This window comes from Eschscholzia californica, unplaced genomic scaffold, assembly GCF_041429995.1.
Source record: "Eschscholzia californica isolate CP2 unplaced genomic scaffold, dmEscCali1.0.p SCAF_4, whole genome shotgun sequence".
NCBI lineage: Eukaryota > Viridiplantae > Streptophyta > Magnoliopsida > Ranunculales > Papaveraceae > Eschscholzia > Eschscholzia californica.
The window spans coordinates 12,253,791-12,323,103 of record NW_028238461.1 but is presented as its reverse complement, the minus strand read 5'-3'; the positions used below and the strand labels follow the sequence as shown (position 1 = coordinate 12,323,103).

At 36.2% G+C, this 69,313-nt stretch overlaps 9 protein-coding genes across 10 annotated transcripts in view; 5 read left to right on the top strand and 4 right to left on the bottom strand.

Moving 5' to 3' along the window:
* Positions 1-1,165, top strand: part of LOC147542782 (xyloglucan glycosyltransferase 4-like) — a 2,948-nt gene extending 1,783 nt beyond the window's left edge. Inside the window, exons 3-4 of the mRNA XM_086633853.1 lie at positions 1-388; positions 509-1,165. The exon at positions 1-388 is cut by the window's left edge and continues 17 nt beyond it. Of these exons, the coding sequence (XP_086489979.1) occupies positions 1-388; positions 509-1,165 (1,045 nt within the window). The remainder of the gene's footprint in view (positions 389-508) is intronic.
* A 16,476-nt stretch (positions 1,166-17,641) lies between these two features.
* LOC147542781 (D-ribose-binding periplasmic protein) lies at positions 17,642-19,313 on the top strand. The gene is made up of 3 exons (XM_086637734.1): positions 17,642-18,658; positions 18,778-18,935; positions 19,010-19,313. The coding sequence occupies exons 1-3, from the start codon at positions 18,358-18,360 to the stop codon at positions 19,112-19,114; spliced, it is 564 nt and encodes a 187-aa protein (XP_086493860.1). The 5' UTR covers positions 17,642-18,357; the 3' UTR covers positions 19,115-19,313.
* Positions 19,314-23,675: 4,362 nt separating this feature from the next.
* LOC147542780 (cyclin-D1-1-like) lies at positions 23,676-26,813 on the bottom strand. Its single transcript, XM_086638508.1, has 6 exons — positions 26,315-26,813; positions 25,689-25,775; positions 25,340-25,438; positions 25,059-25,260; positions 24,144-24,268; positions 23,676-24,032 (listed from the first exon to the last, which is right to left on the bottom strand). The coding sequence occupies exons 1-6, from the start codon at positions 26,567-26,569 to the stop codon at positions 23,781-23,783; spliced, it is 1,020 nt and encodes a 339-aa protein (XP_086494634.1). The 5' UTR covers positions 26,570-26,813; the 3' UTR covers positions 23,676-23,780.
* A 13,316-nt stretch (positions 26,814-40,129) lies between these two features.
* Positions 40,130-48,450, top strand: LOC147542779 (uncharacterized). Of its 2 annotated transcripts, XM_086633851.1 has the most exons (4): positions 40,130-40,385; positions 41,588-41,671; positions 42,085-43,355; positions 48,220-48,450. In XM_086633851.1, the coding sequence occupies exons 3-4, from the start codon at positions 42,089-42,091 to the stop codon at positions 48,249-48,251; spliced, it is 1,299 nt and encodes a 432-aa protein (XP_086489977.1). In that variant the 5' UTR covers positions 40,130-40,385; positions 41,588-41,671; positions 42,085-42,088; the 3' UTR covers positions 48,252-48,450. The 2 variants fall into 2 exon arrangements, 1 of the variants encoding a protein (XP_086489977.1); XR_015223284.1 differs by lacking the exons at positions 40,130-40,385; positions 41,588-41,671; positions 42,085-43,355 and adding an exon at positions 46,595-47,017.
* Positions 48,451-51,048: 2,598 nt separating this feature from the next.
* LOC147542778 (uncharacterized) lies at positions 51,049-54,014 on the top strand. Its single transcript, XM_086637834.1, has 7 exons — positions 51,049-51,668; positions 51,771-51,929; positions 52,471-52,536; positions 52,896-52,988; positions 53,105-53,248; positions 53,371-53,478; positions 53,717-54,014. The coding sequence occupies exons 1-7, from the start codon at positions 51,297-51,299 to the stop codon at positions 53,795-53,797; spliced, it is 1,023 nt and encodes a 340-aa protein (XP_086493960.1). The 5' UTR covers positions 51,049-51,296; the 3' UTR covers positions 53,798-54,014.
* A 1,119-nt stretch (positions 54,015-55,133) lies between these two features.
* Positions 55,134-56,600, top strand: LOC147542777 (Heavy metal transport/detoxification superfamily protein). The gene is made up of 4 exons (XM_086674144.1): positions 55,134-55,572; positions 55,940-55,993; positions 56,150-56,209; positions 56,337-56,600. The coding sequence occupies exons 1-4, from the start codon at positions 55,273-55,275 to the stop codon at positions 56,460-56,462; spliced, it is 540 nt and encodes a 179-aa protein (XP_086530270.1). The 5' UTR covers positions 55,134-55,272; the 3' UTR covers positions 56,463-56,600.
* A 442-nt stretch (positions 56,601-57,042) lies between these two features.
* Positions 57,043-58,914, bottom strand: PRIN2 (Serine/Threonine-kinase). Its single transcript, XM_086674143.1, has 3 exons — positions 58,547-58,914; positions 58,257-58,352; positions 57,043-57,421 (listed from the first exon to the last, which is right to left on the bottom strand). Exons 1-3 carry the CDS (start codon positions 58,814-58,816, stop codon positions 57,218-57,220), a joined length of 570 nt encoding a protein of 189 aa, XP_086530269.1. The 5' UTR covers positions 58,817-58,914; the 3' UTR covers positions 57,043-57,217.
* Positions 58,915-60,280: 1,366 nt separating this feature from the next.
* POL{LAMBDA} (DNA polymerase lambda (POLL)) lies at positions 60,281-65,094 on the bottom strand. Its single transcript, XM_086674141.1, has 14 exons — positions 64,786-65,094; positions 63,946-64,083; positions 63,176-63,529; positions 63,002-63,071; positions 62,766-62,896; positions 62,575-62,637; positions 61,980-62,159; positions 61,818-61,871; positions 61,614-61,702; positions 61,412-61,502; positions 61,159-61,239; positions 60,948-61,015; positions 60,593-60,677; positions 60,281-60,506 (listed from the first exon to the last, which is right to left on the bottom strand). The coding sequence occupies exons 1-14, from the start codon at positions 64,906-64,908 to the stop codon at positions 60,408-60,410; spliced, it is 1,626 nt and encodes a 541-aa protein (XP_086530267.1). The 5' UTR covers positions 64,909-65,094; the 3' UTR covers positions 60,281-60,407.
* A 652-nt stretch (positions 65,095-65,746) lies between these two features.
* Positions 65,747-68,639, bottom strand: LOC147542774 (LIM domain-containing protein WLIM1-like). The gene is made up of 5 exons (XM_086674142.1): positions 68,073-68,639; positions 67,194-67,290; positions 67,068-67,102; positions 66,871-66,960; positions 65,747-66,259 (listed from the first exon to the last, which is right to left on the bottom strand). The coding sequence occupies exons 1-5, from the start codon at positions 68,208-68,210 to the stop codon at positions 66,056-66,058; spliced, it is 564 nt and encodes a 187-aa protein (XP_086530268.1). The 5' UTR covers positions 68,211-68,639; the 3' UTR covers positions 65,747-66,055.
* Positions 68,640-69,313: the final 674 nt, after the last annotated feature.

Below are 69,313 nucleotides of genomic sequence, written 5' to 3'. Positions count from 1 at the left end.
CCTAGTTCAAGCTCGTTGGTCGTTCGTGAACAAAGATGAGAACTTGCTTACAAGACTCCAAAATGTTAACTTATGCTTTCACTTTGAAGTAGAACAACAAGTTAATGGCGTCTTTCTGAACTTTTTCGGATTTAATGGAACTGCCGGTGTTTGGAGAATTAAGACTCTTGAGGAATCAGGAGGATGGTTGGAAAGGACTACTGTCGAAGATATGGATATTGCAGTTCGAGCTCACTTAAATGGATGGAAATTCATCTTCCTCAATGATGTTAGAGTTATTTGTGAACTACCCGAGTCTTATGAAGCTTACAAGAAACAACAACACCGATGGCATTCGGGTCCTATGCAACTCTTTCGGTTGTGCCTTCCGAGTATCATTAGTTCCAAGGTATGCCCTAATTCTCCCATCTCTTTTCTTGTTTAAAGTATGTTTTCTTGGTTCCTAGTTCTACAGTCCCTTACAACATTCGAGTTTTTAGAGTAACGGATTCTTCAAATTATGACGCAGATATCGACGTGGAAGAAGTTCAACATGATATTTCTGTTTTTCTTGTTACGAAAATTGATATTACCGTTTTATTCATTCACATTGTTCTGCATTATTCTTCCATTAACGATGTTCGTACCGGAGGCAGAATTACCTGTTTGGGTAATCTGTTATGTACCCATTTTCATGTCCTTCTTAAACATTCTTCCAGCACCAAAATCTTTCCCATTCTTGATTCCTTACCTATTGTTCGAAAACACAATGTCAGTGACAAAATTCAATGCTATGATCTCTGGGTTATTTCAATTAGGAAGTGCTTATGAATGGGTAGTAACAAAAAAGAGTGGAAGATCATCAAGTGATTTAGTATCAATGGCATCGGAAATCGAGTCAATGACATCTGAAATGGACCTCAAATCATCGAACCGTCAAATTCAGAGAAGGAGTTCGGAATCTGGTTTAGAATTGTTGAAGAAAATGGAAGCTCCTACACCACTGATCAAGAAGAAGAGAACGAATAAACTATACAGGAAGGAACTAGGGCTTGCTTTTCTTCTACTTACAGCCGCAGCGAGAAGCTTGTTATCAGCTCATGGTGTTCATTTCTATTTCTTGCTGTTCCAAGGTCTGTCATTTCTTGTTATGGGACTTGACTTGATTGGAGAGCAAGTGAACTAAGCTTGGAACTAACCAGTATGGTTAGTCAGTTATTTCAGTTATTCTTGGAGATCTTATAGACCTCATAATTATTATATACTTTTATTTGGGGATGGTTTCATAGATGAATATTTAGTTATTCACATTTATATAATAATTCCATCCTGAGATCGATACTTTGGTCAGCAACTTTCTATCTAGTATGTAAGAGAATACGTGCACTTAGAATATGTTTTTTATCTGGTGAAAAGAATTGGAGCGAGTCTCGCCTTTTTCGGAATGACATTAAAATTTAAGAAGTTTGATGTTTATTCTTTTAATTTGGCATTTGATGTAAAGTGGGATCAATTCTATAACGTTTTTTGTCACCTGGATGACACTTTTGTAGTAGTCACCTTTGGTCATGTTTTTAGGGTCACTATGGAGTGTGGACGAATAGTTTGAACTTTAGGCAACGTTTTTAGAGTACCTTTTTGCAACAACTTTTTGGTAAATTTTGGTGACGCTTTAAGGTTGACCAAAGTGAGTCCTAGAGTGTTAACAAAGTCGCCAAAGTGACCAAAAAGTGTTGCAAAATAGCTCGAAACGTCGCCAAAAGTAATAAAAAGCATCTCCTCGAGTATCATAAAAGATGTTGTCAAAAGCCAGAAGCAAATGGTAAATCATCACCATAAGAATGCATGGCCACCTTCTCACCGTCGGTGGTGCCTCTAAGAATTCATTGTGATAGTCCACATTGCTCGTAAGAGAGTCCGGCGGAGCCTGGGCTTTAGATGTAAACTCAAGCTTGGTAAGTGTGGAGGCATTTTGGATGGGCACGTAAAGCTTTCGTCAGAAACAACACCAACACCATGTATGGCCTTCCATCTGGGTGTCTTATGCATGGACAATATCGATAGCTGCCAAGGCTTGGGGTGTCACTGTACCGTCAATGACTCAATTGAGTTGTTGTACGGATCGTGCATAACTAGTTAGTGGTGCTTCATAGTAAGTTTCTCATCTTGTATTTGTTTCAGCTATTCAGAAACTGTATCGATTTAGTAGCTGAATCTCGTTCCCAGTCAAATTTTGGGAGGATTTTTCTGTTCATGTAGAAGTTTCGACTTTTATGTTGTTATTATGCTAGTGTCTAGGCAGCATATGTATGTTAGTTATAGCAACTTATTCGGATGACAATTAGAGGTCGTTCGGCAACAAAAAGTAAAAGTACTTTAACTTGTAGTAGAAGTTATTTTACTTTTAAAAAGTCAAAAGTTAGTTTGGCAAAACACTTACTTATAAGTCAAAAAGTTAGTTTGGCAACAACTTTTATATTTTTGGCGTAATTTTCTCACAATTTACTTTATTCTTCTTATCATTGTTTATTTTACGTAAAATAAATTCAGATTATAATGAGACATAATTCTCACTCCTAATATATATAAAAGTCAATTTTTTTATGAATAATGAAAACGAAGCATAATTGTAAATAATAAAGTAGTGACACATGTTTTTTCTATAAAAAAAAAGAAATATTTAATAAATAAATAAATGCAGAACAAACAACTCTTTTTGCAGAGAACAATATGAAATTTAGTTACTCGATATATAATTCACTTTCAAATTATAAACATTTAAAATCATGTAAATATAGTTCTATCTATAAAGGTAATCGATAATGTGCAGCCATATTGTGACGTATCATATCTCTAGTAACACACATTTCTCTCCGCGCTTCTTGAGTTGCTCCGAAAGGCCTCGAATTTTGAGCTTCGTTTTCTCCACTTTCTTCAGAAACAATAAAGTTCTCATTTTCATAAATCCTGAACATATCGTCGTTCAACGCATGTTTTCTTATAAAATTATGTAGTGCACACGCTGCTATTACGATGTTTCTCTGCTTTCGAAGACTAAACCGTGGCATCATCTTTAAAATTGGGAATCGAGCTTTTAATACTCCAAAGCATCTTTCAATCACATTGCGCAATGATGAATGCGCATAGTTGAACTGCTCTCGACCAGAACGCGGCGCTTTATTACTTCCTCTGTAATCGTTAAGATGATATCTCTCTCCCTTGTAAGGCGCTAAAAAACCGTTTACGTTAGAATAACCCGAGTCAACCAAGTAGTGTTTCCCTGTTAATAAATTAAAACTTAAAAATTAAAAATTAAAATTATAAAATAAAAAGTAGTTTGTGATAAATTAAATTACCTTCTGGAGGATGGGGAAACTTCATTTGTTCATCAGTAATTGTCTCCGTGAACACCCTTGAATCATTTGCTGTGCCTTCCCACCCAGCAACAACAAACGTAAAACACATGTCGAAATCGCATGCACACATGACATTTTGAGTAGGTAAAGTTTTTCTTCCACGGTAAGGTATTTGTGCTTTACCAGTTGGTACAGAAGCACTCACGTGTGTCCCATCGATTGCACTAACGCAATTCTAGAAATTAATCAAGTTACATATTAAAATAATAAAAACTCATAAAGTTACATATAAAGTCTTTTAATATTATTACCTGGAACCAAGGCCAATATTTGTCTCATTTGCTCTTAATGTAAGGGTGCACAATCTGGAAGTCAGGAGGAACGATGACATGCTTGGAAAATTTACAAATAGCTTTAAGCACATTTTTAAAGTGACGAGATATCGTTTCTTGTGAGTGTTGAAACCTATCTGCAACATTTCGGTTACATTCATTATGTCCAATCGTGTATAAAAAAAAATACACAATTGTTCTTCAACACTGACATATCGAGTATCTCTTAAGAGTCCACGGTCTTTAAGTGCATCACACAAGTCATACAATACATATGCCTTCAAACGAAACATATCTGGACACCGATCGACATGCCCATTTAGTACATTATAAACATACTGTCTTCCAGTGAGCGAATCATTCCTATATGGTTGTCTCAGTAAGTACCTAAAATTATACTGTTCGAGAAAATGTATTGTTAATAAGTCATTAATATGGTCTTCTCTATCAGTACTTGTTTCACTATCTGAACTCATTTCAAAAACTTCAAACCTGTGAACCAATAAAAATACAATGTTAGGAAACAACAAAAATTACTTTCCAAAAGAATATGAAAATAAAACATCTTATTTGAAACATAACAAAAATATTAAAAGAAACAAACATTTAAGTTCCAAACCAAACATAAATGTCATAATACGTAAAGAAATACATATAATAATAAAAATGCATCTAAATGTGTCCGTTTTCAATAGAATTGATCCAAGCCATCCTCCGGTGGTCTAGCATGCGGATAAAAGCCTCTCGCCATTCCTTCTCTTTCAGTACTTTTAAAGCATTAATATATGTATCATTATGGATCATTTCTCCCATGGCATCTAATATTTCAATACACTTTGTCAACGTGAATTTGTTTCTTTCTTCAATTCTACTTTTAGATGTCTCAGCTAATATTTTTAATGTTTCATTTACTTCAGACACTCTATTGTCTCTTCTTCCTCGTCGAGCTACGCCATTACTAGCATGAGAATGGGGTTGGACTGAATCAATGTTTTCTTCTACTGTCTCATTTCTTATATGTTCATTTGGACTGCCTTGATCTCTTCTTTCCTCTTTCGACTACTACTACTACTACTTATCACTACTATTACTACTACAACTCTTCTTTCCTCTTTGTACTACTACAACTCCTATTTCCTCTTTCTACTACTACTAGTACTACCAACACCCTCTTACCCACCCTCTTCCCCACTACCACCTGTTTCCTACAACTATTAGTACTACCATGTTTGCTAATACTACTACTATTACTCTCTTTCCTAGACTACTACTACTACTACAACCCTCTTTCACATACACAGAATTGATCTAGAAACAAAAGACATAATAATTTATCTCTTAATCTAACATCATCAACATAATTAGCAATTATAGATTCAAGAACAACATGAAACAGAAAAATCTCTACAACAATTATGTTAAGTAAAATCTCAACAACAAAAATAGGGGAAAAGATTTCAGAAGCAATATTTCTAACAAATAAATAGAATATCTTTCACAACTTCATATAGAGAGGGAAAATAAGAGATAGATCTAATCAATGAAAACAATATAAGTTTCAGAACTTGATTTGGAGAGAGAAAATGAGAAATGGAGAGAGACTTACCTGCAATAACTTGTAATGTTTTGAAGATCTTGAGATGATTGAAGTAATGAAGAAGAAGAGGAGAGGAAATCACTAAAAAATAACCTAGGGTTTCAACACAATAAATTGGGGTGATTTTGGTTGTTCCCTCCAAAAACACAAATTTCCCTCTCCCTTGCGCCCGCGAAATTTCCGTCGTTCCGTCTCCAGAATGACTTCAACTTGAAGTCTGAAGTTAAAAAAATTAACTTCAGAAAAAAGCTAATTTTCGACTTACAAAAAGTCGATTTTATTTCACTACCAAATTAACTTTTCTACTTCTTTACTTTAATAAGTCAAAAAGTAACTTATTTTAGTGTTGCCAAACTGTTAGGAAAAATAACCTAATTAACTTGTTCAGGAATATGAAGATAAACGATGTGAAAGTAAAAGTAGAGACACCAAGATTATTTAACGTGGCAAAACCCCCTCCAAACTAGAAGGTAAAAAACCACGGGACCTAGTCCAGAAATCTTCCACTATAATTAAATAATGGGTTACACAACTCTTCACCAAACCTATGGTGGATAAACTGAACAAAGAACTAAAAATCTCTTACTCCTTAGGATTTGAACAAATCCTAGATTACTAAAGGTTGAAGAAGATAACCACAAACTAAATTGCTTCACAAGATTAATAATCTTCTTTTCTTCAAACCAATATTCTGCTCTTTCAATCTCTCTTGAAAGAACCACTTCAGAAATCTCTCTTTCTCTGACTTCTCTTTGTTCTGGAAGTTGTTGTGTATAATCTCTTCCCTTTCATTCCCTTTTATAATGATAAATAGGGAGGTTTACCAATAGAAATAGGAATTCCTTTTTAGGCTTGAAAAAATAGAAACTTCTATTTTTTTCCTCAAACAAGGAATAAGGGAAATCCTATTCCAACTAGGAGTCCTTTTATTATAAGGAGGGACCCCAACAAACTCCCCCTCCCGACTTATGAAGAGGGACCTACCATCCCCAAACCTGCAGCACTGCTACATAGCTCATGTTTGCCTTTGGGTAATGGTTTTGTCATCATATCTGAACCATTGTCGTCATTATGGATTTTCTCGATCTTCAACACCTTTTCTTCAAGAACATCTTGGATCCACTGGTATCTCACATTTATATGCTTGGACTTGGAATGGAAACTAGAATTCTTACTGAGGTAGATGGCACTCTGACTGTCGCAATGAATAACATAATTATCTTGTTTCATACCAAGTTCTTCTAACAGTCTCTTCATCCATAACATCTCTTTGCAACATTCTGTAATGGCAATATATTCTGCCTCTGTAGTAGATAAAGCTACACACTTTTGTAATTTAGATTGCCATGACACTGCTCCCCCTGAAAATGTAAATAAGTAGCCTGATGTGGACCTTTTAGAGTCTACATCTCCTGCCATGTCTGCATCTGTGTAACCGACTAATATTGGCTTATCATTACCAAAACATATACGAGCTTTAGACGTACCTCTAAGATACTTCAGAATCCACTTCACTGCTAACCAATGCTCTTTGCCTGGATTAGCAAGAAATCTGCTTACTACTCCAACTGCAAATGCAATGTCCGGTCTTGTACACACCATTGCATACATCAAGCTTCCTACAGCTGAAGCATGAGGAATTTTCTCCATTTCTTCTTTCTCACTTCTAGTTGATGGACACTGATCACGAGTCAACTTGAAGTGACTGGCTAATGGACAACTCACTGGTTTTGTCTTGTCCATATTGAACCTTTCTAGAACCTTCTCAATGTATCTTTCTTGTGATAGCCAAAGTTTTCCAGCTTTTCTATCACGAGAGATATGCATGCCAAGAATTTGTTTTGCTGGACCCAAGTCTTTCATATCGAAATACTTGTTTAGTTCCTTTTTTAACCTGCTAATTTTATTAGCATCCTGACCAACAATCAACATATCATCAACATAAAGTAGAAGTATAATCAAATCTCCATCAGGAAATTTATGAACGCAAACACAATGATCTGAAGCCGTCCTGTGATACCCTTGATCCTTCATGGATGATTCAAACTTTTTGTACCACTGTCTTGGTGCTTGTTTCAGCCCATATAAACTCTTCTCTAACTTACAAACCAAGTGTTCCTTACCTTTAACTTCAAACCCTGTTGGTTGTTCCATATACACATCTTCCTCCAAGTCACCATGAAGGAAAGCGGTCTTGACATCTAGTTGTTCAATTTTAGGTTCGTACTTGCAGCCAATCCCAATACTAACCGTATAGAGGACATCTTCACCACCGGAGAGAAAATCTCATTAAAATCAATACCCTTCTTCTGCCCAAATCCTTTCACCACTAGGCGTGCCTTATACCGTGGTTGTGAATTTCTTTCTTCGGTCTTGATTTTGAACACCCACTTATTTTTAAGAATTTTCTTATTCTTAGGTTTTTCAACCAACTTAAAAGTGTTGTTTTTATGCAACGATTCAATCTCATCTTCCATAGCTTTCAACCACTCCTTCTTGTGTTCATCATCTAGGGCTTCTTCATAACATTGTGGTTCTCCACTACCTGTAACCATCACATACTCGTGTGGAGGATACTTGGTAGATGGTGCTCTATCTCTAGTCGATCTTCTCAATTCAGCTGGTGGTTCATGTTGAACTTTCATTCCTTGCTCAACATCATCACCCATAGGAACATCTTCATGAGCTTCATCTTCATGATTTTGTTCTTCACCTGCATTATCATGCATAACCTTAGAAGAGATATGTGGATCTAGATCAATGAGATCATTACTATGATTCTCATGCTTCTCAACTTTCCCGAAGTCCTCAATAGTTTGATTTTCAAGAAAGACCACATCTCTACTTCTAATAATCTTCTTATCGACTGGATCCCATAACCTGTATCCGAATTTCTCATCTGCATACCCTAAAAAGATGCATTGCTTGGCTTTATCATCAAGCTTTGCTCTTTGATCTTTAGGTATATGCACAAAAGCCCTGCAACCAAACACCCTTAAGTGTTCATAACTGACTTCTTTCCCAGCCCACACTCTCTCAGCTACATCTCCATCTAATGGTGCTGAAGGTGATAAATTGATCAGATAACATGCAGTACGCACTGCTTCACCCCAGAAACTTTTAGGCAACTTAGCTTCTGAGAGCATACATCTGATCCTCTCCACAATAGTGCGGTTCATGCGTTCTGCTACACCATTTTGTTGTGGAGTTTTGGGAACTGTCTGTTCATGTCGAATACCATGGGTTTTGCAATACTCTTCAAACGACCCGATGTATTCTCCTCCATTGTCAGTGTGAATGCACTTCAATGATTTTCCTGTCTCCCGTTCTACCATGTTGTGGAAATTCTTGAAAACTGCAAGTACCTGATCTTTGGTCTTTATGGCATATGCCCAAACTTTCCTGGAAGCATCATCTATAAAAGTAACGAAATACAAAGCACCACCAAGTGTTTTGACCTTTAAAGGTCCACAAACGTCAGAATAAACGAGCTCCAAAACACTGGATTTTCTTTCAGATGCATTCCTTTGAAAGGAAACTCTATGTTGCTTTCCTAATAAACAATGAAAACAAGTGTTTAAATTTATACCTTTTACGTTCGGTAAGTCTTGTCGTTTAGCAAGGATTTGAAGTCCTTTCTCGCTCATGTGCCCGAGTCTTCTATGCCAAAGATCAGTGGAAGAATCTTTTTCAACTGCATTCAATTCTCCTTTACACAGTTTTACTTGAGTCCTGTATAAAGTACAACACTTCTTCCCTCTTGCTATCACCATTAACCCTTTTGTGAGCTTCCACTTTCCATCACCAAAGTGACTGTGGTACCCTTCATCATCTAATACTCCGGTAGAGATTAGGTCATATCGAAGATCTGGTATATGCCTCACATTCTTCAGAATCAATGTACTCCCTGTGCTCGTCTCAATTTTCACTTCTCCAATTCCTACGATTTTTGAGAAACCTAAGTTTCCCATCCTGACTTTGCCAAGGTCACCAGTTCTGTAAGATCTAAAGAAATCCTTACATGGAGTAGCATGATACGAAGCACCTGAGTCAACCAACCATGTTATTTCTAGTTCTGACTCAGTCATACTTAAGCAAGTCTCTCCACAACCTGAGAGTAAGATAATGTCATCACCTGAGGCAACTGCCGCAACATTATCTTGTTTTTCATCATCCTTTTTATTTTCCTTCTTTGGTTTCCTGCAATCACTCTTGTAATGACCCATTTTTCCACAACCAAAACATCTAATTTCTTTCTTTGGTTTTGATCTCCCCCTTGATTTATCACGGTTATGAGGTTTTCTACTTTTACCTCTCCCCCGTCTTTCTGTAACAAGTGCCTCTGAATGAGACTCGTCTGACGATGATTTCCTTCTTGTTTCTTCATTCAACAAACTACCTGTTACGTGATTCATACGCATTATGCCGTCAGGAGCAGAATTGCTAAGAGACACCACCAATGTCTCCCAATTATCTGGTAAAGAATTTAGAAGAAGTAAGGCCTGCAACTCATCATCCAAAACTAACTTCATTGCTGAAAGCTGATTTACTAGACTTTTCATCTCATTCAAGTGTTGAGCAATTGAGGTTCCTTCTTTATATAGTAATTTTCCTAGCTTTCTGAACAAGTAAGCCTTTTTGGCAGCTGTCTTCTGATCATATAATTCTTCTAATTTCCTCCATAGACTATAAGCGGAAGTCTCCGTCGATACATGATGAAAAACACTGGGTTCTACCCATTGTCGAATAAATCCAACAACTTTACGATCTAATACCTTCCAGTCTTCTTCATCTATCTTCATCGGTTTTGTACCGTGATTTTCAACGGGTGCAGCTAGGTCTTTGCAGTATAACAAATCTTCCATTTTTGCTTTCCACATCAAATAGTTCTCCATCTAAACTAATCCTGCGATTAGTATTCACTTCCATATTTCTGAACAATAAATCCAACCTTAGCTCTGGTACCACTTGTTAGGAAAAATAACCTAATTAACTTGTTCAGGAATATGAAGATAAACGATGTGAAAGTAAAAGTAGAGACACCAAGATTATTTAACGTGGCAAAAACCCCTCCAAACTAGAAGGTAAAAAACCACGGGACCTAGTCCAGAAATCTTCCACTATAATTAAATAATGGGTTACACAACTCTTCACCAAACCTATGGTGGATAAACTGAACAAAGAAACAAAGAACTAAAAATCTCTTACTCCTTAGGATTTGAACAAATCCTAGATTACTAAAGGTTGAAGAAGATAACCACAAACTAAATTGCTTCACAAGATTAATAATCTTCTTTTCTTCAAACCAATATTCTGCTCTTTCAATCTCTCTTGAAAGAACCACTTCAGAAATCTCTCTTTCTCTGACTTTTCTTTGTTCTGGAAGTTGTTGTGTATAATCTCTTCCCTTTCATTCCCTTTTATAATGATAAATAGGGAGGTTTACCAATAGAAATAGGAATTCCTTTTTAGGCTTGAAAAAATAGAAACTTCTATTTTTTCCCCAAACAAGGAATAAGGGAAATCCTATTCCAACTAGGAGTCATTTTATTATAAGGAGGGACCCCAACACAAACGACACCTTAGAATGCTACATTTTAGGGTTAATTCCGTTTTGGCCCCCATATTGTGACCAACTCACCGTTTTGGCCCCCAATTGTGTCCGGCAGTTCGTTTTGGCCCCAATTTCCTATTTGGCCCCACCATATTTTTGTAAGCTTCTCCATTATACCCTTATGGCAAATTCGTAATTTAAATGTGTTTTCTTTCTCTTTGTCCACCTCACCAAGCAATTTTCACGTCACATTTGTCCACATAAGATCGCCGGAATATGTCGCCGGAAAATGTCGCCGGCGACATCTTTTTCCGGCGACCTCCATTTTTTTTCAAATAAAACTTAACCGATTTGTCGTACTCATTAACTTATCTCTACCCAAAAATCCCCCATTGATGAAATCTCTTCTATTCCACCTTGAGATTTTTGTTCCTGAAATTTATACCTCATTCAACAAATTAAACAAGAAAGATGAATAGATGATCACCACACAAATCATAACTTGATTGGATTCATTTTCATGGTATGCACAATAAATAAATAAAAGAGGGAGAAACTTTTAGAGAGGGAAACAAGAGGATGGAGAAGTTAGTGATGATCATCACAAGAAAAACAAAAAAAGAGGAAAGTTTAGACGGAGAAACATTCCCTTTCTCTTTCTCTCTCTATATTCTCTTTCTCTTTGTTTCTCTATCAATACCAAGGCATTGAAGAACTCCTCATCCATTCAACAACAGTAATTGTAGAGAGAAAATATGAAAACCCAAATTAAAGTATGAAAAAAACAAAGTTAGGGATTTGTTTATCCATCAAGACCAAGGTATTAAAGAACTCTTCATCCATTCAACAACAGTAACTGTAGAGAGAGAAAATCAAATTTGAAATCAAAGAACAAACCTTAACAAGAAGAGATTTTGAGCAATCTCTCAATAACTTTTTTATCTAAAAATGTTGAAGCTACAGTTCGTGAACCGAGTAAACTGAGGAAAGGAGCTGACGTTTTTATTGAAGCCCTAAAACATGAAGAAGAACACAGTTGTTTTTGCTTATCTAGGTGGAGCTTATTTTAGAAATTCATCAAGCCCTAACTAGATCCAAAACTATAAGAAATGATCTTCCTAAACAAGAACAAGGTGGGATCTTTGCCGCCGGAGGTTATGCTCGTGCATCTGGTTGTGTCGGCGTCTGTACGTATCGCCACTTCTGGTCTCGGGCTCTCGGCCACACCAATCTCGTTAGTGGTGTTCCCGAACTCCTTGCTTGATTTTTTCCCAATCGGAACCGATGCTTTCCATGAAACCTCCTTGTTTCTATTGAACCTTCAACGGATCTGGTTTGGAAACCCAAACCAGATCTAGGGTTTGGTATTTTCTCAAATCCTGAAGTAAAGAGAGAGAAGAAAAGAAAAGAAGAAAGTTAGAAGGTGAAATTTATGTGTAGTTATGGTGGTAAGATTTAACCTAGACCTCATGATAATCAACTTGCTTATGCTTATGTTGGAAGAGAAAGAGAATATAGAGAGAGAAAGAGAAGATATAGAGAGAAAGGGGGTGGAGGAGATGATTGGAGAAGAATAAGTTATAAAAAAAATTTATGGAGGTCGCCGGAAAAAGATGTCGCCGGCGACATTTTCCGGCGACATATTCCGACGATCTTATGTGGACAAATGTGACGTGGAAATTGCTTGGTGAGGTGGACAAAGAGAAAGAAAACACATTTAAATTACGAATTTGCCATAAGGGTATAATGGAGAAGCTTACAAAAATATGGTGGGGCCAAACAGGAAATTGGGGCCAAAACGAACTGCCGGACACAATTGGGGGCCAAAACGGTAAGTTGGTCACAATATGGAGGCCAAAACGGAATTAACCCTACATTTTATTGCTTATTCTCCACTTATGTCGATCGGGATGTATTTTAAACCGAGGACCAACCATTCAGGTAACAGTTTTCTTTTGTCAATTTCAATAAGAGAAATGCTAGATTTACAACTTAAAATCTGGAAAACTCATCCAGATTGACATGGCACTTAGGTGGAATCTTGGAATTTCAAATGCATTTATGAGTATTTTTTTACTGTTCCCAAACTACCCTTCTTTTCACTTATTTCTCTCTCTAAAGCTTTACCCAATCTCTTTTATTCTCTCTTGTTCTTGTTCTTATTCTCTCTGAACCTTCAAAAGCCGGGTATTACTTATTTCTCATCACCAAAACCTTCACCATTTGTGAAAAAAATATTGATTAGTGGGATATTTGAATTTTTATTTGGGTAGAAAGCACCAAAACCTTTTTACCCAATCTGTTTTGTTATCATCTCTTGTTCTTGTTCCCAAACTTCCTCCTGAAAATCAGAAATTCAGAAAACCCCCCAATTTTGATGATCTAATGCACTCCACTGGTGTTAAATACTTGCAAACAACTGCTCATCTCTCTCTCTCTCTCTCTCTCTCTCTCTCTCTCTCTCTCTCTCTTTCTCTCTCTTTCTCTCTCTCTATTTCTCTATGTAACTTCCTCTCCCTCTAAGGAGTTTCTCTCTCTAACGAGAAATCTCCATAAATGATTGGTGTTGGAGGTTTCTTTCATACAAGTGATATGAGAGAAGTTTCTTAACATTGATTAAGTTTGGTTGTTTGATAAAGTTGAATTAGTGAAGATTATTGATTTTGATTTCGATCTAGAAGATCTAGGGCATAAAGAAGAAAAATTCTTGATTCTTCTCTTGTCAAAATAGATATGTGGGTTAAGAAAAAAAACTTGATTTCTTGATTAAAAAATGCCTTGATTAAAATAAGTTACTTATTAAATTTGAAGAAAGACAGAACAAAGAAGAACAAGAGATGATAACAGTGAAGGTTTTGAGAGAAACAAGAGAAGAGGGGGTAGATTTGTAAAAGTAAAAAACTACTCATAAATGCATTTGAATTCCAAGATGCCATGTCAATCTGGATGAGTTTTCCAGATTTTAAGTTGTAAACCTAGCATTACTCTTTCAATAATCAACCCTCTTATTTATAATTGAATGAACTATGAAATGTCTTAATTGTGCAAGTGAACATCTATATAGTACAAATCGAACTTAAAATCTTGCGACGGTCTACTTGATGCAATTTTTCGGAAATAGATGCTACAACAAACTTTGTACAAATTTTTAAACAAGAGTGTATTAAAGCTCTAGCTGCATTCACCTTTTACCAAGATTTGAATCTTCCTGTATAGAAAAAAAAATAGAATGGTTTCGATGTGACTTTCTGTGAGAAATCTCCAAAAGATTTTTAGAGATCGAAATAAGGCATTTCATGATCATTACGACATTACCTATATAGTTAGGAGCTAGTTAATTGTTGGGAGTGAGTAATCTTGAAAATAAAGATAGTTTTATACATGATTTTACAATCATAATTGCCTCTTTCATTTTTCCTCCCCTGAAATAATAATGTCAATGGGCCCTTATCTCATTCTGTTAACCCTCATTTCTTTCAAGTTACTTAAAGTTGGAAAGAAATATTTTTTCTAACAAATTATTAGATAAACATTACCTGCATTTAGCTGTATTAAAGGACAATTCCATCATGTTTTCGTCTAATCCAACGGTTTAATTTTTTGAATTAAGAATTACGTAGTGCTTTACCATAGGATCATCAAAGGTAAAGAGTAGGACCATCCATTTTTTTTTATAGAAGTGTTAAAAAAGAATGTTACTTTTTTGTATTAAAGTTGGCCAGCTTATTAGAGGTGGATTAGCATTCAAATTGAAAAAGAACATTTTGAAATTAATTCCACTAGTGGTGAACTAATTTTGTACTAATTACACTATGGGTTTCTTGATTCAAATGTCAATCTCATCTTAAAAACCTCCTAAAAGGTGAACTTTTCAATTTCCACACCATCTATACGTTAGTTCTTGACGATGTTTTGTAGTTTCCATCTAGAGGCGATCAAGGATAAGAATCTATATCCTTCATCAAAAAAAAAGGATAAGAATCTATATTGTCTTTTCCACCTATTCTTAACACGACCTTAAAATTGAATTTCTCACCAAAACTTGTTCAACATAAATATGAGAAGAGACATAAAATTATTGCGGTATTTTTACGAAAAAATTTCACGATGCTCAATAATGCTAATAAATCAATCCAACAACATAACAGTATCACGTGGAACACTCGTGCATAAACATTTATTTCTTTCAGTGACAAGCTACGATCAATCAAGTATAGTACTCTCATCTCATCATTATTGCTACTATGATACTCCTGGGTCAAAACCACTCAGAACTAAACCCTCATTGTTATTTGGCCAAACATCAATTTGTAGGTACTAAAAGGAGTATTCTAATTAACTATTATATACTTTACAATCTTTATGATATTCTTCATATTGGTGCCCTACCCTTATCTAAATTTGTGGTTTGTATTTTAGGGCAAGATTTTCAAAAATAAAATGAAGCTTTTTAGGTCTTGTTATCTTTTCTACCCAAAAAAATCTAAAATATTAATGACTAGTAGTTGAGGTAGAGGACCAAGAAAAACTTGCCCCCTATAGTTAACCATAATGAGCAAATTGACCTTAATCAAATCCACTAATTTTACAAAAGAGAAGTATTTAAATTCCAAAATATTATAAAGGACCATTTACGCCGCTTAACAAAATTAACAACACTTCAGTCAATCCATCAATCATTTCTTATTGAACTTTTGTAAGATTGTATATACGAAAAATATGACAGAGCTTTGGAATTAAAGTTATACTAGGCAATTTTTAAGATCAAATAATTAACTTTGTGTTAATCTAAAACTGGTTGAACGGTGCGATGAAACAAAATGATGGTTCTGTAATAACATCCTTTATGTGACGCTTCCTCGCCTTTTGATTAATGTCGTAATAGGCCTAGTAACTAGTTTTAGATAATGTGACTAAGAGTCCACCATCTGATGATTTTAAAGGTATCAAAATAATAAAAGATAACACGAAAACTTATTTTTTAAGCAAATAATGGCTTAAGTTTAAATTTAATGCAGTTTTGCCGTCTGGTCGGTTTCCAAATGAAATTTATATGACGTCGACCTGAAATTAATCACATTAACATATTTTTATTTGTTTTGTTTATCTAAACTATGCAACAAGAAAGAACAGTTCTCATAATTAATTTCTTATTTTAGTTTTCAATTCATAAAACAATGCAACAACATTCTCTTTTAATGTATTCAACATATCTCAGATGAAGAATACAAAACTTAAAAGATTCTATTTTCTAATAAAATATGGTATTTTAATAAAGTTTTATTTGATTATTACATCTTGAAGCATCTTTTTTAATGGTAATTATTTTTTAATTTCCATATAGGATTAGTTTGCTTTCTAGACTTTTAAGCAATAAAGTGAGGATTAATATTTGTGATTGTGGGTTGTTAAAGTATGAGAGTCCTTATACCGAGAATAAAACTTATGTGCCAGAATTTTCTAAGAGAAACATAAAGATGTCTAGGAGATATGAACAATAAAGTTGTGGAGTAATATAAAATTTATTATCTTCCGATATTATTCTTTACTTGTTTTTCTAAACATAAATTAAAGGTTAAAATTCAGTTGCTATTGCAGAAGTAAGTTATCTTACACATAAATCTTTATTCACGAAGACTTTAAATTCGATCAGAAAAACACAAATCTCTGCGACAAGATAATCCTCATATACGTAATGAAACTTTCCACCTTTCTTGTACTATATGAAGAAATTTGTGTCACGAATAGGACACATTTTCTTGGATTCTATTACAATATTTATTAATTTTTTGTGTCTCACTAAATAGAGCTCTAGTAAGATGACTTTAGAGTTGGTTGGTGCTGGTGGAAGATGGTATTGTAATTTCACTTTTTCAATTATCAAAGAGCAACATAAATCTTTCAACCGAAAAATAAGAGCAAGATAAGAACTTACTTTTCAATAGGTCTCTTGTAGAGCTACCTAAAAACTATCCTTTTTTGTTTCAACATGTGCTACTAGACCCTAAATATGCAACTTCTTTACTACTTTAGTGGAAAGCAACCTCTGTTTTTTCCCCCTCACTTTGTTTTCCTACTTCCATTCTTCTTCACTTTGATTTATGAAAGCTTTTACTCTTCCCTATTGTGAAAGGTATTTTTGTTATAAAATGGGCAATCAATACTAAGAAAATGAGAGAAGAATATGGAGATATTTGATTTGAGCTTTCCTATTTCTATTTTCACATGAAAAGAAGACAAAATAGAAGAGATACTTCCAAGTAGAATATAGTATCTCAACAAAAAAAAAAAAAAAAGTAGAATATAGTAATAAAAAGGAAAGATAAATTGAAAGGACTTGACATTGGATGTAGGGACAACTGACCTACCCATGTGGCTTAGGGTACCCTACTCTTAGTCGGTTAGTTGGTCTCATATGTACCAAGTTCTCTCGGAAATATTTCAACAAAAAAAAAGTTCTCTCGGAAAGTAATATTTTACCTTTCGATTAACCACGATCATTTACAATGACTAGTAAATAAAAAGAAATTTCTACAATTAAAAAAAACAAAATAGGGTGGAAGTACTAAATTTTAAGAGACAAATTTTTGAAGGAAAAATCATGTCGTAAATAATATCAATAGCAGTGCTCGTGAAAGAAAGCAAATGTGAAATCACTATTGTCTTTCTAAGACATTAAAGGCATAGTTTCTATTATAAACCCAACCCACCTTACTCTTACCCAATTCTCTCAAACAAAAACCTAATTAGCTAAATAAACTTTATTTTAAAGTGAACATATTTATACAAATCTATTATAATTCCCTAGCGAGAATGATAGTTTGCATGTAAAAGTGGGTTGACATCAAGAGTGAAATGTCGAATTTCACCCTTTGCTTATATCGACAGATTTTTGGGACAGACTATCGCTCTAGTTACAGAAATTTTTCGGACACACTATCACTCTTGTTACAGAACTGGCGCCTTTCCAGAAATTTATGGCAGATGAAGATAAGATGTTGGGGCCTAAGGGGAGTGGATGTAAGTGTGCGTCAGTGCCTGATCATGGACCCACCAAAAACCTCCCTCTCCATATATATCTCTCTCTCCCTTTCTTTCTCTCTCTACTTTCATACCTTTTCTTTCAAGGAATCTCTAAAAGAAAGATTACAAGTAAGAGTATTAAGAGGAAAGCAAAAAAACCAGAAGAGAAAAAGACACCAACCCAACTGATTTCAGTTTTTATTTATTAAAAATATAGTACAATTTCAAACATTTCCACCAATATCTCACCATGTGTCAATCTTAGCACAAACCCAATGATTTTATATTGATCTTCTTACCTAGTTGTTGTTGTTGTTATTAATATCTCAATTAAACAACTCCCCAAAGTCTCAATTTGATCTTATAGTAATTGTATTTAGTACTTAGACTTCCCCTGTTTCATTTTAGACATTTACCTGCAATTCTCTTAGGTGGTTGACATAGACTTCTTTCCTCTTCTATCTTCTATACCTTCTTCTTGAGACTAGAGAGAGAGAGAGAGAGAGAGAGAGAGAGATGGGGAATTGTCAAGCTATTGATGTAGCATCTTTGGTGATACAACATCCAAGTGGAAGAGAAGAAAGATTGTATTGGCCTGTAACTGCAAAAGAAGTAATGAGATCAAACCCTGGTCATTATGTAGCTCTTATAATCAATTTAGTCATGACAGAGGAAGAAGATAAACACCACCACCACCACCAACAACAAGAACAAGAACAGAAAGATAATAATGGTGTTCGAATTACGCGTGTTAAATTACTCAAATCTACTGATACTTTGAATCTTGGTCAAGCTTATCGTCTCATCGATTCTCAAGGTTCTTACTTCTTACTTTCATAATCCTTCTCTTGTTCTTAAGTGGTTTAGATGGATAATTTTGATTCAATTTGTTAATCTAATTTATGGTTTCTTGTTTATGTTCTTGGGTTTTTATAGAGGTAATGAAAGGGTTGTGGGCTAAAAAGTTTGCAAAGATGAAGAAGAGAGAAAAATCAGAATCAAATGAACAATCATCTCAAAGATTAATGATCCAAAATCAGGAATTTGGAAGTCAGACAGAGGAAACAAACTCTAACCCAGGGCAGATTAATCAGGTCTGAATCTCATTTTTCGTACTTTACAGATAAAATAAGATACAAATACTAATTAAATTAATCATATTTTTCAGGCAACAAAATCGGAAAGACATCGACAAAGAACGACATCGTCTTCTTTAACTAGGTCGAGACATTGGCGACCTTCGTTACAGAGCATATCAGAAGCAACAAGTTGATTACTTTCATTGAACTTTTTTTTTTCTTTCTTTTTTTTCAAACACCTTGTAAGAAATGAAATTGCTGATCCTTGTTCTTGTCAAAGATGGCTTAGTGGGAAGGAACTATGGAATTAGCTAGGAGTTATTGTTTGCTCAAGATTTCAGTTTCTATGGTTCATGTTTGCTAATCAAATTCACATTTTTTTTCTTTACAAAAGTAGCCAACTTTATCGAAAAGGAGAGAGGAATTACAACAAACAATAACTCATATTAAAACAAGACGTGAACAATTCACCCGAACTCGATAACAATGTCCTGAAATATGTATCCGAAGAACATTTCACATATTCAAACATTTGAGTTTTATGTATCTCAAATGGAAAAGAAACAAACTCGAACGGGGCTGTGTGCTCATGAAAAGGAGATGAGCATAAAATCAAATAAGGTTAAATACTTCTCTGTGATAGTCTCACGTAGCTCGCGAGAGAGTCTCGAGCTTGAGCTATAGGTGCACGATCATACTTAGTAAGTAGCGATGAGGTCTTTTGGTGGGCTCGTGGAGCCTCCGCCCAAAACAAAATTTTGTACCTGTTGGGCTTGGGCTGGGGCTTGGGCATGGGTGTCGAAAGTAGGGACAATATCGATAACTGCGAAGGTTAGAGCGTTACTCTCACAAAGAGGAAACAAGGGTATGCCTCAAAATCTTTTTCCTCACAAAAACAGTAACCATGAACTTGAAATCGATCTTCATATTGTCATTTCGTACGTCTATACTCTAATGACTAAATCACTTAATGCTACAAAATCAGCCCCAGGTCTTTTCGCCTTGCTTTCCCATATTATATTGTATTAGCATTTAAGACTTCGATTCGAATTTGAATAAGGGAGTGTGGTGCTGTTCCAAGATCATAGTCAATAGGCCCACACGGTGTTTGTAATTCCATGACTGAGTTCTAGGGTTTCCTGGGAGAGGATGGTAGGGTGCTGACAAATTGTAAAGGACAAGATCCCCTGTATTAATGGGTCTACTAAAAAGCATTAAAAACTCAACAAGACTGACTATAACACCTAACCAATTCTCCTCATTTTCATATTTAGAACTTTGAAATTAGGTTATTTGTCTCAATCTCTCTTATGGGTAGTTTCATTTCTTCTATTAGGGTAACCTTTTGGGGAGGGGCGGGGTGGGGGAATCTAAGAAGAAATAGAGGAGAGTTGGTAACTTTGGAATAACAAAAAACTGGGCCTCTAGGCCTATAGTTCACCATAGTGATACATGGCTTGTCTTGGCACATTTTGTTCATCTAATTTTTATAAGCAAAAGTTTTATAGGCACTCCCCTTTCAAAGAGAACACCAAGAGAATTTTGGAAGGGTTTTAGTGAGTCACATTTTGTTTTGTTTCATGGAAGGAAAATGTAAAAGAAAAAGGAAGAAAGGAAAAAGGCGAGATAAATTTCCGTTTTCATTTGTTTAAGTTTACATTTTCAGTTCTCTAAAAATAGATCGTTATTCTGCACTTTGATATTCTTTAGCTCTATCTATATTAATCTTACCTATTTTCCACTTTGAATTTCTTTTCGTATCTTTCATTTTCTCTTTTACTTTTTCTAATTCCATTCTTCTTCTTCTCATGTTTCATGTAAATGGTGAAATGAAAAAAAGAAATACAATAGTCCTACATAGTCAAAATTGGTCAAGGTATGTTGACCAAAGTCAAGTGGTATTGAAGTTGGGTATACATCCACTAGTCTAGATATTCATAAACCAATTTGCAGTGTCTTTTTATTGGAACGATATGTCAGTATCTGTAAGGTTGCTTCACCGCTGTCCTAAATCTCTATAAATAACATATAGTCAAATCAATACATTAAGATTAGGGTTGGCCCACAAATCTATGACAAGATTTAACCTAGGTCAATAATTTTCACTTTCTAGACACCTTAAATTCTCAAGTGTCAAGAGCTTTGAAGAATTATAGTATTTCTAAGAAATGACATTATTTAAAAGATCAAATAAACAAGAAAAAGAGGTATTTAAAGAATGTAGATGGGGTAGATTGTGAGAGATGATAAAATAGATGAATCTTTTTTTGTCACTAATTCCATGAATGCTTGTGGGAGGCACTATCACTATCTCACCAAAAAAGCTAGATTTTAAAGAAGAAGAAGACGAAGATGACAGACATAAAAACGCTCCTTCCCACCCAACAAAAAGAAGGAACCTAACCCCATTTCACTAAATTCTTTTCATGGCATCCAAAGATATATAGGAATTTTCATGACTCATGAGTTGGAAAGCTTAGACTTGGCCCTATTGGGATAGGCTTTCCTTATTATGTTCATTGTGGGCCGGCCCACCAACTAGGTAGAGCTACATATTTTACAATACTATATATGTATTAATGTATACGAGAGAGAAATATGATTAAATGTTCTACTATCGTTTGATTGGTTTAGCCGTTCAAATTTCTTGACAATATATAACTCGTTGGTACTGACTGACGAAATGGGAATTTAGGGGATTGAAACTTCCCAAAAGTACCTCATTGCCCTAAGTTGAGTTCGACGTGATTTTGTGAGTTCTTCATCTTGTCCAACAAAACCATCTTAGCTAGTACATCTATGTGACTATGTTGGTCTAGTCTATGTACAACGCCTACATAATCGATCCTCGATAGCTCAGTAGTAAGTAGTATTAAGACGATAGTAGTTTCTCCATTTATGTCGGTATTGTGTTACATAATTGAATCTTATCGTAAAACTACTTTTATATTTATTTAGGTATACTTTTGGTGAATAAACATATACCTTAACTCTCCCTACCCAAATGAAAATTCCTCGAAAATACTTGGTAAGTACATAGCTGCACAAAGGGTCCATATCAACTTCTTTTTCTTTTAACAAGGGACCGTATCGACTGCACAAAGTGAATGTTTGCAAGAATCATATCAGCTTTAGACTCTTTTAAATCCGGACCTACTTATACAAAGTCTAACCCCTCATGAGCCACGAGCACCTCTCTCTCTCACACAGACACTCTCTTAAAAGACATTCCATTTTGTCATGGTCACCTTAAAGTTCAAAATTCTCCTGAAAAATATAATGGGGTACCTTAAAAGAATATGATTCGGCCTTCCACCTACCAATAAATTCATTCTGCAAATAAAAGTGAATAGTTTTGGGTTAGGGTTTTGGTTTTATTCATTGGATACTTCACTTTGAATGAAATGTTAAGGATGGATATATATGTGCAAGATAAATGAAACACCTAAGATATTTCCTTACAAACTGTGGAGGGAATATTTAAATGACAGTTAAAGTAGCCGTTGGGGTCCTTTAGAAATTTGGGATTTGGATTTAGATAGCATGAGTTCTTATTCTCACTTTTTTATTTTGTTTGTTTATAATCTCAACTTTTTATAGAAGTCAATTATCACAGAAAGTTATTAAAAGGCACCAATACTAGCTTTGCATCTTAAACTCTTAAATTGATATGTTAATAGAGATATTAGTAATTGTGGACCTTGATTATCATATTGGTAATGGTGGGTAACCGGCATTTGGGTATACTAATCCTGTTTTATCATTTTGTTTTGTAAGTAATTGGTAGCTATCTAGCTATGTGTCTATCACTTGAAAATACGGAATTAAGTACTTAAGTGGGTTAGCCAAAACCTAACATGAGTTGCCCTAGTGATGAAACATTTGATATATAGGTTTATGGCATTTTTATTTATACAAAGTGACCGACTACCATTTTCCCATGAGGCCATGACCTAAGGAGAGCGCAGAGTGTTATCACTATATCGGGTCAGATTTTAATCTAGATTCCAATAAAGGGTTATAGTCGATTTGAGTAATAGTTATTTTAAACCAAGTTGTGAGTCATAGTCATTTTAAACCTAGTTTTAGACATAGTTTAAGTTTAAATCAGGAAGATACGAAATTTTTGTGATCTAAAATATTATTTTATTTTTAACGTGTTTAGACATTTTCTGAATCAATTATTGAGTTCAAACTCAACATCAAATGGGTACGAATCATAATTTGTTAGTGTCCCGAGAAGAAAGTAGTAAAGAAACAAAATCATGAACAACAAGTCTGATTTATATTAGAATATCAATCCTTCCTCAAAAAAAAAATTACATTATCAATTTAATGTTGATGACCCATAGATTTAGGCCCAAAGTGTCCAAAGAAAAAGAAAAACCAAAATCAAGCCCACTAGTTAAGAGGAATATTTTTCCTCTATCATCACATCTACTTTGTTTCACTCTCTCTCCACCCCACCTCTCTCTCTCTCTCTCTCTCTCTCTCTCTCTCTCTCTCTCTCTCTCTCTCTCTCTCTCTCTCTCCATAGCTTTCCCTTCAACTTCATGTCTCCTTTGAACCCATTCACTTCCTTTCTTGTCTTTTGTCTCTCTATCTCTCTCTTCATCTTTCCCTTCTTTACCAACCCAAAAAGAAACAGAGATTCCCCACCTTTGGGAATCTGCAACCACTAATCTAATGAATAAATCCCCATAAAGACTCCCAAACTCCCACACATATATCTATCTATCTATCTATACACACTCATTTTAATCATGTCCCAAAAAACAAATACTGACATTACTTTACACAAAACTTCAAACCATTAGCAATTTATTGATCATTTCACCCATGAATTCTTTGTCTTCATGATCAGTTACTGTTTCCCCTGTCACTATCATCATCTTCATCACTTACCCAAAAAGTGTTGTTTATCTTTCTCCTTTTGTGATTTGAAGAAGAAGAAGATGATGAAGAAGAAGAAGATGGTGAAGAAGAATTGGATGAAGATGAGTCAATGGAACCTATCCATGCCCTAGTTGTTACCCTAAGTTGTGGTAGTACTTTTGGGGGTCTTTTTTGTATAAGACCTTCCATCAACTTGTAGCAACTAAGCATTTTCCCCTGCAAAAATTCATTTTTGTAACTTCATGTTTGCTTGCAAATATAAATTATTTAACAATATGGGTATCAATTTTATTGAGTCTCAATCCCATTTACAAGTAAAATTCTTACTTTGCTTAGTCCCTTGCACAATAATGAAGAGCTTCCAATGAGACACAGATTTGGAATTTCTTTAGCTGCAGTCAGTATTGCTGCTGCTGCCATTGATGAAGGAGGGTAATTTATGAACTTAATTCCTGCATTAAATAAATGAATCAATACATTTGCATTTCAAATATATGTGAAGAAGGTTAAGTGTCCTACCCATAATGATGCCTCAACAATAACATCTACTTGTATGTTTGGCCAAAGTTTCAATATGAAGTTGGGTTAATTCCATTTTAGCCTCTTAAAGATGACTAACTCACTAAGTGGCACCCTAAAGATAACTAGCTTCAAAAATAGCTCCGATTTTCGCCAGTCAACTGTTAGTCAATCTTAACAATTGACCCTTTACTTTTTTACTCTTATTTTTAGAAGTATTATCCTCTCTATCCTTCTTACTTTTCTTTGCCGGAGGGAAATTGTTGGTCGACCATCTGCCAGCAATTCACATTTAAATTTTTCTTCTTCTTCTTCTTCCTCCCTTCTTTTTCTACCACAACTACCACTAGCCTCTGTACCTTCTTCCTCTTCCACTCTCTTCTTATACCACTCTCTTTTCATCCCTCTTTTTCTCTTAAAAACTCTAACAAATTAGACCTTTAAGGGGTCGTTTTGATGAATTGGTCATTTTTAAGAGGTCACAATGGAATTAACCCTAGTTTTCGTGTCATGTAGTGGAATGATTGTGTCTAATAAAATTTCCACATTTCTACTGTATGTTCGTGCATACACTCTTACATGATGAATAAAACTGAGGTTACACCGACTAACCTTACTCAGTCAAAAAATGTTATTACAGTAATGTCACATTCCGAACAACATTTTAAACAAAACTTTACGAGATAAAATATTTATTTTTAAGTACTTAATAATAATTCTTACCTTTTATGGATGCTAGGATAAGTTTTGTTGCTTGCGAAATTAAGAACCTTGAGAAGGTTCCAGATGCATCTAGTTTGTGGGCAAAGAAATCAATGAAGTTGAAAGGTGTAATCGATCGAAGTCTCCAATCTAAAGTAGTTAACACAATGAACTCCATTCTTTGAATTGACTTGGGTTCAAATAAGTATTTGGCACTTTTAACCTAAAATTTGAAAACAGTGAATGCAATTACTGATATTACTCATAAAAGTGGTATTGGGTAATGGATGATGAATTGATACCTGAAGATCAAAAAGAGAAGGAACAATTGGTTCCTCCATTTTAGCAGCTAATGATAAACAAGTTACTGACAAGAGTTTTAATGGCCACCCATTTCCTAGCTGAAAATGAATAATCCAAAGATTGGTTAATCAAATTTGTAAATGCATTATCTGATCAAGTGCTTATTGTGAAAAAAGGGTTTTCTAAATATTATTAGGTAAATTATGTTTTGATAGAGCACGAGTGACCGAGACAGGAAACTTAGTAAAGTACTAGAGTCGCGTGACACATAGTAACTGAATCACGTAATTTTCTTTCTGATATTTTTTTTTACACGATTAATACAACAGTAACAATGAAGAATCTTACCGGTAAATTATTAACTGAAAGGAATCGATCCATGTAATTGACTGAAAGGTATGCCGTTAATGGATGGAAACGATAAAACGTACAAACCTGCGTGTTACAAAATGATATACAATAAGAAAAATAATAAATAACCAGACAAAAAATCTCAGAAAAGATCTAAACTTTTTACTACAATATGTATCATGTAGAAACAGGGATTCCAACAAAATTTTCCATATCAATACTCAATAGTCTTAACTGATATTCAGTCTGACCTACTAATAAAAATATAATCTGTGGTTCTAGTTGGGGTTTTGAGATAAAACTCAATGCATCAAAATAATCAACTTAGGTGTTAAAACCATCTGTCATATAATCCACTAATTAAGAATTTTAATTTCAACTTTTTATAACGCTTTCAATAAAGGCGCATGATAGCAAATACCAGTATAATTATTAAAATGCGCGGGCGCGTATTTATTAATTGGCGGTAAATAACTAAATAAAAATCAAGTGGCACTTCCGTAATTTCAGTAAAATCCAACGATTAATGAAAACCGATCAAAACAGAACAGAGAGAGATCAAAGATAGAGTTACCGGCGCAAATCAACCGGAAAACTAATCGTCGGAAAACGGAACACCATACCTTATGAATCCATGAAATCGATTCATTTCGAGCAGAAGAAGCATCGATTGATACTGATTCAGATTGGAGTAGTTTTGAACGATAATCGAATTCAGGCATATAATCTTCTTCTTCTTCGATGAGTTCTTCTATGTATTGTTCCAAATCTTCTATCGGAAATACAGGATCCGATGAGTACGAGCAGAACTCTTGATCGAAGATTCCGGCGTTGTTTTCAGTGCATAAAAGATCGGATATTGAAGGACATGGAGACATGGTTTCCGACTGAAAAGTACTAAACTATTAAAATTACTTTTTTGCTTTCATCTTGGATTCGTTGAACGGAAATCTCGCCGGAAATATCAAGAATGTGAAAAATGATCGGAGATGAGATTGGGAGAATTGGGAAAAGGATTGAGTTAGTGAGTACTGTGAGAGACTTCAGTCTTAAATACAAGTCGTTATTTTTTTAAGTTGGGAAAAACAAATTTAATTTGATTTTTTGTTTTTGTTTTTTTTGTTTCAGTCGAAACCTATATATTTTGTTTGTATAGCAAAATGGTACTATACATTGGTATGACTGAGATGATAAGCAGAGACGTATTGCAGTTCGAAATATTTTTACAACTTTGTTTAAAGTACTCTACTGTATAAAACTCTCGTCGTTGTCTGTTGTAAGTGGCTATTAAGATAAAGTGTAATTTTGTACTTTTACACCATGTGGAAGATACGAGAAAATAATACTATCCCTTATACCATTTAAGACCGTGCACAAGATTGTATACGGAGCGTACTTGTGTCGACGTTGATATCTTTATATCTAAAGTACCCCTGTCAATTAGTCTGATGTGTCAAGTTTCAATTGAGACTCCCACACCAATGTAGCAAAATTGAGTTCCTTCCATTTTTGTGTCTTCAATACAAATATCTAAAGTTGTTTCGTTTACTTATGTGGCATGATAATTTTTGTAAAGAATAGTTATTTTTAAGATAGATGAAGACTTGATTTCTATAGGTCTAAATTAAAAAGTGGTGAGTTGGCACTTAGAGATGTCTCTATTCAACCACCGCCTCATCATCTTTAAGATGTAAGTTGAGTTTTGCATTTGAGATGATTTTTCGAGAAAAACTTCAAAAAAATTTATGTGGCATTCCGAGTTTCTAAAATTGAGTGTTGCATTGATCTTAAGTGTCACTTAGGACTTTAGAGTTTCTTTACAAAAAAAGACTTCTTCAATGCAAAACCATTTGAGATCGTAAGATGATGTGAAAGCATTTAATTTTAGAGAAATGCTACCCTTACAACTTAAAATCTGGAAAATTTATCCAGATTGACATGGCTCCTACATGGCATTTTGGTATTTCAAATGCATTTATGAGTGAATTTTGCTTTTACCAATCTACCCTCTTTTCTTTTCTCTTGTTTCTCTCTCTAAACCCTTCAAATGAATTCATAGCTTCTCTCTAAACCTTAACTACTGTAAAATAAATAGGGGGGTGAAAGGACATACTCATCATCCAAACCTTCTTGTTTGTGAGAAACAATCAATTAATTTGACATATTTGGGGTTTATTTAGGTAGAAACCACTGACTTCTACAACAAATCTGAAATTTAGGAAAAAAACCAGTTGCTCATATTCTCTCTCATTATCTTTCTCTCTCTAACTTCCTCTTTCTTTCTCTAACCAGAAATCTACACCATATACAATCCATGGTGATTTTTTTCATACAAATGATATGCAGGAAGCCTCTTTAATATTGACTTAGTAACTTTGAAGTAGGGAAGTTTTATAGATTTTGATTTCCATTTTCTGAAATAGTCATTTGAACTATGATTCTTCTCCTATCAAATAGATTTATGGATTGAATATTTTAAGAAGAAAAGTTGATTTTGTTTTTCAAAGTTTGGTCTTATTTGATTTACGGGTGATTAAAGGATTTAGAGATAAAGGTTTTAGAGAGAGAAACCATAGAAGAGAGGGTATATTGGTAAAATCAATAAATTACTTATAAATGTATTTGAACTTCCAGGAGCCAAGTCAATGTGGATGAATTTTCCAAATTTCTAGTTGTAAATCTAGCATTTCTCTTAATTTTAAGATGTCTCAATTACAAACTCTACTTTTTTTTTTTTTTATCTATTTTGAGTATATTAGTCATCAAATTTAATTTTAGGGTTAATTGAAAGTATTTATTTTCTCAACTACTTTTTCTTATTCAATGTACGTGTGACATGTGTAACTATTAGAGGTTTTTCGAGTGTTGCATTGGAGAACGACTTCAATTAAAGACACTCAATTTAGTTATATAGAAAAGAACATCTCAATTGAAACTTGACAAATAAGTCTGTAAGAATTTTTTTTTCGAAATTTGCATTGATCCTCCAAAGAATGAAGGTATTACGGTACTACTAAAATAACATTAAGATACATATCTTTTGGGGTGGGATGTTGCATCAGAGAGCTGATGTGATAAAAAAAAAAAAAAAAAGACTAAACCCTATCATGCATCTCTATTCAAAAAAGGAAAAAACTTGAAACTTGTGTGACTCTGAACTCTTGACTGACTGTGTTTTCAGTGTGCTCTTTCTCTCTCTCTCTCTCTCTCTCTCTCTCTCTCTTTGATGAATGGCTCCCCCGTGCTCTGTGTAAAAGGGAGAAGAGGAGCCAATATATATCATTGTCAAAACTGTTTTATTAGTCAGACTTTATTTTCTCCACTCTGCCTAACTGTGTCTAGCCCCACACTGTTTTAAGATATAATATTCATCTCAATTCTTATATCTAACTTAATTTTGTATAGTTTTAGTTGTTGCAAGACAAATGGTGTCAAAGTCGAAGACGATTGGTTGTCGAGAATGGGAGATTGTAATAGTCTCACGTCGTTTGCGATATAGTAGAGACTTAAGTTACAGATATACACTCAAGTTTGATAAATGTTGGACATTTCGGATAGACTCGTAGAGTTTTCGCAAAAGACAAAGCCCTAAAACTATTGGGCTTGGGCCTGGTGTGTAGAATGGAAACAATATCTATAATTGTAAACCTTGAATATCGCAAAACTAACTGCTTAAGTACAGTTTCGTGTCATATTATTTACTCATACTGTCATACATGTGTTCCTTGGGCTTAATTAAATTAAGGAAAATGACACTATGCCCACCACATCTCCCGACTGAATCTCGGCCGGCTGACATGTCGGGCATAGATCTAGAGAGAGAAAGATGATCTACTTGTCAATAATATAATGTCTAACTCTTCACTACCCAATTGATATTGTATTACCCAAAACTCCACAATCAATTAAATTTAATGTTGCAAGATCCTTTATACCAAAGTGTGAAATAGGGTTGTCACCTTGTCATGGCCCTAATAAGAGATCTGCAACAAAAAAAATGGCCCTAGTAGGAGTATATTGTTCGACCCATCCCTGCCCGGCTCACATGGCTCTATTCACACCTATATTTTCTTTTTGTTTCTCTCCATATATTTTGCTAATTGTCCGGAATGTTGAAAATGACCAAACAAAACACTTTAGTAGTTATTGAATTATCGCCAATTGACTAGTGATTTAAAGGCTATGAAGACTTGGGGTTAGCTTTGAGGCATTAGGGTTAACTTTTGTTAATAAATATATCTTCTTTTAGTGACAGATGAGGCAATATATTATCTTCATCTTCAGATAACTAATTAATTTCTAAGATAGTAGGTCGGTAGTCTGGTCAAGCCACATACCTATATATCATGTGGCGCTCAAATATTTTCTCAACCCACACTTTGAAAAATAGTGAGGTTAAAGTAAAACTCATCGTAGTTGAGCAGTAACATGCGTATCCTTTTTTTTACTAGAAATATCAAAGTTCAAGTCTCACCGTTTTCCTAAAACATTTGTAAGACTGGACTTTACACATACATTTTTTTGAACAAGATTACATCTATTCATATATAGTACGATGCATCACAAATTCACAATGATGTTGTTATTTCAAATAATATAAGAACAATATGTTAAACCATTCCTCCTAGCTGAAGTAGCTAGCTTATGTGCATTTTCGTGCACGTTACACGTACTTACTCAAAAGTAATTGATTCATTCAAAGGAGGTCCGAGCCAGAGTATTTGCTTCATATAGCAAGAAGAGTAGGTATTCAAGGAGACACATATTAACTTGAGAGGCATCTCCTATTTAGCATTGTATAAGATTATCTACTACATTTTGCTTCTTGAAGTGTCTTTGTTTGGAAAGTACTTTGATTCAAGAACTTTGCCTATAAAATATTTGGTTGGGTTCTCAAATCCCAATTTAGCTATCCATGAAGATGTTTCTAAAGCCTAAACATCCCTTATCTTTTGGTTATTGTTTGAGCACTAACTCTTTAAGTACAATTTGTTGTTTGATTTGTCTTTTCCCACAAAAAAACTTGTAAAGGTATGTGATGGCATTCTTAGTTTTGAATGAAAAGCCAAAAATAGCCATTTAGTATCTTCCAGCAGCAAAGATGGTTAAGTTGATTAGTTCACAATTTTTTTGCTTGAGAAAGAAGCTTGATCTTCTGCTGACTAAACTTTTTGGTATGTCTATCTATAATCGGTTAAAACAAAGTATTTTGGACTTGCATATGAAGATTTGGTGCGAAGATGAGAGTCCTTCGTATCTTGATCTACCTTGAGAATTCTAAAAACAATTCTACAATGTTTAGAATGGGAGTTAGAACTGAAAAAAGTACATGATTTTTAAAGTTGATCATTTGTCCTTAGATCATACCAAATTCCTTAAGCAAAATCAGCAAAACAATGTACAAAAAGAATGCCTATTTTCTCATAAATAAACAATCATCCTAAAGCAAGATGTGTGGTATCAAAGAGGAGGTAGGGGAGTGTTTGAATCCTTGAATTAGACTTTGGGAGATGCTAGAGAGCCCAAATTTTTTGGGCATTTTAGTGCCCAGCTGATGTGGAATCACTAAAAGACAAGGTTTTTTCAAAGTTTGACTACGGTGGGGACCGCTTTTATTTCTAAATAAAGAAATATGTCACCCTCTAAGTACCAATTTCTAAGTCACTCTATCATTTGCCTTAGACTTTAGTTTGTGTTAGGTGAAGCATTTCTAAGTCACTCTATCATTTGCCTTAGACTTTAGTTTGTGTTAGGTGAAGCATTGACTCAAATTTTCGTGCATAGAAGAAAAAAATAATGTAACAATGGATCATCTTGTCTGAATCCTCTAGAGAGTGAAAAACTTGACCAAATGAACCGTCAAGCAAAGACCGAGCAAGCTTTGATAGAACAACGTTAATCAATCGAACTACATAAATCACGGAGAAACACAAATAATTAATGCAAAATTTCTAACAGGAAAAGCAATTAGTATACTCTATCCTTAGTCATTTCTAGTTCAAGGTCCAACTATTTCCCTTTATACCTATCTTGGGCTATTTGATTTATTTTTTCTTTGGTTCAATGGGGCATAGTGTTTGTCTATCTGGTCTTAATAGAACATTCAACACAAAATAAAGTATGTTCATCGAAAAAAAAAACACAAAATAAAGTAGAAAGAGGCATTGGAAAAAAAATAACAAAAGACACGATGGACAATAATGGCACCTATAACAGCACCTAACTTCTTTTTTTTGTTGAAATATAAGGGTTATTTCTCAAATAACCCTTAACTTTGTGACCGGTTTCCTGTCTAGCCCCCTACTTTATCAATAATATCCAGATGACCCACTTTTTCAGTTACCGTTATAACACCTTTAACTAGTCATCACATTCTCTCCTCCATCTCATCACCCCTCTCTGCCACCTCACCTTCTTTCCACCTCATCGTCTTCACCGACAAAAGTCGCTGGTCGGAAAATTTTCCGGCCGGCAACCTTCAAACATTAAAAAAAATTTCTCTCTCTAATTTTTTTTTTAATTTTTCTCTCTCGTCTCTCTCAAACCCTTCGCCGGAGTACTTAGAGAAAAAAAAATTAGAGAGAGGGAGAGGAAAGAGAAATATATATATTTTTTTAACGTTTAAAGGTCGCCGACCGGGAAATTTTCCGGCCGGCGACTTTTGTCGGTGAAGACGATGAGGTGGCAAGAAGGTGATGAGATGGAGGAGAGAAGGTGATGACTAGTTAACGGTGTTATAACGGTAACTGAAAAAGTAGACCATCTGGGTATTATTGATAAAGTAGGGGGCTAGGCAAGAAACCGGTCACAAAGTTAAGGGCTATTTAGGAAATAATCCTTATATTTCAACAAAAAAAAAAAATTAGGTGCTATTATAGGTGTCATTAAAAAAAAATTTCCCTCTCTCTCTTAATATTTTTTTCCTCTCTCCTCTCTCTCTAAATACTCCATCGAAGGGAAACCCTTCGTCGGGGTATTTAGAGAGAGAGAGGAGAGAGAAAATAAAAAAATAAATTCAGAGAGAGAGGAGAGATGAGAGATAAATATATATTTTTTTTAATGTTTAAAGGTCTCCGACCGGACTGAGGTTGAGTTTAAAACTCTTAATGAAGTTCAGTCAAAGACAAGTATCTCTAAAGTACCAAAGTTATTGGAAGAACTTCAACTATGTGAACTTAGAGGTGGTGCGACCTCTCATTAGATTTAGAGTTTATCTAAAGATAGTTAATGAAACCAAAAAGCACATAACCATATAAGTGCTAAGCGAGAAAAGTGTGGAGCAAAAGAACAAATTGTATTGTGTGTGTGGTGTTACCGGTTTTATCACAAAGAATAACTGGTTCAAAGCAACAAGCTATCTAGGATTTCGATAAAACTTTGTGCACTTATACTAAGGTATGGTTCAAATAATAAAGATACCATATTTTATGCACTAATACTACTATATTTATTTTGGCAAAATAAAAACTGTTTAGGTTTGTACTTTGCTTTAGGGTTCTGATGTTTGCAGGTGGTTTATGAGTTCATCTCAAACTTTTTGCCTTACTGTATCACAAACTTCTGCCGGAAGATACATTAGGGAAAAGAATGAATATCGTTGTTCAATTCATATTTCGTCATAATTATGTGGTGTACTGAAGTGATATCTCGGGACGTAAACATGCTTACATATTAGTTAAGCTGTTTATTTTGTGCTTAGATTAGTCAAACGCTTGGAGGTGATTTCGCTTTGACCTTTCAATCAGTGTTAAAAGTGGTTATTCACAATTTTCGGCTGTCACTTTCCCCATCCTACCTCCATTGAAAAGGTTCATCAATCCTAATGCATTAAACACCAGTACCTTCAATAATCTAGTCTTCAATTGGTGTAGTTCAGATGGGTTTTATGTGGAATCATATAGGTGTCAGTCTTCCGAAGTATTAGAGTTGGAAGCAAATTCAGACTGGAAAGAACCTCTAGAGTGATCATGAGAATTCAAGTTTGATACAATGATACCCAAAGTCATTAATCATCTTAAACTTTTAATTTTGGGTAGCACCATAAGGAATTGGGGTGATTATGTTAATGGGTAATCCTGCATAGGAGGGTTCTTTGTCATTGTATAAATGTGATATCCTAACCCACTAATTTAGTGGGAAAATTTGTTGGAGAAACAATTGTTGGTTTCGGGGCTATGGATTGGGTTCTTGACAACTAATTAATATTACATTATAAAGTTATGTAAATATAGAAACGAAAACTTATCTTAATTATTTGATCGAGGCGAGTGGTCACTCTTTCCTTAAGACAATTATGTCCCCGCAATGGTGCTAACGGATCTACGGACATTTGTCTCCCAAGATACAACGATCGCGTCGTATAGAAAGAAGCACTACAATTCTATACGCTCCATCGAACTCTCTAGTTATTATGCTCTCATAAGCGACTCTAGACTACTCAACTTTTGTCTTCAAAATATACTAAAAGCTGTCTTAAAAAAAAACTTGTTTGAGAAAGAAACCAAATGGAGTATATATAGATTAATTGTGACTCTACAAGATGCCTCTCAATTTGGGTTGTGACTACGCATAACTTGTGTCTTTTCACATGTTATCTATTGGATAATATTTCACTCAAATAAAGAATTATTTACATAACTAATAATTTTCCAACAATCCCCCACATGAGTGAAATTATCAACAAAAGATAGACGACATACAAACAGATGACAGACAGACAAACAAACAAACATACATATATATATGAGAGCACAACAGGAGATGTCATGCATCGGGAAAGATAGCTTTTGGCTTTGAATCTTCCGTAGTGAAAAGATACCAGGTTTACAAGGACCTTAGTGAACTATGTCTTGAACTGGGTCCTGTGAACTGTAAACCGATGCAGTGGCTATCACACATGACACTCCTTATAACCTTCCGTTCTCGGTTGTGTTCATTTCGGCCTTGAACGTTCTCGGGTTTCATGAGCGCTTTAGAGAAGTCGGCCATAACAACCTTCTCACGGAACCGGCACCAGTTCACACTCAAATAGGTGATCTCCTATTAAAGGTATCCTGTTATACCCCACTTAGAAAACAAAATCCTAAACTATAGGAATCATTAAAAATAATTTTATCCTTACTCATTACAGGCAACACTGATTCATCTTAGGAATGGGTAAGAAATAAATCTCTTTCAGTGTTACTGGCGAGTCAGTATATAACTTCAGTTTCCCGTTGAACCTAGATCTTGGGATCTCCAGTCAACTAGGTTGGGTTTCCGTTATGACTTTACTCATTTACTTTAGGCAATAGTCCCATTCCCCTTGTTGACAATTGCTCCTTTGACACACCTATACTATATAATTGAATCCAGTTAGGTTGTCATTTACATGCGCATTTATCTTAAATCCTCAACTTAGAGAGCAATTGTTTAATGGTAATTTTACCATCTTGTTTTCAAATATTTTCTACGAAATAGAGTTTTCTCATGTTCTCCGTTCCATTTGGAATACATATTCGCTTTGATACTTTTGATAAACGAATTGGATATTCTTTAATTTTTTTTGTAGTCCGTAACTCATCAAGATATATATATCTTATACACCATGTCATAAGCTTCGGTGTATATAAATCTCATTTTTTATTTTCTATAGAACGATGAGATGTGTATCTCAATAGGGTGTTCTCAAACATCATGTAAAACATCGCTAGCTACAACTTCCGTTTGATATTAGGTCGGCCGCCCTAATCCCAAATTGTTACGTTTTACGTTTGAGTTAATCTGACTTTAATCTAACTAAGAGCTCTTCTCTTAATCATATCACTTGAAACATTCTTATGATGAGAAGTTTGAACACATAGAACTCCTTTGTTCTGCGTCCTCATTGTATTGATATTATTTAAATAAAAATAATTTACAAATTCAACTTGTAGGGATTAAAACACCTCACATTAAATACGAACATTAGTATTACATAGCATAGCCCTACCCATTTCTCCATTGGAAATTCCCCCACATTTTCTGACTGTAATGTTAGGACGCCCAGTCACTTATCTTATGTAAGAATTTTAGGCAGACATAAATGTCCTTCTTAAACAAACCCCACAATGCGAGTTTTAATGATCCAACATTTGTATGAGAGAAACCTCACTATATGTCGTATTTTTTACCTTCATAAATCCCCCACAGTTCATGGCAACATATTGCCATGAAACTAAACTCAGGGAGTCTTTCTCTATTTAAGATCCAATAGAATACACAACGGTTTCTACCACCATAAAATGGTTATTAATAAAATGACATAATGATTTCGGATTGTATTTCTCTGCATAAGCTGTATCATCTTCATTGCAGTAGTCATCCGGGATCTGTGTGATGTGGCACATGCTTTTGTAACAAATGTTGCAAGCGTAAATCAGCGGATATAATTTATATACTTATCTGAATAAAAAAAAACTGTTCCTCATACATTGTAACTTCTTTTGTCAAAACAATCATTTTTTGTTTTTGAACAAGATCGGCTTTCCGGACTTCTCCTTCTAATGTTAGAGTTTTACAGAGATCTGCATTCTGACAGTAGCCATGTATCAAAATCCTAATGCTGAAAGTAGACATAATTGCAGCATGAGAGCATATGAGGTACTCTTACTAATTTTTAGGTAGGGTTTTACAACATTTCTTTCTCTTTCACCAAAACCATCAACAATGCAAAAGCACATTAAGGGGTACTCATTCCAACTGATAAGTTTGATTGCTCGACAACTTCCTTAAATGATTTTTGATAATATTATCTAACCGCTTACTGAGATTTGCGGTTCAATGAGTTAGCAACTTAAGAAAAGTGCTCAAACTCGGGAGTTAAGCAATACTCATTTCTCATTGAATTGAAATCTTGCTTCCCCAATTGTACTAACTCCTCATTAGTGCAAGCTAGCAAAACACCTTGCTATGTAACTGTTCGGCAGATTCCCACGCGTTACGCACCCGTTCGCCACTTTGTTCTCTGTGCATGGCGATGTTCCTTGAAGCACTCGAGCAAGGCAAAGGCGCGTTAATTCCTTCGCTCTTCATTAATCCAAACAGTTAACCCATATAGTTCCAAAGTATAAGGTCTCTTGAAGCATATAACCACAGATTTGCCTCCCTTGTTCAAGAGCAAAGATATTCGTCAAGAGCAAAGATATTAGCACAAGGTGCTAAAATCGAACTCATTCGGCGATGCTTCCAGCAACATCTTATAAAAAAAAATATAATGCTTCTTTACTACGCTTATGGCGAGGGTAGATAGTGATTATGGAATTCTGTGAAACTCGACCCATCTCAGAGAACCAAAGTGTAAAACTTCTCCATATACCACATTAACTATAAATGACAAGAATGTCATTTCGGACAAAGCTGTTCGAGAAGAAAAAGTGTCTTAGTCGAAACCGACCCATTTTCCTAGAAATAGGTAAGATTTTCCTGCAAACATTATGAGAATCAAACCTAGAGTGGCATAATCAATTTGGTTAGTAGTTCTTAACATTAGTAGAATCAAATCGAAGGACTCCTCCCTTCGGAGTAGTTGTGTATATCCTGCTAACATTGCATTCCGCGACAAGACACTTTGTTCATCAAACAGGGCCTACAATCCTTCGACACAACTTATTACCCTTTTTGAAGTCACCCATTTAACAATATTTGGGAAACCAGATTGAATGATGGAATGTGGCACACCAATTCCTAATTAGTAGTAGAAAGTATTTATTATCCTTGACATCAAAGATACCTACACAGCCACAAACGATTGGCTGTTTCAACAAAAAAAATTTAACCATAAAAAATAATATGATCACCACTGACATTTTGTTTTAGTGCATATTACTATTTTAAGTACCCCATCAAATAATTTACCTGTGTTGGTCAAAGTGGCATGTCAAAGATATGAGATAAAGGTGATACCTTTGCAAAGGTGGTACTTGTTCAAATGATTGGACCCAAAGGATACAAGGATTCATAGTCAGGAGTCAGGACACATCTTTTAGAAAAGCTACTGAGGAAGAGGTTCTATCTTAAACTCTAAACTTGAAAGATGTCTGCACGTACAAATGGGAGACCTCTACAAAGTTCTTTTTTTTTTTGTATCAAAGAAAAATGAGGATGTATATATCCAATCCAGAACATATCAGTACCATCAGCATACTACCACTGACTCTCTATCCAACATTTCTAAGTAAGATGGTCCAATTGAAAAAAACAGTAAGTCATTTCTAGACCATAATCAGGACAGATAAAAATTATGGGTTCTTATAAATGATTTATCCCACTAAACGAATTTATTATAATACTTCTCATCTTTGTTCCATCATTTATGAACACCTAGGGAACTACCTCTTATCAATTCATGTCTTATATCATTCTGTTAACAAAATTGTTAACTGTATCAATTCTTCAATTGTGATAAAAGAAAATGAAACCCAAAAGGTATTTTTCATAAACCATGGACTACAATGAGAACAAGAAAATAGGAGAACAATAGAATCGTCCATTAAAAGTGTGATGTTGTTTGGAACATCTCACACCTAATCTCATACAAGGACTGTAGATGATGCAAATAATTATACCACCTTAATATGTCATGCATCATGCATAAGTGAACAATATCACAACCTTTTTCTTTCCATGGTTGTATCCAACAGACGAAAAAGGACAAAAACACAGGTTGGCCAAAATCGTTTAGCGTCTTCTCAGCGTGAAATATAAAGCTCCAGGACACATACTAGAAATAATAAGATATTCGGTATAGTCAAGAATCTAAGGTATATAATTTCTAGAATCATGCACAAACACTTTCTCGGCTGATATATTTATCTTTTGATAAAAATATGGTCAACTATATACACTATTCATATTAATACCTGGAGAAGATTTCACATGAACAAAAGGAGAATTACATGTCTCTGTTTCAGGCATAGCAATTCATGTTTTCTTTTTGTTTGTTGAAATACATAGCAATTCAAGTTGAAACCCGAGGCACACATTAAAATAATAATCAATTTACATTACCCACAAACCGAATTTAGAATGCTAATTGTCTTAAGATTGTTGGTTTCGGGGCTATGGATTGGGTTCTTGACAACTAATTAATATTACATTATAAAGTTATGTAAATATAGAAACGAAAACTTATCTTAATTATTTGATCGAGGCGAGTGGTCACTCTTTCCTTAAGACAATTATGTCCCCGCAATGGTGCTAACGGATCTACGGACATTTGTCTCCCAAGATACAACGATCGCGTCGTATAGAAAGAAGCACTACAATTCTATACGCTCCATCGAACTCTCTAGTTATTATGCTCTCATAAGCGACTCTAGACTACTCAACTTTTGTCTTCAAAATATACAAAAAGCTGTCTTAAAAAAAAACTTGTTTGAGAAAGAAACCAAATGGAGTATATATAGATTAATTGTGACTCTACAAGATGCCTCTCAATTTGGGTTGTGACTACACATAACTTGTGTCTTTTCACATGTTATCTATTGGATAATATTTCACTCAAATAAAGAATTATTTACATAACTAATAATTTTCCAACAACAATGAGGAGAAAAGTAGAACGAGAAGAAAGTGGGACACTAGTTACAATCACCGATTTTAGAAAAAAGTAGAATGATATTATTGCCCTTATATTTTGAGTACATTTATGTTTATGAAACTCCTAATAAAAATGGACGGTCAGATTTATCCCTCATGTAACACTAATAAGACGTGAGCTAATTTCGAACGTTCAAGTAAAGAGCTCATGTAGCAACAATTATATATTATGTTGAGATAGTGAAGTAACATTGAATCATGAAGTTCTTATCACTACCTCTCTCAATTTGTACTTTTCTCTCTGTAAGGGCAGTAGATGCTCTAATTCTACAAATAGATTTTTTTCAACACAAACTCAATTCTCCACTTTCCTTGTTTATCTTTACTAGGTTTGGCAATTTAACTTAGAAGTTTGAACCAACTTACCAACTCATGTTAGATTTTATAGAAGTTGTTTTATACTTAGTAACTTCTATTTCTAAAATTTAAACCGTGTGGCCTAATCAAAAGCAAGCAAGGAAGCTATGTGGGTACTTCCCTACTTTCTAAAATCAGTTAAAGCGGTTATCTACTCTTTCAGTCTTCTCCTCTACTTAAACTATTATAAATACTACTACTAAGATTCACACATTCTCCAAAACCAAGAGTAAGAATGAGTTCCCAACAACAGATAACCATTGAAGAACAATTCCAAACAACAATCTCCAAAACCAAGAGTATCCAAGAACTAATCAAAGTTGCAGATTTCTTTTCGACTGATTTCGATGCGGTCTATAAACGAGTCGATAATCTAAATCGATTACTTTTACATGTTTTATCCATCACCATTAATGACTCCTATGTTTATAAAACGGGAGATGCTTGTAACACCCTCACTTTATAGGGGTGCTATTAGCAAAAACGAGGGTGCCAATAGCAACACCCCTATAAAGCTTGAAAGCCCTTAACCCTTCCCGACCCTTTAATTTCTTTCCCCTTTTTTTTATTTCTTTTCTTCTCAATAGCTGGGAATTGAAAGAAGTAATACAACCTAGAGAGAGAAAGTGATTTCTAGAGAGAAGAAGTGTGGGAAAGTGAGGGAGCTTCAAAGGGTTACTAAAGGATTTGGTTTCTTCTTCTTGGTGCTACAAAAATCAAGTAGGTTTCTTCTTCCCTAGGGTTTATATAGCCCTCTTTAATTTTTAACCTAGTTTTGGATAGTAGTACTATAATAGCTTTGAACCATTGTTGTTTGCTAGGTTATCATCAACTTAGAACTAATTAATGATACCATAGATATATATTATGATTAGGAACTAATTACAACAACAACATAGTAACCCTAGATCATTATAGTTATATTAATGGAGTATACATATACCCGGACAGCAACCTAGGTTATTTAGGTTATATAAATATGGTGTATATATACACCCGGACAGCAGCCTAGATATTAAGAATTATTCGTGTTTATGTTATTGTTATTGATAATTGATTGTATGAGATTATTTGTGTGGCATTGGAGCATGAGTGCTACCAATAGTTGTGTGTGATATATTGCTTTAGGTTGTTAACCTAGAAAGCATAGGCTAGTCGGAACCAAGACTGGTTGGCTCGACATGTGAGTCGATTGCAAACACTAGTTATTTATGTGATATTAGATAACTTGGTGGACCATGATCTTGAGTTCCGTTAATGGAATGAACTAAGACTGGTTGGCACGACATGTGGATCGATTGCAAACACGGGTTTGTCAATGTGATATTGGACAACCCAGTGGACCAGGGGTTTGAGTTCAAATATGGATTGACGATTGTAATCCATAAGTAATCGGTGGTTGGCTCGCTTCCTGCTCATATGTGCTCGTGTTGCACGGATCCCCTTTTTGGGTAGGTATCCATAGTTGATGAAGAGGTCTAAGTCGATGCAAACACAAGATCATTCTTGTGGACCACATACTTCTAGTTTGAGAAGTAATTACCAACTAGAGGTTGGCTCGCCTCCTGCTCATATGTGAAGTGCTCGTGTTGCACTGTGCTCGTGTTGCACGGATCCCCTTTTTGGGTGGTATCCTTTGTCTATTGAGAGGTTTAAGACGATGCAAACATGAATGGTAAGTGACGCCATCTCGTGGACCTCAAAATTGGTTATGCCCCTCCAAAAGGGAAGTTGTATTGTATGAATCTCTTCAACCGTGTAACAGGTTGACTTCAATTGTGTTAGCACGAAAGGTGTAACATAATGGACTGTTATTATTGTTCTGTTGTTCGATACTTGGTTTTGTGTTGAATTGGTCTATTTAGACCTTAGGTAATTAGAAATCTACTAGCTGGGTTCTGACCCAGCCTACTATTTTTCAGGTGATAGAGATCGGGGAGCGCCACCAGCTTGATCCCAGTTCGTCAGCTCAGAGCTTCTTTCTTAGTTTTCGCTTTCGAGATTAGGTAGTTATTTGGAGTTTCACTTTCTAGATAGTTATTTGTTTCATTCGTTATTGTCCGACCTACGTGTCGATGATTCAGAACCATTATTTGAGTTAAGACAGTTTAATGGATTTCTTTTAGATGATTTATTGATTCTTATGAGCTTCACATTTGATATTATTTGTCTCTTTTGATGGATATATCGACTATGTTTACTGTTCTGCGGAGAAATGCTTTGAGTTTAGGTTTTCATGGCGGCCGACGTGGAAATCTAGATTTGGGGCGTTACAAAGTGGTATCAGAGCTCTAGGTTCATAAATCCTAGGATCAGTGTGCAGGGTTCAACCCCTCTAGGCGCATAGTACGTAGTAATTTTTGTACGGAACTCTTGACTGTCTAAGTTTTGACTTGGTTTCTCTTTTGGATTTGATTAGAGTTATGGTTAGCGAAGGGGCTACTGGTCGTGGCAGAGGTCGACGCAGTGCTCGCACCCGAGGGGGTGGTAGAGGTCGAGGTCGAGGTGTCCTACCTGAGGAAAGGGGTTCTACAGCACCAGAGGGTACACATGGACAGTCAGGGGGTCATGAGACTACAAATCCTAATCTGAACGGAGGAGAGACAGTGACAATTGATGCAGCCGCATTGCAAAATTTGATTAACATCGCAGCAGAGGCTCAAACAAGGGAACAAGCTCGGACGCAGAATCCGACACTAGAGACGGGAGGTCCTGTTGTGAATCTGAGGCCACCGACTGAGATGACCTGGTTGAAGTACTACCATGAGTTTATGAAAATGAAACCGCCAACATTTGATGGGACTGGAGGACCGGTAGAGGCATATGAATGGTGTAAGGAGATAGAGAGGATGTTCGTGGCGTTTGATTGCTCTGAGGAATATAAGCAGCGGATGGCAGTGTTCCAGTTGAAGAAGAATGCAGCTACTTGGTGGGACACTCAGTCTAGGCTAGTGGATCCGTTGAGGTTCACCTGGGAAGAATTTAAGAAGGTCTTCATGGAAAACTTTATTCCTTTCTCGGCACAACAAACACTTAAGAGGGAATTTCAGGAGTTGAAGCAAGGGGAGAATCAATCAGTTTTGGAGTATGAGAATGAGTTTCACAGACTCTCCCTCTTCGCTACTCAACTAATTCCCACAGAGGAGGAAAAGATTGAGAGGTTTGTCAATGGGTTGCGTGACAACATTGCTAGGTACATTGCAGGGCAACCTAGTTTCGACACCTATCAGAAGGTGGTTTCTTGTGCTAAGGTTCACGATGCTCGGATACAGGAGGCAAAGAAGCAGAGAGGAATCAAAGTGCAAAGCAAGGGTGAACAAAAGGGGAACAATAGCAGTTATGGGAAGGTTGGTTGGAATCAGCGCAACAACTATAATGGTCAACGGGATGGTAAGAGGCCTCGGATCGAGGGAGGCAACAGGGATATGACAGTGGTGACTACAGGTAGGCAACCGCCAGTGGCTAATGTTGATGGTGTGGAACAGAGACCATTTAGAGGAGTTTGTTTTAATTGTCAGGAAGTAGGACACAGGTCTTTTGATTGTCCGAGGAGGACTAGAGCTCAGATAGGAAATCAGGGGCGTCATCATGAGCGTAACCCGCAGGGCAGACCACAGGGACGTGGGCAACAACCACAGTTGAATGCCATCCTTCCTAGAGATGACCGCGCACCTACTGATGTGGTGGAAGGTACATTCCTTATTCATACTAGAATGGGTAAAATTTTATTTGATCCTGGTGCCATGGGCACATTTATCTCTGTTTCTTTTGTTCGTAAGTTACCCATAGAGTTAGATAGATGTGGGAGATCTTTTTCGGTGTCTTCTGCTTGGGGTGGTTTGATTGTGATAGACCACATCTGTAAGGGGTGTATCATTAGATTGGGTGAGCGAGACTTCGCTGCAGACCTTTTTGTGCTTGAGTTGGTGCGGTATGATGTGATTTTAGGCATGGATTGGCTTGCCTCATACCATGCACTTGTGGACTGTTATGCCAAGACAGTCACATTTTCTCTTCCAAGGGAAGAAGTGTTTACAGTGTCAGCGTTGACTTGTCAGATGAGAGAGGTTCACCTGAGTCACGTAGAGCTAGAAGAGCATCCGGTAATGAGTGAGGGGCTTGATAGTATTGATGTGGTTAGTGAGTACCACGATGTGTTCAGAGATGTACCAGGGTTGCCACCACGCAGAGAGGTTGACTTCTGCATTCAGTTGGAACCGGGTACTAAACCTATAGCCCGAACTCCTTATCGAATGGCTTCGATAGAACTGCGAGAGCTTAAGGACCAGATTCAGAAATTACTAGATCAGGGGTTCATACGTCAGAGTAGTTCTCCTTGGGGTGCACCCGTTCTTTTTGTTAAAAAGAAAGATGGGTCAATGAGGTTGTGTATTGATTATAGAGAGCTCAATAAAGTTACTGTGAAGAATAAATATCCTTTACCAAGGATTGACGATCTGTTCGATCAACTAAGAGGGACCAAGTGGTTCTCTAAGATTGACTTGAGGTCAGGGTACCATCAGTTACGAGTCCGAGAGGAGGACATTCCTAAGACGGCATTTGTGACACGTTATGGTTCGTATGAGTTTCTTGTTATGTCTTTCGGTTTGACTAACGCTCCTGCAGTGTTTATGGACCTCATGAATCGGGTGTTCAGGGACTTCTTGGATAAATTTGTCATTGTCTTTATTGATGACATTCTTATCTACTCCAAGACTAAGGAGGATCATGAAGATCACTTGAGGTTAGTGTTAGAGAGACTGATGGAACATCAGTTATATGCAAAGTTCGAGAAATGTGATTTTTGGCAAGAGGAAGTAAAATTCCTAGGCCATGTTATTTCGAAGGACGGAGTATTGGTTGACCCTTCTAAGGTTGAAGCTGTGCTTAATTGGAAGCAGCCTACCTCGGTTACTGAGATTCGCAGTTTTCTGGGATTGGCTGGGTATTATCGACGGTTCATCAAGGGGTTCTCAAGTATTGCAGGACCTTTGACGAATCTTACAAAGAAGGGAGTGACATTCTCATGGGATACGAAGTGTGATGAGGCTTTCAAAGAACTTAAAACGAAGTTGACTACGGCACCGGTGTTGGTCATTCCAGAGAGTGGCACCAGATTTATGATTTATACAGATGCTTCTATTCAGGGTTTAGGGTGTGTATTGATGCAAAAAGATAAAGTGGTTGCTTATGCTTCTAGGCAGTTGAGGCCACATGAGCAAAACTATCCAACTCATGACTTAGAGTTGGCAGCTATAGTGTTTGCTTTGAAGATTTGGAGGCACTATCTGTATGGTGAGAAGTTCGATCTCTTTACTGATCATAAGAGCCTCAAGTATCTCTTCTCACAAAAGGAGTTGAACATGCGTCAGCGCAGGTGGTTGGAGTTGATGAAGGATTATAACTTCACGTTGCAATACCACCCGGGTAAGGCAAATGTGGTAGCCGATGCACTAAGCCGACAACCGAGGGGTATCGTGGCAACATTGATGATGAACCAGTGGAAGATGTTGGAGGATGTAGCAACATACGACATTGACGTGGTTGGGTCAGGAATTGACTCGTTATTTCTGGGTAGTATGGTTGTTAGACCGTCTTTGTTGAATCGTATTGTGGATGCCCAAATTGATGATGAGTGGTGCCAGAAACAGGTTTCGTTAATGCAAGAGACTGAGACTGAGTTCAGTACCGGGCAGGACGACGTATTGAGATTTCGAGGGAGACTATATGTACCGGCAGATCCGGTCTTGAGACGGGATATATTAGATGAAGCACACCGAAGTAAGTACACAGTTCACCCCGGGGGTAACAAGATGTACAAAGACTTGAAGAGGCAGTACTGGTGGTCAGGGATGAAGAAAGATGTTGCGGAGTATGTGAGGAAGTGTAATGTGTGTCAGATGGTGAAAGCGGAAAATCGACATCCATCCGGACTCTTGGAACCGTTGCCCATTCCGGAGTGGAAATGGGAGAATATATCAATGGACTTCGTCACGGGTTTACCGCGATCTAGTAGAGGCTTTGACGCTATTTGGGTGATAGTTGACAGGTTGACGAAGTCGGCTCACTTCCTACCAGTGAAGACGACAGATAGTGGGGACCGACTGACACAGTTTTACATTAAGGAGATTGTCAGGTTACACGGAGTTCCGGTGTCTATTGTTTCAGACAGAGACTCGTCCTTTACTTCACGGTTTTGGAAGAGTTTCCAAACTTCTATGGGGACATCTTTACATTTCAGTACAGCTTTTCACCCTCAGACTGATGGGCAGACAGAGCGAGTTAACAGAGTACTTGAAGATATGTTGAGATGCTCAATACTAGATCTTGGAGGGAGTTGGCAAGATCATTTGCCTTTGGTAGAATTCGCATATAATAATAGTTACCAATCTAGTATTGGCATGGCACCTTTTGAGGCATTATATGGGAGACCTTGTCGGTCACCATTGTGTTGGACAGAGGCAGGTGACGCTAAACTAGAAGGACCAGAGGTGATTCGGGACACTTCTGAGAAAATTGTTTTAATTCGAAGTAGGCTCCAAGCAGCTCAAAGTCGTCAAAAGAGTTATGCCGACAACCGACGAAGGGATTTGGAGTTTATTGTTGGAGATGAGGTTTTGTTGAAGGTGTCACCTATGAAAGGTATTTTGCGATTTGGTAAGAAAGGAAAGTTGGCTCCTAGATATATTGGACCTTTCAGAATAGTTGAGAAGGTGGGAAAAGTAGCCTATCGTCTTGAATTGCCTGCAAGCTTCACAGGAGTCCACAATGTCTTTCATATTTCGATGCTTCGAAAACATGTGAGAGATGGAGATCAACATTCAGTGATAGATTACCATGATTTGGAGCTCCAGCCAAATGTGTCATATGAGGAGGAACCAGTTCGTATCATTGATCGTAGAGAGCATGTTCTTCGCCAAAAGACGATTCCCATGGTCAAGGTTCAGTGGCATCACCACAATGACAAGGAAGTTACTTGGGAGCGTGAGGATGATATGCAACTCCGTTATCCTCATCTTTTCCTCTGATTAGGTACGTTCAATTTCGAGGACGAAATTTCCTTTTAGGAGGGGAGATTGTAACACCCTCACTTTATAGGGGTGCTATTAGCAAAAACGAGGGTGCCAATAGCAACACCCCTATAAAGCTTGAAAGCCCTTAACCCTTCCCGACCCTTTAATTTCTTTCCCCTTTTTTTTATTTCTTTTCTTCTCAATAGCTGGGAATTGAAAGAAGTAATACAACCTAGAGAGAGAAAGTGATTTCTAGAGAGAAGAAGTGTGGGAAAGTGAGGGAGCTTCAAAGGGTTACTAAAGGATTTGGTTTCTTCTTCTTGGTGCTACAAAAATCAAGTAGGTTTCTTCTTCCCTAGGGTTTATATAGCCCTCTTTAATTTTTAACCTAGTTTTGGATAGTAGTACTATAATAGCTTTGAACCATTGTTGTTTGCTAGGTTATCATCAACTTAGAACTAATTAATGATACCATAGATATATATTATGATTAGGAACTAATTACAACAACAACATAGTAACCCTAGATCATTATAGTTATATTAATGGAGTATACATATACCCGGACAACAACCTAGGTTATTTAGGTTATATAAATATGGTGTATATATACACCCGGACAGCAGCCTAGATATTAAGAATTATTCGTGTTTATGTTATTGTTATTGATAATTGATTGTATGAGATTATTTGTGTGGCATTGGAGCATGAGTGCTACCAATAGTTGTGTGTGATATATTGCTTTAGGTTGTTAACCTAGAAAGCATAGGCTAGTCGGAACCAAGACTGGTTGGCTCGACATGTGAGTCGATTGCAAACACTAGTTATTTATGTGATATTAGATAACTTGGTGGACCATGATCTTGAGTTCCGTTAATGGAATGAACTAAGACTGGTTGGCACGACATGTGGATCGATTGCAAACACGGGTTTGTCAATGTGATATTGGACAACCCAGTGGACCAGGGGTTTGAGTTCAAATATGGATTGACGATTGTAATCCATAAGTAATCGGTGGTTGGCTCGCTTCCTGCTCATATGTGCTCGTGTTGCACGGATCCCCTTTTTGGGTAGGTATCCATAGTTGATGAAGAGGTCTAAGTCGATGCAAACACAAGATCATTCTTGTGGACCACATACTTCTAGTTTGAGAAGTAATTACCAACTAGAGGTTGGCTCGCCTCCTGCTCATATGTGAAGTGCTCGTGTTGCACTGTGCTCGTGTTGCACGGATCCCCTTTTTGGGTGGTATCCTTTGTCTATTGAGAGGTTTAAGACGATGCAAACATGAATGGTAAGTGACGCCATCTCGTGGACCTCAAAATTGGTTATGCCCCTCCAAAAGGGAAGTTGTATTGTATGAATCTCTTCAACCGTGTAACAGGTTGACTTCAATTGTGTTAGCACGAAAGGTGTAACATAATGGACTGTTATTATTGTTCTGTTGTTCGATACTTGGTTTTGTGTTGAATTGGTCTATTTAGACCTTAGGTAATTAGAAATCTACTAGCTGGGTTCTGACCCAGCCTACTATTTTTCAGGTGATAGAGATCGGGGAGCGCCACCAGCTTGATCCCAGTTCGTCAGCTCAGAGCTTCTTTCTTAGTTTTCGCTTTCGAGATTAGGTAGTTATTTGGAGTTTCACTTTCTAGATAGTTATTTGTTTCATTCGTTATTGTCCGACCTACGTGTCGATGATTCAGAACCATTATTTGAGTTAAGACAGTTTAATGGATTTCTTTTAGATGATTTATTGATTCTTATGAGCTTCACATTTGATATTATTTGTCTCTTTTGATGGATATATCGACTATGTTTACTGTTCTGCGGAGAAATGCTTTGAGTTTAGGTTTTCATGGCGGCCGACGTGGAAATCTAGATTTGGGGCGTTACAATGCTAGAGTTACAAAGGATTTTGACAAAAGAAAGTTACCAGCTGATGTGGCGGTTGTGATATTCATCTCTCAACGGCCTAGATTTGGTCAAAGTTTCAAACCACAACCGCCACATAGCTGGGAACTATCTTTTGTCAAAATCTTTTGTAACTTTAGCATTTCCCTTATAAAACTCCCCTCAATTCCATTATCCCTCAACTCTCTAAAAATCTTACTTATACCCATAAATTTGTTCTTGCACGATCGAATTGTTTCTTAATGATCACTAACTTCAAAACCCGAACAGTTTTAGACATTCTTGATGATTCTAATGCCGATTTGAATTGGTTTATTGAACTTTTTCGTTATTCCAGAAGAACTGATCGAGCTTCCATCTTTTGTCGTGTTTGTGTTCCTCCTGTATCTGTGAAGACCCCAGATCTTTCTTTGATTTGGTTTTATATATCTTTAATTCAAATGGGTTCTTTGTCGGATGGAATCAAAGCTTCGAAACGTCTCGCTTCACTTACCTACAAAAATAATCCGAACAAGAGAATTGTTATTAAAGAAGGTGGGATTTCTCCATTATTAAAACTATTGAAGGAAAGACGTTCTTTCCGTGCTCAGATTGCTTCTTTGTTTCTTCTTTCTAGTTTGGCCACAGAAAAGAATGCAGTCAAACAACTTGTGTGGGAAGATGGAATTCAATTGATTCTTAAAGCTCAATCTAGTTCTTCGTTTGAAGTTCGATTTCAAGCTACCGAATTGATTTCAATAATTGTAGAGAAAATGTCGGTTGTCCGAAAAGAGTTTCGTAAGAAACTCCAATCAATACGATCGGCTCATTGTTGTCCATTATCAGCAAGAACGGTTCGAGTTCAAACATGAAGATTAACTGTTCTATAGCTTTGTGGATGCTCTTGGGGGAGTAAATCAAACAGCAAATAGATTAATGGAAGCAAATGGACTACTTCAATTGGCTAGACTTATTGAGTTTTGATTAAGAAGATTATAGATAAATTAGAAGTTATTTACTTTCCTAATTCATGTTTATCATTATTATCACCTTTGAAGAATTAATCAATCAATTTTATGAATTATCTTTATTTTATGTGTTTATTTAGTTAGTTTATCACCGTTTTAATGGTGGATTCCATTACCTTAACGTTTCCCCAACAATTTATATCATAAGCTCAATTGTTCGACGTTTATAATGGAGATTGCTATTATTTTAGAATTTGATTTCGATTTTCTGGCAGCATTCAAGGTTAATTATAATGCCTTTGAAATACTTTATTAAGTTTTAAGGGTAATTGATTCTAATGAAAGTTCAAAATTTCAAATTATCCCTATTAAGTCGATTGGTTCTTTAGCTAAAATCTTCACTTTGATAGAAATTGGTGTAATTAATCTACTACAGCGACAACTTAGCGAGAACAATGAAGAAATTAGTACTGAAATCGTTATGGCTTTGGGGAAGTTTGTTTGCTCATATAAGCTCAATATTCGAAGCCCATTCTCGAATTCAAAGGAGTTCCATCTCTCCTGAAATTAATATTAATAATTGTCCAAGTGGGAAACTGTTGGAATTTTTCTACAATTATCAACTAAAATCAGAAATTAATTCTATGATATTTGAATTTAAAATTTATGTATAGTAGTTATATCTTTTGATATATTACTTGGGGAGATATCTCTTTTTGTGAAAAAGTTTTTCTACTTGAAAAGAGTCATTTTGTTTTCTATAAATAATGTTTTCTCTATACACATTTTGATGAATCGAAAACCATGTAAAAACTATGTCGGATTATCCTTTGCCATGTTCAATATGTTCTAATGCTCCTTAAGTGAAATCTCCACTTATTTGTTTACCGAAGACAATTTTTCTAACAAGAGCACCACCAAGTTTCTCGGGGACGAATTATTATACTTGATTTCGAATATGAAGGTTGAGTGATTTCACAACTTTATCTTCTTGTTGTTTATGTATAATCTTTCCTCCTCCATTGATATTTTCTTCTTATCATAGAGTGAGAAACTTGGTATCCCGGACTCAGTCGTTAATGATATTGTTCTTGCTTTTGATACACAGGCCCAAGCTCAACATGTACAAAATTTAGTCATGGCGAATGCTTTACGAGTCCACCCAAAAAGTTCCGCCACGTACTAAGTTTGAGCAATCCAGGCTCTAGAAACTCTCGCAAGCGATGTGAGACTATCATAATCCCCTACTCTCAAGGAGGAGTCGTCATCGGCATCGACTCTGATATCACATGCAAAGCCTAAGCATTAGCAGTTAACGATATAGTTCCTGATTTCGACATTCAAGCACAAACACAACCGGTGCGAAGTTTTGTTTTTGGAAAAGACTCCACAACTCCACCTAAAAGACTACGCTACTTACTGTGCTTTAGCGTACACTTAAAGCGTAGACTACAGATACTCGCGAGCGACCCCTAGGCCCTACTTGTACCTGTTGTTTTTATGGAAAGTTCTATTGCCGCCCCTTAATAGTGTTGATAGCGCCTCTCCACCGTCTGATTTAGGTTATCGATTCGACCAACCGTTTTCAACTCGGGAATTCTAGAACCAAAACCAGTTCAATCCCACCGTCAATGATCGTCTTCAGTAGTGGTGTAAAGATTCTACCGATTAGTATGAATCTCTTAAACCCTCAAACCCAATTGAGTTAAAAATTTGAACTATCAATTTTTTTTTTCTTCTAGGGTTTTCAATTTGAAGAAATGTTGGGAAACACCATGATGAAATCTTTCTTGTACGCCTCTTCTACAACTGTGTTTTCAAAGACAAGTCATTTAATCACCAGGAACACATTAGGGTTTTTTAGTTACTATTCATCGTCATGGAATAGAAGGATGAATGATACTGGTAGTAGTATTAAAGCCATTAAGTTGGGTATCTGTTTTACTAATAGATTTCGTGTTCAATGTTATTCTTCTACTTCTCCCAGAATAACCCATTCTAAAAAATCAAAGAAATCTAATCCTGAAGCTGAAATCAATGAAGAGAAAGACCCATTCTTTGTTATCCGAAAAGGAGATATCATTGGCATTTACAAGAGTTTATCTGATTGCCAAGCTCAAGTTGGAAATTGGGTAAATCTCTCTTAAACCCTAGATTGTAGTTTTTGTTATGTGTTATAACTTTTGTTACAGATAGAAAGTAGATGGTAATGCAATACTTGTGATTGTTTATAGGTTTACGATCCTTCTGTGAGTGTATTTAAAGGGTATTCTTTGCCGAAGGAGACTGAGGAATATCTTGGCTCACGAGGTCTTCGGAATTCCCTTTATACTGTCAACGCAGTCGATGTAAATAAGGATGTCTTTGGGGAGCTTGTACACTGTCCATTTCAGGTGAGATGCTTGAAAATTGTTTGTTCCTTTCGTAACAACAATAGGTGAATATATGTTACTTTTCATCCTGTTTCGGTATGTTGATAATATATCCCTGTGAAATTAGCCTATGTTTGGGTTGAAAACATGAAACTTGTGGCGCTCGTTAAGACTAAGACGGAGAAGTACATATTGATATGAGGATATTTCGTTTTAACCGTTCACCTATATTCTAACTGCGAAGCTGGAAGTACATATTGGATTTTTGTTTTCAACCGTTCAACCTTTTGGATTATCTTTCGTTTTCTTGCTGGATGTTGGGAGGCATTACGAAGCTATCCTGACGAAAAAGAAACCAAGATGCTAAGATATCTTCTTGCTTTACCATCATGTCTTGCTTATTCCGGCTTAACTGCCATGTTTCTTCCTTCTTTTCATTTTCTTTCATAAAATTACAATATTCAACTCTCACTCTTACCGCTTTTCGTCAATATAAGTCTTCTTATATTTATGGTTGTGAACTTGTGCTCATATTTGGCTAATTAATCTGTCTTGTTTGTAGGATCCATTTTCCGAAAAGGCTTCCCCTTCAAAGATATCACAAGTGTCGAAACTAAGCAATAACTCTGTAAGTGAAAAGTCGAATATCTCTTTGTTGGAATGTCTGTGTTGAAAAACATTACTATATTCTCAATTAAATATCAATTAAAAAAGCTTTTGCTCTTTCAAAATTTGGTCTTTTGTCATCAATCGTTGTCATCCTATCAAAGTCTCCTATTGATGTATTTGTTACTTGTGAGGAACTGTTGTACTGAATCTTGTTTATGGAGACCATATAGATGCCTATTCCATCATCACAGCGTTTTCCTGCAAGCACCAGAAAGTTGGAGTGAAGCTCGAATAGATAATAATGGTGGAAGATCAAAATGTTGTAACTGTTATCTATCATTATCCAGCATTAAATTTGACCTCCTCTGTTGTACACAGGCGTCATGTATTCTTGAGTTTGATGGTGCTTCAAAGGGAAACCCAGGACTAGCTGGTGCTGGAGCAATACTGCGAACTGAAGACGGAAAGCTGGTACATGGTTCTTTTCTATTTGAACAAGCTTATCTTTGCATTTGACAGACTTCGTTATTATCCCTTGACTCCCTTCCCTTACGTGGTATAGCTTTCTCACTCTATGTTGTGTTCAGCTCTGTCGGTTACGTGAAGGTGTAGGCATTGCAACCAACAATGTTGCTGAATATCGAGCAATGATTTTAGGATTAAAACAAGCGCTTAAGAAAGGGTTTAAACGGATTTCTGTAAAAGGTGATTCTAAACTCGCATATATGCAGGTTCGTTATTTCTCCATGTAGGTTCTAGTTCACTTAAATAACCTCTCGTCGGTTGGATTTCGCGAGAACCATTCTGCTATTTGACATGATATGCTTATTCTCTTTTGATGCTCCTTAATCAGGTAATGGGTCATTGGAAAACAAAGAGTGATAACTTGATAACTTTGTCAAAGGAAGCTAAAGAGCTCAAACTTAAGTTTGACTCTTTCGAGATCCGACATGTTCTGAGGGTATAACCTCGCACCTATGCTTCCTCACTGTTCCTTACTTCCTGCACTGTATTTATCTTTTAACGTGAAAGAGTTTGGCATTCTCTAAGGCCCTGAAATTAGGATGCGAGCACCTCGATTAGCTGTTAAGAGTGGTTCATCATAAACTACACATACTCATCTGTTTTCTCTGTTTCGTTAAGTTGATTACTTGATTTTAATGCCCATTCTGACATATTTCTCTCTGGGCTTCTCTTAGGAATTTACCCCGGAGGCTGATGAACAAGCCAACAAGGCTGTTTTTCTTGAGGATGGTCAAGTTGAGGAGGATTACGAGTAGTAGCTCGAATGCCTAAAAACGCGTTTTTACGCCTTGATGCGGTTTTCTTTGACAATGCGAGGAGGTGTCTCGAGGCGGTAAAGAGGCGTGGCTTCAATCGTATATATTTTAATATAGTTATAGTATTATATTCTATCAATAGTATTTTTTTTCTATTTAGTTTGTTAGTAGTACTGTAGAAAAATAATTTTTTATTAGTAAAGTTAAAGTTTATGAATGCTTTCGGTCACTTTTACCCTTTTGACTACTTCTCGAAGTTAACGAACAACAAAAATAGTTACTACAACACCGAGGCGTAAGTTTTAATGCGGTCCACCTATATTTTGCCTCGAGGCGTTTGCACATCTTATGAGCCTTTTAAACATTGGCTCAAATACTTGTATCCCACTTTCCTCAAGCATCAACTCCACCTGCTTTGTTCAGCTCAATTTTCTGTAGCCTCCAGGACAGGTTTGGCCGACAACTTTACGCATCATTAAATGACTCTATCGTTATGGTAGCTGCTGGGCACAAAGCGCATATACATACACTTTAGTGTTGAAAATTCTGCGGGGTGGCCTCGGCAAACTCGGTGTGTGCTGAAGATTTTGTGCAGTTGGCTTCGACAGACTCAGTGTGTGCCGAAGACTTTTTGGGGTTGTTTCGACAGACTCGATGTGTATCACGGATTACGTGGGTTTGGCCTCAACAGACTTCGTGTGTAAGATCTTGAGGTTTCTTGTGGTCGCAAAGGAAATGACTTCTTGAACGAGTTCGTCATAATCTGTTACCTGTGATTAATTCGTATACATTGACATTCAATTACTACAAATTGTTTACATCTATTTCAGTCTAACTTCTTGACTTCATGCTAGGAACCCATTGAAGCAGTGTTGCTTCTTTTACACGAAAAAATATAGAGGGTGATCCCACATGTAAACTTTGTGCATACAAACTTCTTACAAGATACTATCGTATGTGGATTTGGCGGGGGCTAACCCTCTTGCTCTTGCCCAGCCACCTACAACCCTCTCACACGAGAGATTTATGTGCATGCATGTCACTCCTTCTGTACAGATAGCACTGCTTTTGTAGAGACTATTTCTGTTACAAGTTGTCTGAAAACATCAGTTGTATGCGGTTATGCCTAGTGATTGTTATGGTTATAACTTATAATGGGCACGAACGAAAACCAAATCTAATTATGATTGAAGGAAATGGTTGGAGAGATCGTTAGAGGAGGGGTTGAATTGTAATCATGTACATCCTTTGGGTGCTAGATATAAATTGTGAATTAAACTAACAAATCTCAACCGTCCAATTTTACATATAATCCAAATCCAACTTAAGGTAAGATACTTATAGCCGTTCATCTTATCAAATAATGTGCTATTGGATAGGGGAAGAAGAGAAGATAGAGAGAGGGGAAATCTTCTAAAACCTTTCTTCGTTTTTTACTTTCTCTCTCTAGAAGAAGAAGAGAAGAGCAATCAGCAATGGCCCTTCCTTCATTGCATTCTTCAATTCACAGTTCTCTTATTGGAATTTCGAATCTTTCTTCTTCTTCTCATTCTTCCTCCCCTTCACTTTCGTTTCTCTGTTTTCAAAGAAGCTACGGAAATGGTTTTGCCCCAATCCGTAGTTCTCAAAGTTTAGCAAAGAAGAGGAATACTACCCTAATTCGAGCTGTGGAAGAGGAAACCCTAATTCCAGAAACCCAAGAAGAAACTTCTGTTTCTGATCAACCTGTCTCAGTTCCTGTTTCTCCTTCAGACATGCTCACTATGTTCTTCCAGGTAACTCTACTTCCTTCTCAATGCCCATTTTCCAGGTACCAAAAAGACATTTTGAAATCTAGTTCGAGTCAATTCATACCTTGAGTCAGATTTCATATCTGACTTCGAGTAAATAAAGAACAAACAGTACTACCAGACTCGTCCGGCACAAATAGACCCAAAATCAGCACAAATTAGTTACTCGGACGAGACGGACAAAAACGAAAAATCTAAATCTGACTCAAGTGAATTCAGACCTCGAGTCAGATTTGATATCCGACTTAAGAAAAAATACAAACAATCCTAAGTTTGCCTGCATTTATAGTGGCTTCTGGTTGGTTTTATGTCAAATTAAACTCATGAGAGATTTTTGTTTTGAAATATGAAGGCAGAAGGAACAATGAATGAATCAGATGTTCCTAAGGTGATAGCTGCTTTAGAGGTACGTTAATATGTAACCCTTCCGACTGCTTCTTTCCTCCGACGACTGAATTTTTCGTCGATACTCAGTAACCATTTCGTTTTGATTTTTGCATTGTCGTAATCAATTTTAATCTTTCTTTATCAAGCAAATGATAATTTGCTCTTTGTTTTTCAGCAAATAGAAGGTGTCAGTGATTTACTGGTTCGGATTGTTGAGAGCATTGCCATTGTTGAGGTATATCATCATACAAAGTTGACATTCAAATTTGAATCTTTTGACGATCTAAACAATCTCCTTTCATACATACTATAGGTGCTTGTTTTCTCGCAAATTACATTTACGTGGTTGTGTTTGTGTGCAGTTGACGAAGCAAACGACAGTTCAATCGACTGGAGTTGCTTCAAGTTTAGTTGAAGTCATACAAGGATCTGGGTTTAAGTTGCAGACTTTGAATTTGAGCTTCAAGGATGAAGAAGATAATGTCTGACTAAATTATCTGCAATTACTTTTTATTTAATTCCGAAACAGTTTTCTTTGGCATCTTTGAGTTTGCACTTTCTCTACCATCACTTCATCAAGATTTTATTTCTGCATTTCTTCTATCAATGATATTTGTCGCAAGTAATGTACCATTCTTCTTTCAAAATCGGACACAAAGGTTCGGTATGAATCCGCTTCTTCCCAGAAGTTTAGGAGTCGGTAGGACTTCATGTGTGTTAGTGTGTATTTGCAGGTCGCCATGACTTCTAATGAAATAATCAGTTGTTAGCCGAGTGATGTATGTACAAAAGAGTTGGCCCGTGTATACATAAAACCTCTCACAAGAAGGGTTTGTGCACGGGTTCTCATGGGTTCAACTTCAATCCATAATTTGTCTTTTTATTGTGAGAGGTTTATATGTATAGACGAGTTTGCCTATCTTTAAGTGACTTCTAGCTCTAGCTTTACAACTTTTGAAGTTCAATACATGGGACTCTGCCTACCATCCATGAATATATATATATCTGTAGAGAGAGAGAGAGAGAGAGAGAGAGAGAGAGAGAGAGAGAATTTAGACTACGAAATGGTTTACTGAAAACCTAATAAAGTTTCATTAACCTCATAAGAAATATCTTAACACGATAGAATACATTTAAATTTTCCATGATAAGTTCATCTGGTGCATCAAAATGCTCTAGTAATAGCATGACTAAACTCTGAAACTACAAAACTTAGGGGGAAGGATTGCCCTTATTGTTTCAATTAATTATCGTCACTATCGCCATCACCAGTCCATTCCTTCCAGTCTTTGTCGACGTATTTCTGAGCCCAAACAATTGATGCACGAGCAGCTTGAGGAGCCCCCGGTAGTCCCCTTTCTGTCAAAGTATCAGCCATGTCGATAAAAGGAATGACTAAAAGTGTTCCTGGACCTCCATACTCGGTGTGCAGAAAAGTGTTGAAGATCTATTCACATCAAATTGAGGAATAACATTCAGCAAGTAACTACTCTAAAGATAAAGGAAAGCCTCAAGCCATTTTCGTAACATTTCTGCGTAGTTTACTCTTTCCACAACGAAATGCGATGATTAACAGGTAATTCATCATAAACAGAACAGGATTCTCCGTGCATGTTTGACATGCGCGAAAGAAATGCGATTATTAAGAATAGCAATCTCATAATGTTACTCCTGGTAATCGTAATACCTCAGGTCACATTTGCACGGGGAAATGAATACGATTACTAAGAATAGCAATGTCGAAATGTGATTCCTGGTAATCACAATACCTACTTTATTGTTTGGTATGGTCAGGATATTGATAGAAATAAATTGTCTATAGATTATTTGATTAACGATTCCAAGGGAAATCGCAAACCCACCCACCCCCTAGGTTTGTGATCCACCCTTGAGGAGAACATCATTTCCCCTCCGAACGTTATTCCTGATGCATTCATGTGCAACTAACACCATTACGCAGTTCCATTCTGCTCGCCAAACATGGCATTTCGAAAAGAGGATTTCGAAACCCATGGGGTTTGAGTTTATGATTCCCTTTCCCTTGGAATCGTCAATCAAATAATCTACAGACACAATCAATCTCTACCAATTCTAATCCTAGCCAAACCAAATAGTGAAGTAAAACTCATCCATAATCCCAAGTTTATCATAACTTAAACTCTATCAGAACCACAAAAAGTTCCATAATTTATGCAATATAACACCAAAAATATCAAACCTTTCTCAAGTAGTTGAAGATTAGGGTAAAGCAATTAGGAAGAGAAGATAATAATAATAAATACCTCTGTACAGATTCCAACAACTTCTTGAATAGAATCTCCATAAATATCCTTCTTTGAGAGCTTCTTAACAAGATGAGCCCTAAATTTCTCTGTCTCCTGAAACCCATAATCAAAATATCTAAGTAAATTGTAAGGAAAGAAAATTTGGATTACTGGGTATTAACAATTTGAAGTTTTTCCATAAAATTAAGTAATGGGTTTCATGGGTTTTCAACAGTTCAGTTTTAGAGAGAGAAACAAGAGGATAAAATGACTGAGAATAGAGAGAGAGAAAGGGATGGAGTACTCACAGCTTCTGCAAAATCGGGAATGGGGTCAGGGAATTTGTATTCAGCTGCTCTACAAATCTGGTTTTTGTTTGAAGAGAAGTGAGAGAATAGAAGGGAAGGTGATGGTGTTCTTTCTAGTGTTAAAGGGAAAGATGATGATGATGAAGAAGAGGGTTTAGAGGAAAATGAAAGAAGGCAAAGAGATGATGAAGAAGAAGAGTTTAGAGAAGTTAGAGATTGATTTGAAGGGAAAGGGTTAGTAGATAATGATATAGATTTACACCATGCCATCTCTCTCTCTCTCTAGATTATACTTTCTCTCTCTAGATTTCTCTTATCTGAAACTTGAAACTTTTCTTTAAAACAGGGAGTGAGAACGTTTTTAAGAGGAAAAAATGAGTGAAAAACCCAAAAATCTAGACCCTAATAAGAAAAAAACCCACTCAAAAATAATAATGTCAAAAAAACCCATTTTTTGAACATTTTTCAAAATCTTCACAAGATATGTAATTATGTTGTTAACAATACAACATATTTTTTTCATAATTCCATTTTTATCCTTATATGTTGACAACATATATCATTGTGTTGTTATAAAATGTTGACAATATCTATAATAACGTCCCGACTTATTATAAAATGTTGGCGTCATATATAATTATGTTCTTAACAACATATATAATGTATTAGTCAAAATATTATTTGTTCGTTAACGTATTTGTTAAATACAAAGGATAATATGCATAACATTTTAATTTTTGTAAAAGTCAAATAAAAAAAATGCTTTAGTCTTTATATTTATGTCGAAAGCAAAACAAAAAATGCGGTAACCATTTATTTTTTCACAAGACAAATTGAAAAATGTTGTAGCCAAAATGTTTGTGTTAATTTGTCTATGTAAAATGCAAAAGAAAAAAATGCGAAATATTTTGGCAAAACAATGTCTAAGCAAAAACGAATTTGTTCACAAATTTATAAATTGTTGAGACAAACTAAGATTTGTTCAGAAATTTACAAAATTGTCGAGAGCAAACCAATAATTGTTCAAAATTTTTTTTGACATTGATTTGGGCGGAAAATTTCATTTTAGAGGGTAAAATTGTATTTTTACCTACTGGGTTTTTTCCTCATTATTATTTAGTATTGGGCCTGATTCTCTTTAACTTTCCCATTTTGGGCCTTATAATTACCGGCCCTTTTAAGAGCTGAACCGCTGTCCCGCCTCTGAACTTGGGAACCATTTTGATCATTGGAACCAGATATGAACCGGGTCGAGCACTACCCTATTGGATACTAGACCGGTTCAAGTGTTGTTTTTTTTCCCTGTGTATCGGAGCGACGACTCTTCACCGAGAGTGGGGATTGTAATAGTCATTGCACACCGCTCGCGAGTGTGGCTGAAGTGCTATAGGTGTACGCTCAAGCTTAGTAAGTACAAGGTCTTTTGGGTGGGTTCGTGCAGCCTTTGCCAAGAACAAAACTCCGTGCCTGTGAATTTGGACCTGGGAATGTAAAAACGGAGACAATATCGATAACTGATAAAGCTTGGGACGCCACAACTGAATCTGACTCGTCTAAATCGGACTTGTGTGAATCAAATAGACCCACAATCCACTCGAACAAGCCTTTTTCGAGATAGTTAAACATCATGTGTCCCGACAAAAATAAAGAGTTCGCAATCTAATTTGCACTAATACAGACTTCAAGTCAGATTTCAAGTTTAATTCATTGAAATCAAATTCAAAAGCTAAGAGAGATGAAATCAAAATTTTCACTATGAAAAGTGTTCACAGTTCACTACATAACTACAAAACTGGAATAATTTACTATTTTACAAATTTGTGCTTCTACAAAAGATAAAGAACAGATTTAGAGGTCTTATTTACAAATTTCTTTCATGTGGTTCAAGCCAAGGAAACCCTAAAAACTCAAACACCTCCTTCTCTGTCTTAAGATTCAGACTTCTTGTGGCCTTTGAACCCTGAAATTAACATGGCAAGAAACTAAAGTTTAGTGCCATTAGGTAAAAAAAGAACTTATTTACTCTATAGTAGTTGTTCATATTACCCGTTTCCCGTCTGAACTCTGAGTAGCTAGAAATAGTCCTGTATCATCTAGTCGGTAGCCTTTCGAATCAGCAAGAATCCTCAACCTAAACCCACCAAAAGTCATCAAGAAATGTCAACTTCCTAATGGTTTTGCCCAAAAAAGGAATTGATGTTATCGTTGTCTACGACTATTGATACAAGTGATTGAACTACTTCTAATCGTGTTAACTAGTCCATGCTCATTACACGATCAAGGGTTGAGTATTCATTATCGAACTTGATAGTTCTCTGTAATTTATATTTTCATATTCTTCTTTCAAATGATTTAAGTGGATATCATCTAATAGGTAATGATGAAGAAAAAACGTACGAACCTCCTATTTAGAACATCATTTCCCGTCCATGCTATTAGTCCAAACGCATATATATCCCTCGGGTACACCTAGAAATACAACTCAGCATCACAATTCAGTAGATGATTAAAACTAAATAACGATTTGTAACTTTGTTTTGCATCAATAAAGTAACGAGATGAGATTGGTATGTAGCAACTTCTTTTTGAAAAAGTAAAAACCATCATCAAACCTTAAAGTCAATTCGATGCCTCGTTTCTCGACCGGGATAAGTGCAAAGACCAAAATATGTGTCAACCCCAGAGTCAGTACCCTGTGTGTGTGATAAAATATTTCAAGCAAATATTGGATATAATCGTATAAAGTGGAAAGAGTTGTGTATATATATATATATATGAAAGCCGATGAGAGCTTCCGCTAAGAACTTTTGTGACGCTGCTAATTGAATGAGATTCAAATGTAATAAAGAGAGAAAGAACTAATACCTCTTCGCTGTGAGTGCTAAAGATCAAATCCTCTCTTAAAAACTTGATATCCTTCAGATGCTTTACGTATTTAGCGAGAAACCCTTTATGGCTGTAGATATAAGTCAAGGGGGTTAGCCTTTATATACCTATCGCAAAAAGAAGAACCGACACGGAAAAGAAGAAGTGCAAAAAGGTTCATATCACCACAAGCAATTCCGACCTAATTCCATCAGGATGGGTAATTACAATGTCCATATCCCCACAGGTAGCTTTTCCACGTCTAAATGATCCTCCGCATACAACACTTACCTAGAAGTATCGAGAAAGCAAATGAGATCACTACATGTCGGTTATTTTCTGGACTCGTAAGTTTTGGGGATTTTCTTGACACATTAGAAAAATAAACGATGTTTATTATGCTTACCCCAGGCAAAACTTCTTCTCCGGCTTTCTGTAAGAGAATCTCCATCTCTTGAACCTAGGGATTAATAAAAGCACTAAATGTTAAATCTTAAAGAACCTTAGAAATGTCGATAAAATTGAAGTAAAGCTTCAAAGTTCAAATAAAATGGAAAATATATCCGACCTCATCACGTGGAATCCTTTTCCTGATGTCATCAAAATATTTCAATCCTATCCTCTGGGCACTTGTTAATGAATCATCGTTCTTCAGATCATTCAATGTGCGGTGACCTTTCTCATACAGTTTCTGAGCTGTGGCTGGACCAATACCCCAAACTTCCCCAAATAGATTAATAGTCTTTACCTTCACAATTTAGAAAAAAAGCATATAAAAGTAAATTAGATAACATAGTTGTGCATAGAAGTTGTATAGAAGACCTCAACGCTTAGCCACATTTGAGTTGAAGGCACAACCTTCAAGATTTTCTAGCCTAGTCCATCACTCTCTACTTGTAATATACAAGCCTTAGCCAGTAAACCAAAAAGGATAAAAATCCAAACTGTGTGCTATGATTTCATTGTTCAACTCCATATTTAACACTTAAACAACAAAATTTGGCAGAAGATCCTTGTTTAAGATAAACTAGCTCATTTTAATTGTGAGATGATAATCGGCAAAATAATATTCATATAAGTGATGAGATATTCCATACAAGAAAGGAAAACAACAACATTAAAATGTATTAAACACATAAAACGTTGAACTGAAAATACAATACCTTTTCATCTGTCTCAAAATGCTCTAACTTTGATAGTTTCCCAGTGGTCACAATCTCATGAATCTGCAAAGAAGTATAATTCCCTCAGTTTGTTCTTTCAAAATGCGGCAAACCAATTGTTTTATTTTAAAGATGAAAATAATTATTAGATGTAAAATGTAAATTACATAACAGGAAATATGTTCACTTACATGATCCTGCATCGATTTTCCAATCGAAGGCAAGTGTTTAACCTGGTCCACACTTTCGATTTTAAAAGGTAACTTTTCGATCACTGGAATAGCCTTGTAATAGCTAAACGACCTCCGATCATCTCCTAGTGCTGTTCAGACGAAAACAACGACAGTATATCAAGTCCGAGAGAAACAAAATGTAGTATGGATTAGGAACAGAAGGAAAATTAAATCAAGCCAAATTGCACTCTCACCTCTATATATATTGATAAGCTTCCCAAATATCTCAGTGATGTTCCTATTTAAATCAGGTGGACTGTATGGCTGCGATTTGGTTACTTAATCAGCAAAATCTTAATTCCTAAAATGCAATCTTCATCTAGTTCGAAAACTTTAACACGGATAAATCAAAAGGTACTGAAACTTACATCGGTACTAGAAGTATTCGGTTTACTCTGACTAGAAGTTTCAGGACTGGAAGTATAATTGTTCCGGTTAGCATCAAAAGAGCCTCCATGAGAATTCTCCGCTTCGTTTTCACTATTACTTGTGTTCTTCTCCCGACTATTTTCACTCCCAATTTTTAAACCCTCGGACGAAAGTCTGGCCTTTTTGCCATTCGATGCCGTATTATCATCAGATCGGTAGCCTTCAGATCTAGAGCTTTGGGATTTAGCCACTTCATTGACACGTTCATCGTCTGCATTTAGATTGTATGATTCTTCAGACATCTTCTCTCCTAATTTCAAGCTGTCCTCTAACCACTGGTAAATAAGCATTCTCTGAAAATATACAAGGTTTTTTAGTTATTAAAAAAGATCAGAATGGATTATTTCCCCAGAGGCTTTCTGTTTATGTTGTTAAAGCCCATCGGGCCTAACTCTCTTTGAAAACCGGCTTGCAAGGAAAGGATTGCTTAAGGCTTATCTACTATACAAATTTTGTTACTCCGATGCGGGATGATACTAATACCTCCCTTCAACACTAGGCCTGGATCGATTGGCCCTTCCCCTCCTCGCAGGCCTAAGGTTACAAGTCTCGAGCCATTTGATACCGTGTTGGGGCCCAGAGGGCTAACTCTCCTTGAAAACCGATTTGCAAGAGGAAGAGGCAAAGGATTATCCACTATGAAAATTTCAATGCCTAGGCAATGTGAGATATTGCTAATATATACATTGTGAACGAGGAGGGGACTTACTCCGTTAAAGCGCTTCAAATGTTTCTCATCTACTTTTCCTAGTAGTGCTTTTGAGTTCATAGCTAAAATATGAGTAACCTTCTCGGAGAAATGATCCACAATTTTAGCTCCCATTTGTACCAACTTTTGCTTCCAAATCTGAACAACAAGAACCAGCAAATCAAGTGAAATGATAATGTGGAAAAAATAACAAAATCATGAAGTTGTTTCTATAACGACCTGAGCCTTAGCAGTTACCGATATGTTCACAACGGTGGGGAGATGTGATAGTCCCACATCGATTAGATTGGGGAGAGTATCCAGAGCATAGGCTATAGGTGCTAAGCTAGTAACATCGAGGCCTTCGGGCGGGCTCGTGGAGTTTCCGCCGCGAACAAAACCCCTTATACGTAAGGCTTGGGTGTCAAAAGTGAGGACAATATTGATACTGAACATACCAAATTGAACATACTGAAGAAATGGGTCATTCCCATCAAATTAAACAAAAACAGATAGTGCATAAATGGATATTGAATAGCTGATCAGCTACTTCAAAGAAAAGCACTTCCACTAGGGGAAAATCACATGATTAGGAATTACAGCTATCACAGTAACATTTACTCATTGTATTTGGAGTTCAAATTGTAAAATCAAAAAACAAAATTAGAACTTTCACGAGAACAAGCAATTAGGGTTTTCAATTTTTGGGTCTTTATAAACGATGGTTATCAAAAAAGGGGATTAACCCAGAGAAATGAACGATAAGGTAGTAAGGAAATGGAAAAAAAAAAAAAAGATAAGTTTTTGAATATGAAAACCTGGTTTTACATGGCGGGAAAGGGGATTTAAAGGAAGAAAAACCTGTAATCTTCGAGATTGAACACCATTTTCGACTAAGAAGAAGATCATGCCCTCGAAAATTCCAGGTTTATCCGTTGAAGAAGGGATCTCCTCCTTCTTTCGCGCTCTCTTCTGAGGCGCCATTTACAACTGCTTTCTTTTCGTTAGCTACTTACTTCATTATTACCCAATATGGGTCGATATCTAGGCTGAATAGCAACCCGGCAAACTGCTTCCACCCAGACTTCATCTCACGACTTCATGGACTTAAGAGGAAGTGTCCAACCACTGCACCAAAGGCTGGTGGACACATACGTCTGTTATAAATGTAAGGAGTTTATCTTATTTTTTTCGAGATTTGGAAGAATTTGTAGAGTTGAATATGAGTCAACATTCTAACCTGGTGAGCGACTAGAGAAAACATTTCATATTTGTCGACAATCTTATAAAAGAAAATTATCAATATATAATAGGCGTATTATGTATTCTCAGACGGTTCTAAGAAAGAGTTTGTGGAGTCAGAGTGATAGAGTTGTAGTGAGTAACATATACAAAATTCATTGATAAATCTTTGTAATCTTATTCTTCATACACAATAAAAATCATCACATGAATAATCACCGCGGAGTGGGTTTGATGACTGAACCACATAACTCGCTAATACTTTGTTGTACTTCCGGTGATTGTTTACTTTTTTTTGTTGTTGTTGAAAGTGTGATTGTTTACTTCCATTACTATTTTTCCGATTCTTTAGATATCCATCGTAACAAAAAAATAACAGAAATACGATGGTATGTTCAAACTTAACTTGTACATGACCCGTGCGTGGGGACGGATTTATGGTGCAACCTCGTACGCTAAAAGAACTAGATTTCGCAATGGTGTTTCTTGATCAACCCACAGAGAACCCAAATCAAATTACAGCAAAATTCTTGCAAAATAGCAGTCTAAACATTCAAAGAAACTCAAACCACACGAAACCTCAACTGAACGCTTGCACGCTTATTATTCGTAATTAACAGAATACATCTACAGTGACTCATACTTATTTATTGAAGCTTCTCACACCATACAAGAAAAAGAAGAAAAAACAAATTCAAGCACCACAGACAAAAGTTACACAATCCCTCAACAACATAAAACATATAAACTCTCTATATTATCTTCACATATTCGCCTCAAATTCAAGATCACAAAACACCCTAATTGCAGTGACGATTATGATATTTTGTTGATGCAGACTGCTTCGATATAAAGACTGACTGACCCACAATATGCTCTTCGTTTAATCCTATACTGTGTTCTCAGTCACCCCTTTAACCGCTTCTTGATTTCCAAGCTGACTAAAGTTACCCTTCTCCTTGAAAAGCTGAGTATGGTGATGCCTACAATAGAGTTTGTGCTCATGAGCTATGTAGTTAGATGGGCTAATCACACAACCTCCATATGAACACTTAAAGCAGGGCCTGTGATATGATGTGCTGTCTACTGTTACCTGCAAAAGCAACAAAATCGAGAAACTGATTGATGCTTGAGAGAGAGAGGAAAGGGCGACGGGCAGTTGAGTATTTGCATTTAGCTACATTAAGGAGAACTTCGAAGATAATAGGATACTTGTGTTCCATTGATTTTTAGTAGCATAACAGAAGTTAAGGTGTAGACGACATGGTTATTTTGGGACAGAAAGCAAAACTCAAATAGGAGTAAATATGATGTATTATTTTGTAACTCCCAAGCCTTAGAAGTTATCCATATTGTCCCCACTTCTGACACCCAAATCCACGTCCATAGATACAGGGTTTGGTTCCTGTCCATGACTCAGCCTAGCCAAAAGGCACCGACACTAACTAAGCTTGAGCATGCACCTATATCTCGCGGCTCTCGTTGCTCTCACAAGCGATGTGGGACATTACAATCACACATGCCCAACCCTTGAGGACGAGTTGTCCTCAGCTCTGATACCATTTGTAACGCCCCAAGCTTTAGTAATTATCGATATTGTCCCTGCTTTTAACACCTAGACCCACATCCATGGGTACGGGGTCTGAACGCTCTCCTAAGCGACGTGGGACTATCACAATTTACGAATATAAGAAGAAGATTTACCTTCTCGATGGGGTAGACAGTTTTCTTGCAAGCAACACACTTGTCTTGAGTTCCAGCAAACATATTCGAAACTCTGCTGTTGACAGGGGCCTATGAAATTCAATCCAACCATATCAGAAAAATGGCAACGCAATTCAACTCAAGAAACAACTACGAAAACAATATTATAAGTTTTTGTTCTTCATGCATATGAGTACCTGATCAGCTGATCTGTTGAAGACTTTAGGAGTACCTAAAGGGAAGAAAAACCGATATTAGGTTAAAATTCGTTTACCAAAAAGAAGAAGATGAAGGAGGAGAGCTACTAACAAACCACCACTCACTTTCGAAACTTTTGTCCAAACTTCCTGTCATCTTAAACAATTGATCGAAGTGAGGCCTGCAATATAGAACACCTTCGAAGGACGAAAAATTGCTAAGCTGCATAAAGAATGAGTATTAGAAACGAAGTAGCAACATGCTAACTTCAGTGGTATTGGTTTCTTTTGAATGTCTGCATCTGACTCGCCTCACTCTAACTTGTCTAAATCTAAGTCAATGAGTCTAATTGGTTTGTTCATATCACAATAGTGAATAGTCATTTCAGGTTATTTCAGACAACGGATTCGACACTCATTAAAAGACAATAGGTTTTACCAATATCAATCAAGTTAAGTTGCTTAATGATCCAACCAACTCAGACAAAATTGAACCATGAACAAGATCTCAATCAAAATCCTTCAGAGTATTGAACATGGCAAGCAAAAATCATGAGGTTAGGGTAAAAGAAAATACCCAAAATTGAAAGCAAGTGAAGAAACAGAATAGATTTGAATAAAACCCTTGAAATTTAATTAAAGAGACCAAAAAACCATAGGAATAGTCATAGATCACAGTTTCATTACTATCCATTATCCGATCCATAATAAAAGTAATCCAAGAACATGAGAAATCATATTGATTGAAGAAGATCATCACCAAAAACAACAAAACAAGGCATTTAAACTAAGGGAAAGAAAAAAAAAGAGAAAAAATTTCTCAAATTGAATCAAATCCCCCCACAAATATACAATTTCCAAAAGTAAGTAGGTAATTTATTAACAACTAAATGAACCCAAATCAGATATTAAGAAAGAAACAAGGCAACAACTGGGGTGGTGTTGGTCACTGGCTATACATCTAGAGAGAGAGAGAGAGAGAGAGAGAGAGAGAGAAAATGATACCTTGAGAGTACCCTTACAGTGATGACATCTAAAACAAGCTTTGTGAAAGACTTTGTTATCAGCTGTGAGTTGATCAACCAAGTACACTGTTTTCTCACATGCCTTGCATTTTTGGGTTGTTCCTGCAAACATAGCCATCTCCTTTCAGATCTCTCTCTCTCTACTTTCTCTCTCTCTCTCTCAATGACTAATTCAAAGATGACCCAGAAAGATTTATCCTTTTCTGAACAGAAAGAAAGAAAGAAAGACAAGTAGAAGAAGAAGAAGAAGGGGATAGAAATGGTTGAAAATGTATAAAGAGAAGGGAGAAAAAGGGGAATCAGTCTATCTATCTGTCTGTCTGCTAATTTTCCAGCTCACAAGAAACTTCAATTTTCAACCAATAATAAGGGAAAAAAAAAAAAAAAATTAAATTTTCTTTTTAACGGCTACTGTAACTTTCAAATAACTTTTAACTAATAAGGTGATTTTTTTCTAAGTCAGATCTGAAATCTGACTCACTTGAGGAAATAAAAAACAAATACCACCATATTTCTACTTTTTTTTCAATGAGATTACCATATTTCTACTTATTGGTATTAGAATAAATATCTTTATATGGTAATCTTATTTGTTATTTGACACAAATTAAATTACATTTGTTTTTCTAATGAGTTAATTCCTATATGGCCCCCTACTTTGTGACCAGCTTCCTTTATGGCCCCCTTTTTTTTCGTAAATTCAAATATGGCCCCCTATTTTCATGGAAATGTCTTAACTACCCTTCCTTTAAATTTTTTTTCAAAATAAAATAAAAAAACAAACATAATTCCACCTCACTTCCCTCTCTACCACTTATCTCTCTCCACCTCACCTCTCTTCCCAAATCATCTTTCTCTCTCTCCAACTCACCTCTCTCTCTTTCCACCTCACCTCTCTCTCTCTTCTCCGATGAAGGTCGCCGGCCGGAAAATTTTCCGGCCGGCGACCTTCAACCTAAAAAAAAAAAAAAAAAAAAATTTTTCTTTTACTCTCATCTCCCTCTCTCTCTCTAAAAACTCCGGCGAAGGGGGTTCCCTTCGCCGGAGTACGGGTCTGTTGAAGAACAGACCCGATCTGGTCTGTTCTTCAACAGACCGATCTGGTCTGTTGAAGTCTTCAACAGACCAGTTCCGGTCTGTTGAAGAATAGACCAGATCGGGTCTGTTGAAGAACAGACCAGATCGGGTCTGTTGAAGAACAGACCAGATCGGGTATGTTCT

What these genes read in the sequence shown, in the direction of transcription:
- PRIN2 (XM_086674143.1), bottom strand. Translation starts at nt 58,816, where the DNA reads ATGGCATGGTGTAAATCTATATCATTATCTACTAACCCTTTCCCTTCA. An exon ending in TTCCCGATTTTGCAGAAGCT is followed by an intron (nt 58,353 to 58,546) that starts GTGAGTACTCCA and finishes TATGGGTTTCAG; the next exon opens with GAGACAGAGAAATTTAGGGC. An exon ending in TTGTTGGAATCTGTACAGAG is followed by an intron (nt 57,422 to 58,256) that starts GTATTTATTATT and finishes TGATGTGAATAG; the next exon opens with ATCTTCAACACTTTTCTGCA.
- LOC147542779 (XM_086633851.1), top strand. Translation starts at nt 42,089, where the DNA reads ATGGTTAGCGAAGGGGCTACTGGTCGTGGCAGAGGTCGACGCAGTGCT. An exon ending in ACCTACTGATGTGGTGGAAG is followed by an intron (nt 43,356 to 48,219) that starts GTACATTCCTTA and finishes ACTATTTTTCAG; the next exon opens with GTGATAGAGATCGGGGAGCG.
- LOC147542778 (XM_086637834.1), top strand. Translation starts at nt 51,297, where the DNA reads ATGTTGGGAAACACCATGATGAAATCTTTCTTGTACGCCTCTTCTACA. An exon ending in AAGCTCAAGTTGGAAATTGG is followed by an intron (nt 51,669 to 51,770) that starts GTAAATCTCTCT and finishes GATTGTTTATAG; the next exon opens with GTTTACGATCCTTCTGTGAG. An exon ending in GAACTGAAGACGGAAAGCTG is followed by an intron (nt 52,989 to 53,104) that starts GTACATGGTTCT and finishes TGTTGTGTTCAG; the next exon opens with CTCTGTCGGTTACGTGAAGG.
- LOC147542781 (XM_086637734.1), top strand. Translation starts at nt 18,358, where the DNA reads ATGGGGAATTGTCAAGCTATTGATGTAGCATCTTTGGTGATACAACAT. An exon ending in TCGTCTCATCGATTCTCAAG is followed by an intron (nt 18,659 to 18,777) that starts GTTCTTACTTCT and finishes GGGTTTTTATAG; the next exon opens with AGGTAATGAAAGGGTTGTGG. An exon ending in ACCCAGGGCAGATTAATCAG is followed by an intron (nt 18,936 to 19,009) that starts GTCTGAATCTCA and finishes CATATTTTTCAG; the next exon opens with GCAACAAAATCGGAAAGACA.
- LOC147542774 (XM_086674142.1), bottom strand. Translation starts at nt 68,210, where the DNA reads ATGGCTATGTTTGCAGGAACAACCCAAAAATGCAAGGCATGTGAGAAA. An exon ending in ACTGTAAGGGTACTCTCAAG is followed by an intron (nt 67,291 to 68,072) that starts GTATCATTTTCT and finishes TTCTTTATGCAG; the next exon opens with CTTAGCAATTTTTCGTCCTT. An exon ending in TTTGGACAAAAGTTTCGAAA is followed by an intron (nt 67,103 to 67,193) that starts GTGAGTGGTGGT and finishes TCTTCCCTTTAG; the next exon opens with GTACTCCTAAAGTCTTCAAC.
- LOC147542777 (XM_086674144.1), top strand. Translation starts at nt 55,273, where the DNA reads ATGGCCCTTCCTTCATTGCATTCTTCAATTCACAGTTCTCTTATTGGA. An exon ending in TGCTCACTATGTTCTTCCAG is followed by an intron (nt 55,573 to 55,939) that starts GTAACTCTACTT and finishes TGAAATATGAAG; the next exon opens with GCAGAAGGAACAATGAATGA. An exon ending in AGAGCATTGCCATTGTTGAG is followed by an intron (nt 56,210 to 56,336) that starts GTATATCATCAT and finishes GTTTGTGTGCAG; the next exon opens with TTGACGAAGCAAACGACAGT.
- LOC147542780 (XM_086638508.1), bottom strand. Translation starts at nt 26,569, where the DNA reads ATGTCTCCATGTCCTTCAATATCCGATCTTTTATGCACTGAAAACAAC. An exon ending in CGATTTCATGGATTCATAAG is followed by an intron (nt 25,776 to 26,314) that starts GTATGGTGTTCC and finishes TGTAACACGCAG; the next exon opens with GTTTGTACGTTTTATCGTTT. An exon ending in TTTCAGTTAATAATTTACCG is followed by an intron (nt 25,439 to 25,688) that starts GTAAGATTCTTC and finishes ATTCATTTTCAG; the next exon opens with CTAGGAAATGGGTGGCCATT.